The sequence below is a fragment of the Nicotiana tabacum genome, chromosome 16 (genome assembly GCF_000715075.1).
Source record: "Nicotiana tabacum cultivar K326 chromosome 16, ASM71507v2, whole genome shotgun sequence".
Classification (NCBI taxonomy): Eukaryota; Viridiplantae; Streptophyta; class Magnoliopsida; order Solanales; family Solanaceae; genus Nicotiana; species Nicotiana tabacum.
This window is the reverse complement of record NC_134095.1, coordinates 19,578,478-19,650,566: the sequence shown is the minus strand read 5'-3', so window position 1 is coordinate 19,650,566 and position 72,089 is coordinate 19,578,478. Positions and strand designations below refer to the sequence as shown.

General features: G+C 37.4%; 5 protein-coding genes across 5 annotated transcripts; 2 read left to right on the top strand and 3 right to left on the bottom strand.

Moving 5' to 3' along the window:
• The first annotated feature begins 21,966 nt into the window (after positions 1-21,966).
• On the top strand, positions 21,967-27,611 carry LOC142170169 (uncharacterized). Its single transcript, XM_075232001.1, has 12 exons — positions 21,967-22,416; positions 23,802-24,605; positions 24,871-25,161; positions 25,311-25,434; positions 25,519-25,804; positions 25,879-25,970; positions 26,152-26,238; positions 26,359-26,482; positions 26,574-26,694; positions 26,783-26,818; positions 26,890-27,302; positions 27,401-27,611. The coding sequence occupies exons 1-12, from the start codon at positions 21,967-21,969 to the stop codon at positions 27,609-27,611; spliced, it is 3,039 nt and encodes a 1,012-aa protein (XP_075088102.1).
• Positions 27,612-29,549: 1,938 nt separating this feature from the next.
• LOC142170168 (uncharacterized) lies at positions 29,550-31,311 on the bottom strand. The gene is made up of 2 exons (XM_075232000.1): positions 30,759-31,311; positions 29,550-30,058 (listed from the first exon to the last, which is right to left on the bottom strand). Exons 1-2 carry the CDS (start codon positions 31,309-31,311, stop codon positions 29,550-29,552), a joined length of 1,062 nt encoding a protein of 353 aa, XP_075088101.1.
• A 1,373-nt stretch (positions 31,312-32,684) lies between these two features.
• On the top strand, positions 32,685-35,983 carry LOC107796086 (uncharacterized). Its single transcript, XM_075231999.1, has 5 exons — positions 32,685-33,237; positions 33,938-34,548; positions 34,698-34,973; positions 35,522-35,586; positions 35,878-35,983. The coding sequence occupies exons 1-5, from the start codon at positions 32,685-32,687 to the stop codon at positions 35,981-35,983; spliced, it is 1,611 nt and encodes a 536-aa protein (XP_075088100.1).
• A 7,472-nt stretch (positions 35,984-43,455) lies between these two features.
• Positions 43,456-47,023, bottom strand: LOC107816490 (putative strigolactone esterase DAD2). The gene is made up of 2 exons (XM_016642211.2): positions 46,474-47,023; positions 43,456-45,449 (listed from the first exon to the last, which is right to left on the bottom strand). Exons 1-2 carry the CDS (start codon positions 46,842-46,844, stop codon positions 45,017-45,019), a joined length of 804 nt encoding a protein of 267 aa, XP_016497697.1. The 5' UTR covers positions 46,845-47,023; the 3' UTR covers positions 43,456-45,016.
• A 2,342-nt stretch (positions 47,024-49,365) lies between these two features.
• LOC142170167 (uncharacterized) lies at positions 49,366-49,695 on the bottom strand. Its single transcript, XM_075231998.1, has one exon. It carries the CDS (start codon positions 49,693-49,695, stop codon positions 49,366-49,368), a length of 330 nt encoding a protein of 109 aa, XP_075088099.1.
• Positions 49,696-72,089: the final 22,394 nt, after the last annotated feature.

The following is a 72,089-nucleotide window of genomic DNA, read 5'->3' as shown; positions in this document are numbered from 1 at the left end:
GTTTGCGAGGGCTTTCTCAACTCTCCTCCCTCATACACCAACTCGATCATATGCGTCTCGTGGTGTGCTGGCAGTGGGTTCTGATTGATGTTAGGAGCCTCTGGTGTCTGGACCTCAATTTTGTTAGTGTCAATGAGGTCTTGTATCGCCTGCTTCAGCCTCCAACATTTTTCAGTTTCATGTCCCAGCATCCCTGAGCAATATTCACAGCTTATCGTCCTGTTCACATTTTGAGGCGGGGGTTTTGCTCTCGGGGTTCGACAGGACTTACCAAACCCAACCGTCTCAATTTGTGGAATACTGCGGTATAGGACTCTCCCAGCTCAGTAAAGGCTCTATGTTTCTGTAGCCTATCATTTTTAGCTGCTTGACACCCTCGAAAACCTGTCCCTGGAGGGTTCCTGTATGCTCTGGGCGGAGGGTAGGTATTTTGTGGTGGTGGGTAGTTATTATGTGGAGCTGGGTATGTGTTGTGGGGAGCCGACACACGCCATTGTGGGCGAACCGGAGGTTGGGCGTATGTCTGGGCTTGATGGACGGTGAAATGCGGTTCTTGGGGTGGATAGTAGTGATGTGGTGGGTTGTATGGGTAATTTGTCCTGTGAGGTCTGGGTTGGTTGTAGTGTGGCCTGCCAGATCCGAACCAACTGCCTGCCTCGATCGAGGCAACTTCTTCTTTCTTTCTTCTCAGCGCACCTCCCGTGCCGTTCTGAATAGCCTGGGTCGTTGCCTTGAGTGCCGAGTAGTTCAGGATTTTGTCAGACCTCAGACCCTCTTCTATCATGACCCCTATCTTGACCACCTCGTTGAAGGATTTTCCAACCGTTGTCACCAAGTGACCAAAGTAGGTTGGATCCAATGTTTGTAAGAAATAGTCCACCATCTCTCCCTCTCTCATGGGAGGATCGACTCTGGCCTCTTGCTCTCTCCAGCGGAAACCGAACTCGCGAAAACTTTCCCCGGGTTTCTTCCCAGTCCTCAACAATGTGAGACGGTCAGGGACTATCTCGAGATTGTACTGGAAATGACCTACGAAAGCCTGCGCCAGATCATCCCAAGTGTACCACCTACTGGAATCCTGCTTGATATACCATTCCAGTGCAGATCCGCTCAGACTTTGACTGAAATAAGCTATCAGCAGCTCATCTTTGCCGCCTGCCCCTCTCATTTTGCTACAGAATCCCCGCAAGTGTGCCATGGGATCGCCGTGCCCTTCATATAAATCAAACTTAGGCATCTTGAACCCAGCCGGGAGCTGGACGTCCGGGAAAGGGCATAGATCTTTGTAAGCTACGCTGACTTGGTTGCCCAAACCGTGCAGGTTCCTGAAGGACTGCTCCAGGCTTTTGAACTTTCTCAATACCTCATCCTGTTCAGGGGCTTTAACCGGCTTTTCAATCTCTGTCGGTACCTCCAAGTGCGGATTGTAGGCCTGGGGCTCGGGGGCATGGAATGTAGGCTCAGGGGGGGTAGTACTGCGTATCGTGGGCCTAAAACAATGGCTCACTGGTCGTTCTTTGCAAGGTGGCTGATGGGGGTCCCACAAAAGTGGGAATATTCGGTGTTGGGAGAGGTTGATGGGGTGGTGGAGCTTGGGAATCATGAGGGCTTCTTTCTTGATGATAACGGGGATTCGGGAGGCTTGTGGAAGGGCCGGAATGAGGGTATTCCGGCATGCGCCCCAATGGCTCAGGACTCTTTTGTGCTTTGGCTAAAGCTAGCTGCATTGCATTCATCTCTAGTCTCATCCTTTCAATCTTTTCCATCACTTCTTTTAACAACTGGCTCATCGGCCTTTCTTCCTTGTTACTATTCTCTGAAGTAGTCATGCTTATTGCTACCGGTCCTTTGGATCTGGTTTGGTAAGGGTGTGTTGCCAGAATTCTTTAACAACTAACTGTCTTGATCAGACAACAACAAACTTCGTTAGCGTTAGAGTTTAACGGATTTAATCTCAACACATAGAGGATGCAATGCTCCTAGGCAGTTAACCGTTTCTACATGCTTTGCTTTAAACAACATGCGTCATCCCGGTTTGCTCATTTATCCCCTTTTCTTGTTTTTTTTTTATTATTTTATTTTTATATTTTCTTTTCTTTCTTTATTAAAAGCGGTCGAATCTTATGGGGATTGCCTACGTATCACGTCCCCGCGCGAATCAGACCAGGCGTAGTTCTGCCTTAAAGTAAAGAAACACAAAATTCTTGTGAAATCATTAAATTCATTCTCAAAATTTTGCTATTACAAATTACTTCAAGCAAGGAATAGCAATAGTACAGACTCCACAGTTCTTAACCCGTTTTGACTAAAAGAAAACAAAACAACATATGGAAAAGCAACAAAGCCAAATAAACAAGACTCCACCAAAGATTAATTTTCCAACTTAGGGGTCCGCGAGGCATCATTCGGCCTTTCCGCGGCCCTTGGTGTGAGGTCCCTCTGCAGGCTTTTCAACTCATTCATGATTCGGTGGACGCAACCCATGATGGAAACAAGGAGGGTCTTCCGAGGCGTTTGCTCGCATGCCAGGCATCTCATGTAGATGTAATGCCCAATCTCGTCGATCCTTCCTCGAATGTTGTCCCTTTCTGCGAACAACTGCCTTATCTGTCGGTTCTTCAATCCTAGTGTTTGCGCGTTGTTGGCGAGTTGATCCTGGAACATCTCCATTTGTCTTTCCATTCTGGTCATTGCATCGTAACATCGCCTTCTGTCGGCTTGGGCATCTCGTGTTTGCTTGAAGATCCTCTCTTGAAGAGTGGAATTCGTTTCCCTTAATGTCCCGATGCTCAGTTCATAATCCCTTATGACTTGTTGCAGGCGCTGCCTCCGGGCCATTGTACCCTTTGCCCATTTGGTCCGCAATCTAGCTGTGCTAGCCTTGGCTCTTTCCAAATCTTCATGGCATTCCGCAACCTGATCCTTTAACCCCGCTATCAATCTTTTATCCGCCCGGCTTCTCAGCTGGTTATCAGCCTCCTTTTTTATCCTCCGGATCTGAGCTTTGAGGATCTCGCCTTCTCTGATTAATCTGTTCTTTTCTCCCTTGTGGGCAGCAGACTGTAATTGGCATTCAAACCTCATATCCTGAACTTGTTGCTTCAGTTTGCCTGTTTCGGCAAGATATTCCCGCTCTTTGGCCAACCAGCCCCACTGCTCTTGTGAAGATTTGGCAAATTCTTGCAGGTGAGGTCTTTTGGTCGGCCTTCCAGATGATGTCTCCCCTTTGTACCAGGCCTGATACCCGGGCGAAACTTCCCCTTTTGCCCGATTCATTACACAAGTATTTGCTTCTAAGTATTGACATTGGCTCCAAATTTGGCGAACCCTTGCTTCAGGAAACTGGCCGTCGGGACTGATCTCAATCACCTGGGTGCTTAGATCCTCGTCTTTCGACACTATCTGACACCTCCCAAGTTGCCTTAAAACCCGATGCGGCGTGTATGGTTGAATGCTCTTAAGTCCCATTAAGAGAAAATGGGGCCTGGCTGCTGGCATGTATATGACTTCGTCGATCGGTAACCATCCTAGCGCCCACTGTATTTGACTGGCGTCGAGGGTACGGAAATATGAGGTCCATGCTGTGACTCCTTCCGGTAGGTAGGTCTCATTAACTCTGGTATAGAACTCCTCTATGCAGGTCTTTTCAGCGGATCCATGGCTCAGAAACTGGGCTCGGTGACATAGGTGTTCGGTCATCCACATTTGTAACAACAAATTGCAACCCTCGAAAAAGCTTCCTCCGGCTTTGCAAGACGTGAGAGCCCGGAACATATCAGATACTATCATGGGCGCCAACGTACTATCTCTCTGTGTGAGCAATGTACTGACGACCCCTGCTATCTTTATGTCAATATTCCCGTCTTTTCTTGGGAATACTAAGAGTCCTAAGAAAGTTATCATGAAAGCAATCCGTCTGTGTTCTTCCCACTTTTGACGATTACTTTTGCTGCACAACTGGTTTTCTGGCTTGTCGAATCCTCCTATGTGACCATATCTTTGATATATGAAACTCATGCTGCAAAAACCTTTTGCCAAGTCAGGGTTATGAATTGTTCTGACTATCTTTAAGGAGTCCAGAAACCGGTGTATTGCTACAGCTCTTGGAGCAATAAGATATTTGTTCCTCAAAGGAGTCTCAGCGCTGCCGATATACCCTGCTATTTCTTCTAAAGTTGGGGTAAGTTCAAAGTCCGAGAAATGGAAGACATTGTGCGCAGGATCCTAGTGGGGGACTAGTGCTCTTATGATATCTCCCCTTGGCCTGATATCCAACAAACTCGTGAGGCCTTTCAGATATTTCTTGATTTCGTCATGCCCTTCTTTGCCTAAATCATTCCACCAGAGCCGCAATTGGAGGGGGATTTTATTCATGATTGAAAAGGGTTCATTTGGAGTCGTGCTCATTCTGCACATTTATTAATAAAATTTTAACAAACGAAACTTATTCTGATAAAAACAAAAATATGTGATTTTTATCAAAAGGATTTCTGAACACGACCTCTCAGCACTTCATGAACGAAGATTTTTAAGGTTGTGTGAGAAAAAAACGAGGTGGCCGTCTGCACCAAGGCAGCCTTCCGGAGTTCCTTTCAGGAACATTTGGCTATTTTTGACATAAGCGGCATCACCCGGACTTGTTTATGACTCTTTTATCATTTTTTCAAAAAATAGAAAATTCAACATTGCAAACACGGCCTTTCAATGCCTCGGGACGAAGATTTTTAAGGCTATGTGGGTCGACTGAACCAAGTCTTAAAAATGACCCAAAGGTGGCTGTTTATGCAAAGTCAGCCTTCCGGCGTCCCTTTCGGGAACATTCGGCTATGTCTTGATAAAACAGCGGCACCCGACTTCTTTATGACAATTAAAATTTGACATATTTGTTTTTGCTATTTTTTTTGTAAAAGGGGGAAGTTACATCGCTAGACTTATTTACGACAAAATTAAAAATCTTTGACATGTTTTTTTTTTCTTTTTTTATATTTGTTTTTTGGCTTTTTAGCAAAAGGTGGGGTTGGACCCGATGAGGGTTGCCTACGTATCTCACACCCGGAGAGAATCAAACCCGCGTAGTTCGGGTAATCAAGAATAAGTAGATGAACTAACTTTTTTCTGAATTTGTGAAAGAACTACTTTAAAAGAAGAAAGGAAGTATATTTTTTTTGATTTTTGATTGATTTTCTTTTTAAAAGAAACACTTCTAAGATATATTTTTTGAATTTTCATTTGCATTATTTTTTATTCTAAAGAAAAGAAGAATATATTTTTTTGGGAATTTTCCCTTTAATAAAGAAATGCTTCTAAAATGTTTTTTTTTTTGAATTTTGCATTTTCTTTTCAATTTTGAAAGAAGAATCAAAATATTTTCGGATTTTTCTTCTTATTATACATTTTTTTTAAAAAAATAATAATTAAAAGACTTTCTAAAGAAGTTAATAATGGAAAATATTTTTGGATCTTTTTTTTTGTTTTTGAAAATTGGGAGTCTAAAAACTTTTCTAAACTTTTTTGGCAAGACAAATATTTTTGCAACAAATAAAGACATATATATATTTTTTGGAAAAAAAAATAAAAAAATTGGATATATATATATTTGTGACAAATAATGAAAGACTCTTTTTTATTATTATTATTATTTGAATTTTTCATAAAAAAAAACCATTTTAAAATAAGACTTTTTTTTTTAAATTTTATTTTTATAACAAGACAAACTATATATTTCTATATTTTTCTGAAAAACAAAACAGAACAACGATTTTTCTATTTTTCCTTTGCTTTTAATAAAACAAACTAATAAGACGTTTTTTTTTCATTTTCTCAAAATTTCGGCAGAGTTTTGACAGTATTTGGGTATTGGGTTTTTTTTCAAAAATAAACAATCAATTCCTTAACCGTTATTTCCCTTTTTTTCAATTTCACAAAATTCATAATATTCAAACACCGGTCAGCATGCGGGTACGAGACAAATAAATGCACGGAAAACAAATAGGATGCATCAGGATGGCCTTTTCATATCAGGTCGCTAGTCCTAGACGGACCCAACCCCTGTGTTGAGTCCCCTGAGTCAAATGCAACGTGATGCAAATAAGCGTTCCTACTAGGGATCCGGCATGAAGTCACGTTATTCTATGTTCAAAAACCTGGGTCGGTGTTCTAGACAGTGTACCCGAGCGGACAACTCGAGCTGAGGAAGGAGCTCCTTTCCGGGAACCAAAAGGCCAGCCGGCTTAGAAACTTTCCGAGCCTCTTTTATTCAGGGTATGACACTAACAGAATAGGGAGTCTCAACCAGTAAGCACATCCCCGGAGGTAAGAAGAGAAAGGTTTCGGCACAATTTATATATAGTTCACATAATATCAAAGCGGTAAAAGCAGCATTTAGCACATTAGGCTCAAACATGTAAAAATCAGATAATAAATAAAGCCAAATAATAACAATTATTCTAAGCTCGAATTCTTAACCCTGAACCAGTGGTTCTGGGCGATCATCCCCAGCAGAGTCGTCATTCCTGTCACACCTCCTTTTTCCGTACCCGCGAGGGGACAAGGGAGTTTTTTCCAATTAAAGGACAATCGAAAGGGGATTTATTTATTTATTTCAGAGTCGCCACTTGGGAGATTTAGGGTGTCCCAAGTCACCAATTTTAATCCCGAATCGAGGAAAAGAATGACTCCATATTACAGTATGCGTACCAGAAATCTAGATAAGGAATTCTGTTAACCCGGGAGAAGGTGTTAGGCATTCCCGAGTTCCGTGGTTCTAGCACGGTCGCTCAACTGTTATATTCGGCTTGATTATCTGATTTTATACAAATATGAACTTATGTGCCAATTTTATCTTTTAACCGCTTTTATCATTCATTGTTATTTTTATAGGACTTGCAACGTCGTGAAAACATATCTCGAACCACGTTACATCAATGCACCCGTGGTTATTGACATATCTCGACTCGGTTGAGATTTGGATTTGGGTCACATAAATGTGCACCCGAATTTAGGGAGATAACATTATTAAAGGCGCGCCTAAAGCAACTAGCGCATTATTATTTTTGGGGTAGGGCCGTGAAATTTGCTAAACGGCCTGTCCCAAATGCTAAGAATTTTAATAAGGTTCCTATTAGTCCTGACTTTGCTAACGTATTGTTATTGTTATTAAACCCAACTTCTATTACTAACAAATGAGAAATAAGGTTTAAACGCTAGTAGTCATGATTTTTCATTCAGACATTCACATACCTATTACAGCGAGAGTACATAATATATGCGAGCACATATGTTCGCAACAAATCACTGGATGTCAAATTGTTCCCTTAATAAACACAAATATATGCATAGAAGTAGACATTCTCGTAAAAAAAACTTAAGTTCACAATAAGTTCTCACATTTACTTTAAGCATATGCAGTAACTAATCATAAGATGAACATTTTTAACAAAAACGACAAAAAATGCATTGTTGACATTCATCTTAAACCATAATATGCGAATCGAACGAAATGAAACAAAGGACGAAGAACACTAACCTTCGAACCTCGACAAACCTAGAACGACAAATAGCGCCCCCGACGGAACTTCGAACCTGACCTCACTAAACGAGGAAACAATGACGAAACCTCGGACAAACACCTCGACGTACCGGACCTCGACGAACCAAAGATGACCTCGATGGAAAATGGAAAGCTCGGACCCAAAAACTGTCAACGACCAGAGATTGTTGGGTTGCTGTTGTATTTTCCGACGCGGCAACTGGTACGTGAAGCTGCAGCAGAAGGGGTCTTTTGGATGTGAGGAAAGGATCAGATATGGAAGGAGTTGGTGGCGCGATGCAGCAGCACAGTCACAGCTACTGCTCGATGGCGAAGCCGCTGGTTTTTCGGTGGTGTTCGCTGGTCGTTTAGTTGTCGATTGGAAAGTGACGACGAGGGGGGTGGAGCTGGTGGTTATGGCATTTTGGGACGATGAGGGAGTAGGGGGCAGTGGCGACGGGATAGTGACGACGATGAGGGAGCTGATGGTTTTGGGTTATGGTCGCTAGGGTTTTTCCTAGGTTTTCTTCAGGAAGAGGAGGAAGACGATGAGCAGCGGATGCCGGGTTTAATGGAGGATCGCCGGACTGGTTTGACGGAGGTCGAAGGAGGAGGAATGGTCGTGTTTTCCGGCGTTCATTTGGACAGTGGTCGACGGGCCTGTTTGGTTGTTGACGAAGGTGGTGAGACGGAGAGGGGTTAGCTGGACGGGACGTAAGGAATGGTTGCGACAGTAGGGGTGCTCGGGGTGGTGTTTGGGTGGTGGTGTCCGGGTGATGGTGTTTGGTGATGGTCGCTGGAGGCGTCAGGGTGGTGAGTTGAACGGTGGTGGTTTTTTCCTAGGTTTTCTGAGGATGAAGAAGAGTGCACAGTGCCTTTGCCAAAAAAATTTCCAAGTCCTTCACCTCTGACCCTCTTGGCTTGTTTATCCGTGTATTTTGTAAACTTTTGCCAAGAAAAATGAGCCCCACGCGTGGTGGGGTTCGAGACTTGTGTCCCCCACGCGTGGTGGGGTTCCCCGTGTATCGTGTTTCGTCCGTGTTCCCCACGCGTGTCCCCTCATGTGTGGTGGACTCGGATTATTATGGGCTAGGTCCGAAATTAGGCCTAAAACCGGGTAGTTTGAACCCGAATATTATTCTTTTGCCCGGACCCGAGAAATAGGAACACGACGTTGCTCAACTGATTATGTAAGCAAAAATAACTACAAAAATAAGACTGATAATTAACACAAAACTAGATCTTTTTTTAATATTTTTTTTCAAGATTAAAATAACTACAAAATACTAATAAAACTATTTTTTTGTAATTTTCGTTTTTAATATAAAGATAAAATATAAAGTAACATTTTTGTATTTTTCAAAATTAGAATGACTATAAAACATTAATAGAACTATATTTTTGGTAATTTTCGTTTTTAATATAAAGATAAAATATAAAGTAACATTTTTGTATTTTTCAAAATTAAAATGACTATAAAACATTAATAGAACTATATTTTTGGTAATTTTCGAAATTATATAAAGTACAAAAATAAAGTACAATTTTTGTATTTTTTCAAGTTTATGAGAAATACATAAACTAAAATTTATATATATATTTTTGTAATTTTCCTCTTTTGCGACGAAATAAAGCAAAAATAGTCAAAATAGCTATATTAGGCCTAAATTACATATTTATGCTAAAAAATGTGAAAATTCTCGGGGAGGATCAAAAATCAGGTATCTACAATGAGGTCGAATATAACTTAGTTATTTATGGCCGAGGGCCGCATAGGTATTAAGGCAACATTGCTTTGGCGAAAATATGGGCGAACTTCATGCATTTGTGTTTTGTTCATAAGATTGGAGAAATAAGCATATTTTCAGGGCTGGCATTCCAGTCCCAGTCTATTTAGTCCCTTCATTAGTTGACCTGAAAAAGTATTGAGAGGTTGGGAAATGAACTGACCGTCCTGTGACTTCTTCCGTTCGCACTTCAACTTGAAGTGTCCCCCTTGTTGCCTCATTAGAAACCTCCTTGAGAAAACCCAAATGGGACAAAACTCAAGTGGGGGGAAAGAGTACGACTTGGAGAATATTTTTTCTTAAAAGTTGAAGTACATGAGGTGGGTGATATTCCAGTTGTTTGGTAATAGTTTTTCTTCCAATATTTCTAGTTGGAACGACCCTTTGTTTGCTGTTGTCGTGATTTCGTATGGACCATCCCAATTTGTTCCCAGTTTGCCTCCCTGCGGGTCCTTACTTGCTTGTGTTTTAGCTTTGAGCACATAGTCCCCGATTTTAAGTGGTTTGATCTTTGCCTTTTTGTTATAATAGCGTTCTGCATGTTATTTTTGGGCGATCATCCTTATGTAGGCCATATCTCTCCGTTCTTCGTCGAGCTCTTACGTCTTGCTTTCATCGTTTCTCGGCCCTCTCTCATGAGAATATCTCAAACTGGGCTCTCCAACTTTGACTGGTATTACCGTATCAATCCCATGGACTAATGAGCAGGGCGTCTCTCATGTGCTCGTCGTTGGCGTTGTTCGGTAGTCCCAAATCACTTCAGGTAATAACTCTAGCTATAGTCTCTTGGCGTCCTAAAGCTTTTTCTTCATGATGTTCAGTATTGTTTTATTGGAGGATTCTGCTTGCCCGTTGCCCACGGGGTGATACAGTGTTGAGAGTATTCTTTTGATATGCCGCTTCTCAAAAAATTTGGAGACCTTTTTTTCTTATAAATTAGGGTTCGTTGTCGCAACTGATCTCTTTGGGAGGCCAAAGTGGCACACGATGTTTTTCTATATAAAGGCGATCACTTCATGTTCGTGTATCTGGGCGAATGCTCCTACTTCTACCCATTTAGAAAAATATTCACTTAAAACAAAAAGAAATCTTACGTTACCTCGCCCCGTAAGGAGGGAGCCAACGATATCCTTTCCCCACTTGATGAATGGCCAAAGCGAAGTGACTGAGTGGAGTTGCTCTCCTGCTTGGTGGATCATTGGGGAATATTTTTGGCATTGCTCGCATTTTTGTCACGAAGTCTACGGCCTCTTTTTTCATCGTGGGCCAGTAGCAACCTATCCGTATGAGACATCTGACTAGGGATCGATTGCTGGAATGAGCTTCGCAGTGGCCTTCATGGACTTCTTCAAGGACATATCGCGTCTGATTCGGGCCTAAGCATTTCTCTAGGGGGCCACTATACGTCCTCTTGTATAGGTCGTTATAAATGATGTTGTACCTGGCTGCTTGCATCCGAAGCTTCTTGGCTTCTTTTTTATCATCTGGGAGTACGCCATCCTGCAAGTATGTAACAACACGGTTGCTCCAGTCCCAAGTTAGTTGTATGGTATTTACCTCGATTTGATCTATCGATGAGTAGAGGAGGGTTATAGTGTCTTTTTCTCCGGTTATATGTTTGGTGGTTGCTGCTAATTTGGCGAGGCCATCTGCTTTGATGTTTTGTGCTTGAGAAATTTGGTTGAGCTGACGTTCATCGAACTCGGGCAGCAGTTTACAGATCTCGGCCTGGTATTTTTGTAACCTTTTCTCTTTGATCTGGAAAGTCCCCGTGACTTGGTTGACGACGAGTTGAGAATTGCAACATAGTTTGACCTGTCTCGCCCCATACTTGAGTGCTAGCTTTAACCCTACAATCACGACCTCATACTCGGCCTCGTTGTTAGTCATGTACGGGCACCTTATGGACTGGCAGATCACTTCGCATGTTGGGACTTCGAGTACGAGTCCCACTTCGGACTCTGACACGTTGGAAACGTTGTCGGTGTAAAAAAAATCCATAGATCTTGTGTTTGGGGAGAAGCCTGGACGGCTTATTTTTCGACATCGGGCATTATTTTTGCACTAAAGTCGTTGACGAAGTTGTCAAGGACTTGTGACTTTATCGCTGTTCGTGGATGATATGTGATATCATGCTCGCTTAATTCTATGGTCCACTTGTCTAACCTACCCTATAACTCACATTTATGCAAAATACTTCTCAAGGGAAAAGTTGTGACTACCAAGATGGGGTGGCATTGGAAGTAGGGTTTAAGTTTTCGTGAAGCTACGACCAAGGCCAGGGCCAATTTTTTGAGGTGGGGGTACCTCGTCTCAGCGTCAACTAATTTTTTGCTAATGTAGTAGATCAGAGATTGCATACCTTTATCTTCTCGGACAAGGACCGCACTCACCGCTACTTCGGACACAGTGAGGTAGACGAGGATCTGATCCCCAGGTTCCGATTTGGAAAGCAGCAACGATGATGACAAGTAAGCCTTTAGCTCCTTCAGGCTTGGGCACACTCGGAGGTGCACCGGAGGCCGTTATCCTTTTTGACTACGCCAAAAAACTTGTGGCATCTATCGGATGATCGCAAGATGAATCTTAACAGGGCGGCGATACGGTCAGTCAGCCCCTGAACCTATTTTTTGGTGGTTAAGTGCTCTAGTATTCCTTTTATGGTTTTTATTTGGTCGGGGTTGACCTCGATGCCTTGCTGTGACACTAGGAAACCCAAGATTTTTCCTAAGGTCACGCCGATTGCACACTTTTCGAGGTTTAGTTTCATTTTGTATCGCCTGAGTATGTCGAAGGCTTCTTTCAAGTGGTTGATATGGTCTTCTCTCCTTTTGGACTTGACCAGCATGTCGTCTATGTAGACTTCCATAGTCTTGCTGTGTTGATCCGAACATTTTGGTCACTAACCTTTGGTATGTCACTCCTGCATTTTTGAGTCCGAAAGGCATAACTCTCTAGCAGTACGTTCCTTGATGGATGGTGAAGGTGGTTGTCTCCTGATCCTCCTCTTCTATGAGGATTTGATTGTAGCTTGAGTAGGCGTCTAAAAAACTTAGTAGTTCATGCATGGTCGTTGCATCAATGAGCTAGTAGATATGAGGTAATGGGAGTGAATCTTTGGGGCATGCTTTATTTAAATCTGTGAAGTCTATGCACATTTGTCACTTCCCATTTTTCTTTTTCACCATGACCACATTGGAAACCCATTGGGGGTATTTTGACTCCCTGATGGAGACATTTTCTAGTAATTTTTCAACCTCCTCGCACACTGCATCGTTTATTGAGGTATGGAACTTCTGCCTAACCTGCCTCACTGGGGGTTGGAATGAGTCGACGTTCAACTTGTGTGTAGCGATCTCCTTCGATAATACCTAGCATATCTGCATGGAAAAAAAACAAGTTCGTGTTAGAAGTTAAGAATTGATGGAATTTACCTAGTTCTTGAAGCTTGCAGCCGATGTAAGCTTTCTTGTTATGGTCATTGTCATCAAGTTGAACAGGGTAGAGGTCTTCTATGGTTGATCCTGCGGCTTCTACTATTTTGAGATCTCTGATGACGTCTTGTCTTTCATCGCAGCTTGACCTCGACCTTGTTAATTGCTATGCCTTTTTTGCTTTGCCCTTCATTTGTTGGGTGGTCATACAATCTAAGGCAATGCAGTAACATTCTCGAGATGTGCGTTGTTCTCCTTGTATGCTGAATATTGGGTTGGAAATTTAGTTGGAGGGGATGACCCTCATGACATGTATCCAAGGTCGGCCTATTATGGCATTATACATCGTGTCCTGGTCCATGATGTGGAATGTGGTTTCCAGAGTGACGCTGCCATCCAGGACGGGGAGTGTGATTTCTCTAGATGTTCGTTCAACTGCATTGCTAAAACCTGTTAGCGTGATGCAATGCGACACTATCTTATCCTCGAGTTTCATTTGTACAAGTACTCGAGGGTGGATAATACACGCGTCGCTACCATCGTCCGCCATAATGCGTCTCACATCTATATCTAATATTCGTAAAGTGATAACAAGGGCATCATAATGAGGGAAAACCAATTCGTGGGTATCTGACTTATTGAAGATGATACTTTCTTTGAATTCGTCATACCATTCGTGAGTGATCAACTGTTTGAGCTTATGGGTCGTGGTGAACTTTACATTGTTGATAGAAGTGTCGTCGTTGCCCCCAATGATCATTTGAATGGTGAAAGTCGGCGAGGGTGGTTTCGGCAGTCCCTAATGTTTTTCACGTCCTCGGGCAAAGTTGGTCTTCCCCCGATCGCTCAACAATTCTTTGAGGTGTCACTGGCGAAGCGTATTTACGACCTCCAGCCTTAGGGCGATGCAGTCTTTAGTTTTGTGACCTGGCTCTTGGAAGAACTTGCAGAGGGCGTCTGACTTTCTAGTTCTTGGATCCGACCTCATCTTGTGTGGCCACTTTAATTTCGGTCCGATCTTCTCCAATGCGTAGACTATTTCTGAAGGTGACACACAAAAATTGTGAGTAGATAGCAAAGGGGGCATACCTCTCTCATTCCGATGAGTCCCTGTCTTTGATCTAGGTGGGCCCTCCTCGTGATGGGAGGGGGGCGCGATGGCGCTTCTGACATATGGCTGATGCAGTTCTCGGTTGAGTCGTAGAGCTACGAGGTCCCTCCTGATATCATTTCTTCGATCTTTCTTGGATTCGGCTTGCACCGAGGTCAATCGATGGGTTGGCCCATTCAGATCGTCCTCGTCTGCTCAGACCTCGGCACAATATGCATTATGTATTTCATCCCAAATAGTCAGAGGATATTTTGCCCTCGAACAGTTCCTGCTCAACCTATTCTGGAAAGCTGTTATGGCCATTCCTTCTAATACATTTAGTAAGGTCATCCTTACTCGGTTGAATCGAGCGAGGAAGTCTCTCAATCCCTCTCCGGGTGATTGTTTGATAGGGAATATACTGTTCACTATCACCTACGCCTTTTTGGCCCCAACATGGGACGTTACTAACTTGTCGGGCATCTCTTCGAATGTTTCGATGGAATGCGTGGGCAGCTGTGAATACCAAGTCAATGCTCCTCCGGTGAGGGTCTCGCCGAATTTTTTCAACAAGGTGGAGATACTTGTTCTTTGGCGAGGTCATTGCCTTTTACAGCGGTGACATAGTGAGTCACATGATCTTCGAGACCGGTCGTACCATCATATATTTTCATCTCTATTTGGCAAGAGTTTCGGGGCACCTGGTATTTTGACGACCCTTTTTTGGTGCTCTCTCATTTGGTACCGAAGCACTTTGTTCCCGTTTTTCATATTCTCCATTTTTTTCAAAATGGCTGTGAGGGTGTCATCACCTGCATTATTAACAGTGTGAGTAATACCTGTTATTAGAGGTAAAGGTCCATGTTGGTCGACTGTTGTTGGTGTAACGCAAGTCCTTGTGTTTTCTCTGACTTCCTCCTAGGCGGCTTGTTGAGGATGCTGGTTAGCGTGTTGGCTAGCCAAGCCACAAGGAGCTTTTTCACTGCAGTGGTGTCTCTTCCATCATGGACATGGAAGCTCCTTTACTGCAGGACGTTGCAATACTACCGTGAGGGAGGGCGACCCCGCCTCGCCTGAGAGAGGCATTAGGCATTATGTCCTCGCCTTCTGTCTTAGAAACCTCATTAATGGTATTCAAGAGGTTGGTGGTGAAGTCGGTCACTATTCCCATTCTTTCTTCTTCATTACCTACTATGTCAGATCTGTGTGTACAAGGAAAAAGGAATTTTGTTCTTTGTGTTTTTATTGTTAGCAACCCGGGCTAGTTATAGGTCTAGAAGAAACTAAGAAATTCCCACAGACGATGCCAAATTGTTTGACAAAAAAATAATATATACTTTCGGTTAAACTATTAACTCTTGTGTAACAAAGGGTTAAAACTAGTTAGTGATAATATCTCTAGATCTAGAACTAGCTAGCATAAATAACGTGAGATAATGTTGGCAGGGAGCTGAAAACAGTGTGCATTTAATATTCCAAAAGATTGGAGCAATAATAGAGTAACATCAAACAATAAATAACAATAAATGACATTTGTGTAAATAAGGAGAATGATTTACCCAATATTGAATGAGAGGGATGGTTCTTCTTTCTGACAGTGATGAATGACAGATAAATCCTAGAATATTGAAACTATTATCGGATCTGATAGAAAAGTATGAAAAATAGATGATGGAATCTTAGTAAGAAGGTAAAGTTTGTATCTTTGCTAGAAAGAGAGAGAGAGTCTTCTTCTCAAAAAGTGTTTATCTCTCTTTCTATTTATACAAGTCATATTCCTAACAACCCTAACAATACAAATCAAGGGAATATCCAAGGGAATATTCTCTTTAGTATCTTATTTCAACAATGACCGTTGCAACTGTTGACACAATAATCGACCTCGGCCGTTGTCAGCTCCTCGGTCACGAATCTTGGCGCTTCCTAATTTACCTCAGCCAATCCCTTCCTCGACGTCTCTTTATACCAATTTTCCACGGGGCAGATTTCGGTTGGATGATCACTTTTTGGGCCGGCTATAAGATTTTATCTACAAATTGTATTATATTAAATGGAAAAGGGTCAGTTTTGCCCCTAAACTATTAGATTTGGTCTAATATTTCCCTCATCCACCTATTGGGCTAAATATATCCTTCCCGTTAAGGTTTTGGCTCACACAAGCCCTTTAAGTTAACAGCCCATTTCAGATTAAAAATTAAAATTATTTTTAATGATGTGGCATTATCCTATCGGTTGATTTAAAACCCACCCCAAATATATCCAACCCACCCACCCGTTTGAGACCGACCCAACCCAACTCCTAGATTACCCACTAAACCCTCTAACCCATTGACCAAAATACATTGATACTCCCCCATACGACTGATACTCCTCTCCCAAATCTGAAGCAATTTGTTCTGTTTTATACCATCATTGGCTGCGCTTTAAGTTAATTTCAGGTTTACCTGAAGCAATTTCAAATTCATATATTAGTATCCCAATTTCACCTTTAAGACTTTAGCTCTATAAGAATCCTTGTTATAGCGCCTGGAAAACAGGAAACGAGAAAGGCTTAGTTAAGGCCTACTACATTGAATTGAGAAGGGATTTATTGTCGGAAAACCAAGTATCATAAAAACTCAAAAGACCAACAGAAATCTTAACAAACAAAATAGACCAACAGTCCTTACAAACTTAACAAACATCAATTTCTTCTCATCAACTTCTTTAGATTTTTTACATTTGACAATCAAAACAACAAATCTAAACAACTAAAACCTGCAAATTTCCTTCATTAACCAACCAAAACAACTAATATAAACAATTAAAATCTACATATTTCCTTCAATTAACAACCAAAACAACTAGTTTAAACAACTAATATCAGCAGGTTTTCATCATTAATACAACCAGACCATCATTGTGCCATCAATCGTATGGGGGAGTATCGGTCGTTTGGGAGAGGGAAAAAGAAGAATAAAAAGAACCCTAATTTTCAGGGGAGTATCAGTCGTATGGGGGAGTATCAGTGTATTTTGGCCGATGGGTTAGAGGGTTTAGTGGGTAATTTAGGAGTTGGGTCGGGTCGGTCTCAAACGGGTGGGTGAGTTGGATATATTTGGGGTGGGTTTTAAATCAACCAATAGGATAATGACACGTCATTAAAAATAATTTTAATTTTTAATCTGAAATAGGTTGTTAACTTAAAGGGCATGTGTGAGCCAAAACCTTAACGGGAAGGATATATTTAGCTCCCAATAGGTGGATGGGGGGCAATATTAGACCAAATCTAATAGTTCAGGGGCAAAGCTGACCCTCTTCGAGGGTAGTATGCATTGTGGTTAAGCCAAGTGGCAAGCTAAAATGAAGCCACTTGGCAATTTTTGGATAACATTAATAATTAAAAATTATAAATAGAAACATAATTAATGGAAGTAGTTTAATAAATTTTATACATAATTTAAATAGATATTAGACGAATCTAATCTATATATCTATATTTATATGTATATTTGTATCTATATCTATCTCTATATCTATATATTGATCCGCTCATAGATTTTCTTCTATATTAGCTAGAAATATGGATGTAAAAAGTTAATTAAAAAACTATAATAGAAAAAAACTAAAATAAAAATAGAAAGACGTAAATGTGATAACCTATTACTATTTATACTTTGGAGTAAGTTAAAATATAAAATAAAACTATAATTTACTTAAGATATTAAAAATTTATTGAGTTTAAAAATTAAATAAATTCAAGCAACAAAATAAGATCTTACATAAAGTATACAAATTATTTATAAGGTAAGAAAAAATTAAATATTCAGTACAAAATATTTTAATAACAAGAATAATAAAGTCATATTAATATTGATAAATCGGAAAAATAAATATTTTATACGTAAATATTACTAAACATTTATATATAATGTGTTCAAACAATTACGAAAATATTTTTCTATGATTAATATTTTAATAGAGAGCCGTTAGTTTAAGTTTGAAAGTATAAATTATTTTTTGAAAATGCGGTCCAATTTAGAAAATAGAATGATAAATATTATTTGAATTTGAGAAGAGAATTTTTGAAATTTTTTATCTATATTATATTAGAATTAGTGTGGTAAAAATATATATTAAATTAAAATAATATAATAATATTAGGTATTGAATAATATAATATCAAAAATAAAGAATGAATTGAGGAAAAATAAAAATTCAGATATTTTATCATGGAGAAAAAGGGTAAAACTTATTTAAATTTGAGATGAGAAAGTTTTTTATATTATGATTAGAAAAGTCATAATATGGATAAGTCCACGTAACTCAAGTCTAATAGATAAAATAAAAAATTAAATTTTTTTAATAATAAAATAAATTAGAGATAATGTGAGGATATTTATATATCATAAGGTTTAGAAAATAAAATAAATAAAATATACAATACTTAAAAATATTATTAAAATATAAATAATTTAAATTTACAATCAGTATTTTTAAAAAGAAATAAATATTTATTTTATGATTAAAAAATTTATATATTTATCTATATTATATTAAATAATAGTAGTTGATAATGATATTAAATAAAGTTACAAGTTAATGAAAATCCAAGACTCTATATTATATTAAAAAATAGCAAAATTATTCTAAATTATAAAAAATTTACTATTAGAAATGAAAGGGAAAGTGTATTTAAATTTGAGATTAGAAAGTTCTTAAAACTATGATGAGAATGCTGAGACTACGGATAATATCACGAAATTGAAGTATTATTTATGAAAAATTAAAAATACAAAGTAAATTTCTAATATAGGTAATTTTACTAATGAAAAAAATTAAATTTGTATCTTAAAGCTAAAAAAGAAAGGAAATTTATCTAAGGAAATAAAATGACGGTGAAATATTTCTACAATATTTAAATATAATGTGTTAAAACAATTAAGAAAATATTTTTCTATGATTAATATTTGAATTGAGTCCAGTTAGTTTAAGTTTAAAAGTATAGCATAATTGTTTTTAAAATATGGTCCAATATAGAAAATAGAATGATAAGAATTATTTGAATTTTAGATGAGATCTTTTTTATTTCATAATTTTTTTATTTTTGAAAATATTACGTAAAGAAATAAAAAGATAGTAAAAATATTACTACAATATTTAAATATAATATATTCAAACAATTAAGAAAATATTTTTCTATGATTAAAATAAAATTTTTAAAAATACATAATAAATTTCTAATATAGATAATTTACTAATGAAATTTAACAATTAAATTTATATCTTAAAGCAAAAAAAGAAAGAAAAGTTAATTGCATCTAATATAAGAGAACTCTGTATATTTGAAACATAATAATCAAATAACTTATGTATTAAAATTTTAGACCTATTTAAAGTTTAATTTAAAATAAAATATAATATTATTTTAATTATAGATAAAATATTAATATAAAAACTAATTAAAATTTTTAGTAGGGAAGAAAATGTATAAAAAATCGAGGTAGTGTGAGGATGCTTATATTTTAAATTAATTTAAAAATAAATAAATTAAATAATTGCATTTATTCACAAAATATTACTGATAAATTTAAATGATTAAAAAATTCCGAATAAGAGGATACAAGCATAAAAATATACCAAATTTCAAGAATAATATATTTATATTTTGTTAAAGACTCTTAAAAGGATAATAAGCAAGATATTAATTTAATTATTAAGCTAATAAAAAATTATATGATAGTATAATAATATTAAATAATAAATAATACAATAACTATAAGAACAAAAAGGAAAAAGATTTGCGTAAAAATGATGTGATGAATGAGACATAGTTGACTTTCAGATAAACATAAAGAGATGGTCAAAATTTTGTTAAAATAATATGATCTAATGTGCTCAAACAAGACAGATCACAACATGATATGCGTAGTATTCTTTAATATTGACAACGAACGAAATGCAAGTACTAAAATCAAGGGGTAAGGTGGTTGCATATATTAAAAAATAGATTATCCACTACGAGATTTCAACAATAATTCATATCCTGCTTCATAATTAATATCTAATATTATATAATTTTTATCTAAGAGATCTATACTTTAAGGTTATTTGCACATGATTCAAACAACCTACATCATAATTTGACATGATTTATATCCGCGCATTGCACGGATACTAATACTAGTTGAAATGTAATAAGAAAATAGTCACTTTTTAATGCGAAAATATTTTTTGGACAAAAATATCCTTACCTGCTTAAAACATGAAGAACCTCATGAACCGCTCATAGGGTTTGAACTTATATAGCCTCGAACTTCAAAAAACGTTCTTGCTGTTTGAAATTTTCAGTAAATTTTATATACTTAGGGTGTGTTTGGTATAACGGAAAATGTTTTTCGCGAAAAATATTTTTCAAGAAAATATTTTCTTGAAAAACAAGTAGTAATCTTATTCATTTTTCGGTGTTTGGTACGCAAATTACGGAAATTGACTTCTCAAGAGCATTCATAAATAATTTAGATATAATAAACATGAAGCCATAAACTTTCAAACCAACAACCTTCCGAACCCACAAGTTTCATAAACTTTCGAACCGCTAAACTTTCAAAACCGCAGAATTTCGAACCCGTAAACTTCCAAAAACATAAACCTCCGAACTCATAATTTTGGAACTTGTAAAATTTTGAACCTTTAAACCGATAAATAAAAAAATTAAAACTGAAAAATATATTTAAAAAATATTTTTTTTGGGGGGTTGGGAGGTATTAGGGGCAGAGGCCGGGGCAGTAAAAATAAAAAAATATAGAAATTGAAATTACGAAAAAAAAAAGTAAAAAGAATTTTTCTTTTTTGTGCGGGGTGGAGGGGGGTTGGGATGGGTGGTGGGTGGTGCAGAAAAATAAAAAAAAACAGAAATTTAAAATAGGGTTAAAAAATAAAAAAAAAATTGCGGTGGGGGTTTGGGTGGGGTGGGGTGGAGGGGTAATAGGGTGGGTGGTAACGGAAAAACTAAAATTTGAAGAAAAAAAAAGCTTTTTTTGGAGAAGGGGTGGGGTGGATTGGTGAGGGTGGGGAAGGTTGAGAAGGAGTTTTGGAAAATGTTTTCCCTTCTCTTGATAAGGAAAATATTTTTCTCCAATTGGAGGAAAATGAGTTCATAAGGAAAATGTTTTCCAAAGCATTTAAGCCAATCAAACATGAGAAAATTTGAAAACATTTTTCGAAAAATATTTTCCTTCGTACCAAACACACCCTTAGTTGTAAGTTTTTGAACCCCATGACTCATGAGTCGTTTATGAGGTTTAAACTTATGAAGTTTAGAACTCTAGCAATTATTTATTTTCACACTTAGTTGTGAAGCTTTTGAACCCCATGATTCGTTTATGGAATTCCAACAAATTTTATATATTCTTTGAATTCCAATAATTGTTCTTGGGATTTGAAACTCGAGCAAATTTTCATATTTGGTTTTTAAAATTGGAGTCCTAGTCTATGTAGAAGTTAGAAGTTGTATACTTATAGAGTTCTTTATTGAATTTTGTAGTCCATCATTCTATATATAAAAAGAGAGAAAAGTTGTTGGTATATCAAAGGTAAAGAGCAGAAGCAATAAAATAAATTTTATGTTAAAGATAAAATTTATTGCTTCTTATTTAGTCTCTTTGTTCTGAAAATCTCACTTTATACCTATTAAGCCCAAACTATTTACCTTTTAATATTCATGCTCAAACTATTTACCCCGTCTACCCAGTCGACCCAATTTATTTACCCGGCCCCCATATTTCACGCGGCCCAATCTACCCATCTCTCCTTATCTTCGATCCAGCCCACCTATTTCACCCGGCACAAGCTTCCCACGCTTTTCTTCGTTCTTTAACAGTTAACAAATAGACTAGAGTACAGTTTCCAAATCTCCATAGCCAACCGATGAGAACGCAAAATTCATCCACATTAGAGTTTTTAATTTTCTTTCCGATTTCGTTCTATCTCTTCGTCTAGTACCTATTTTTGGGTGACATTTTTGCTTTGGGTGAAATTTTTGCTTCTGAAAGTACATTTTAGTGAAAGTGGGTTTCAAAATCATAGGAGTTTTGTGTTTTCCTTTGTACTTTTGTGAATCAATGTCTATGGGTTGTTGTTTTCTCTATGGGTCGGAAGCATTGTGCGCGTAGATGGTGGTGCCGTGGACAATATCATTCTTCAACACAAGTAGCTGCTGAATCCGTTGCCTCAGCCATGTCTGTTCCTAGTTTTTCCTTATTTTCTGATTCTCAGTCTCTATTTAGTCGTAACCCTAGCAGTAGTCATGTTGAAAACACAACTGAAAATGTAGAATTAGAGGGTGGAAAAGGCAACAATATTAATGTTTCGTCAGTCGATGAAACTCCCTACCTGTCATTACCCGACACAAATTCCGAACCAGTCATAGGAGGTGTTCCTGTGACTGATAAGGTAAAAGGTAAAGTTGTTGAGGATTCTGAGTTAGGGGGAAGCCGACGTGAATCTGTGCCTAAAACAGAGACTCAACCAATAGATGTTGATTGTAGCGATGATTCTCAGTTAAAGAAGAAAAAAATTGGTATCGCACCCAAGAAGGTAATTTTCTTACAATTATGATCTTTGAGATTTTTAATGTATAGTACATTGTTATTTTTTGATTTCCTGTTATGCTTTTGTATTATATTATAGTTATAGTCAGTTGTGTTAATTTTAAGTGAATTCTATTTCTTCAAGTTCATTCTGTACATTTAAGAGAACTGTTGTAAATTTATTACGATTTCCATTTATCTGTTTATTCCAGCTATCCGTTTCATCAATGTTCAGCTATCCGTTTCATCAATGTTCAGTTAGTTAATCAATGTTCATCAATGTTAAGAGAACTGTTGTAAATTTAATAGTGTTTATAGTTGTCAAAATCCATCACTAGATGATTAACTAAGAAAAAATCAAGTACCAGCGAATTTTGAGTTTTTGGGTGAAGTTCATTTGAGCTGTTCTATGTGTATGTTTCTGTGATATTAGATAAATTTAGGCCTATCATTCTGCTTAGAAGAAGTAAAAGATATCATTTTGTATACATTGTGTTTGAGCGTGAAGGAATTGAGTGATCTTTTCTAGTATATTGTACAGACCAGTTAATTTGCAATAATGAGCTTGTTAATTTGGATGGCATATTTGTCTTTGCTATTAGTTTCTCAATGTTCTTGAATCAATATAGACAGATTAAACTAATGTTCTGCTTGAGGTTTAAAAAGGGTCACTGATTCAGTAGCTGTTGTAGTCAACCATATTTATTGAAGCCAGAGTTGCTCTGTGTGATTTTTGATTTTCAACTTTGTATTAGATGGTTTTGTACATGATTTAGTATTTACCTTGTTGACAGTGGTGGAGAGAAGCATGGAAGGAATGAGACCGTGTAAGTTAGGAGTGCAGAATGAGCTTTCTTTATAGGTGGCATTGTGTGGATGGGGTCAATGGGCGAGAAGCGTTGGTACTGTAGCATAAGTTCCTTGTCGAATATTAGCTATCTTGTAGTGCAATTTGATGTGAGTTTATGCTATTCTTTTACTTCCTTAGTAATCTCAAGAATATGCAAGATGAAAAGTATTTTGCTACTATCCTCTAAAATATGTATATGATAGAATAGTTTCCGGATACTGTAGATTTAATAACTAAGTTTCTTTTGGCTTTCCCTCCCTAGTAATATTGAATATGCATCTTCAAATGAAACAACTTAAGGTAAGTTTATGTATTGATGGTCACTTAGTATTGCTGCAAATTGTTCCCACACTATTTTCCTTTTGTTTCCTTATAAGTAAAATTTGTAGTTGCCGGAAATTAGTCAGTATAATTGTATACCCTGCTGGTATAGTTATATGTCGTGTTGGTATCGTATGGTAGTTGTAATATTTTTAGTTGGTTTAGTTGCATTTTAAGTGAATTCAATTTCTGAAATTATTTTATATGAACATGTTTTTCAGTGTTGGGATTTCCTTGTACCTATGGACTTAGATTATAAACCAAAGGTTGATTGGGATACCAATTGTCATGTTATTCATCAATTGAAAGCGAATTTATCAAAGAGGCAACTTCGACTATTTAAGAAAACATGTTTTGGCTATTTTTTGGATCCGCCACCAGTTATTGTGCAAATTCGGGTTATGCACCATTTGCTTATTAGAGAAGTACATCATGAGGTGAAAAATGAGATGCGGTTTGTAGTGAATGATTCTAGGTTGCGCTTTGGCTTGGGTGAATTTGCACTTGTTACTGGGTTGAAATGTAAGGGTGATACAAGTATACAGAGCATAGCAGAGAATAGATTGATTTCAAAATATTTTGGGACTGCATCCGTGACATTTGCCCAACTAGCAGACTGTTTTAAGAAGAAGAAATGGGAAACAGATGATGATGCGTTGAAGATAGCAGTTCTTTATTTTTTGAACAGCTTCTTACTTTCTCAACTAAAAACAAAGGTTATTTCACGGTCTTACATTGACTTGGTTGAGTGCGGTGATTTTAATAATTATCCCGGGGGTATAGATGTTTATAAAGCTACAATTGACTCGTGTTCCAACAAGTTTCAAGATAAGCCTTTTTTTTATAGACTCGGTGGCTTCTCGTTGGCTTTACAGACTTGGTTGTATGAATGCTGCCCAAGTTTGGATGGTCACTTTGCTGATCATCTTGGAAACAAACTTCCACGAATTTTGAATTGGGTAGTCATGGGTCAAATACCGAATGAGCGAGTTGCTTTGCAAATGTGTAGCTTGCAACGCGAGCAGGTAATTTTCTCATAGTTTTATTGCCTCTCTTAATGTTTTGGTACAGTGGTTTAGTCACAGTTGTAGCAATATCCCAGTTCAGTGATATACTTTGTTGGTATACATGTATACTATATTGGTATCATGTATACTATATCCCAGTTCAGTGATATACTCTGTTGGTATATATGTATACTATATTGGTATCATATGGTAATAGGGATCTTTTATCTTTCCATACTTTATTATCATTTCTATTTCTAACTAGTGTGCTTAATAATTGCAGCTAAAGAACATCACCCCAACTGATGATGAGAAGCAACTATTTGATGTGCGTGGTCTAAACTTTGAAATTGAACTTGGGTGCACTGACAGTCAGCCCGATAGCTTTCAGGTTTTTGGCACTCAATTACCAAAGACACAAAGTATGCATGAAAGTACTGGAGGTGATTCCCAACCTATCAATGCCGAGGTAATGAAGGAGTTACAAGCTTTGAAGCTTTTTGTAGAGACCAAGTTTGAGGAGGTGCTTGCAGCTATTGGTAGGAAGCCAATGAAACCAGAGGGAAATTCAGCGGTATTGATCTTTTATATAATATAATGCTATAGTATATTGTTCAAAGATGCAATATATTCTTATAGGATACTATTCCATTCTTTACTTTTAGTGCACATAGTATTCTTGTAATATACATAATACTAAAATTGTTAGTTTCTCATTTTCAGCATAAGCAACAGGATAATGATCCTGACTTTCGTGAGATGCATAATGATTATGACCAGTTTGAAAGTGGCCACGTTGGGAATGATCCTGTAGTTCTTGGAGATAGCACGCCCAAAGCGCCTTCTAGTGTGTAAATCACATATTTGATTGATTTTTTTTTGCTGTTGTTTTTTGAAAATAGTACTCTTGCTTATACTTTTATATGTTTAGTATCTGGTTTTGGTGGGTTTGGTCAAGACGGAGGTGCCACTGGTGTTAATGTGAAGAGCGTCACAGCAAGTGATGGTGTAGTTAATGATGATTTTGGCTTAGATTCTAACTTTAAACTGTCTGCATCTACAATTGATCAAATCACCACCATTACACAACAAGCAACATATAAGCAGTCATCTCATGATGTTAAAAAGTCGGGTCCTGCTCCGCTGCCATCAGGAATCCCTGTACAGACACAAGCAGATGTTGTTATTGAGTCTAATACTGCTCCACAGGGTACGATGTTGATGTTACTAATTCTGTAGTCAGTATGTAAATGATAGGTTCTTGATAGTTTTTTAATTTTTATTTAAGTAGTGATGCTGATAATGTTTTTATGTGTTCAACATGTCGGGTTGATGGTGTTGGTCAAGTGGATGTTGGTGGCAGTAATGTGAATTTGCCTTCTGGTAATGTCTTCTATATATAATTTTTCATTCTTTTTTTCTAAATTTCTTAACTTTGTATATTTATTTATTCACTAGCATTTTCTAATTTAAGCTTCATGTCGACACGGGGGTGATCTTCACTTGGATTCTGATTTTGAATATACTGATTCTCAACTTGATCTAATTGCTGCCATTACATAAGGAGGGAGACGTAATGTAAATCAATCTGGAAATGAACTGACAACTCGTGCTGTAAATAAGTCTAAACCTGATCAGTCGGTATCAAGAAGTATTGTCCAGATACAAACAGACGTTGAAACTACTACTGCAGTTTTCGCACGGAGAAGGCGCCCCGCAGCTGTAAAATAGTCGTTGTATCGGAATGACTGGCAATCTGGTGTTAGTGCAGTTGGGGGATCCTCGAAGGTTATCAAAGGAAGATTTCCATTTGTAAATGACATTTCAGAGACTGTTGATTTTAAGCTTACGACTGCATTCTCAAACTTTGTTGAAGCAAACATGCAATTGGGAGAGTGCGTATTCGTTTCCATGTACCTTTGTTTTCATTTTTTCTTAATGTTTGTTGTTATATTTCTTATCCATATCTTCTTTTATACGAAATAGGGAAGTGTATTTACCTGGTGATCAAAAGCTAGAGCCTTGTTTTGACTTTGAAGTTGAACAGATTGATGATAAGACGTTTTTCCATACCTTAAACTATTCTGGCAGGCCTCTCTCTAGTTCGGTATGTGTACTGCTTTTTATTTTTGTTGTTGTAGTAGTTCATTCATATTGTTAGTGGTAGTCATGTTTTCTTCCTCTCTTTTTTGCAGCACTTGATTATTATATTCTACTATCTTAGAAAGAAGGTAAAATATGGAATTAATATGCCAATCAAAGTCACAACTACAGATACTCTTTTTAATAATATCATTCAAAGGTTTTCACAGAATTTGTAAAAGGTGGGAAACATGATCATTTGATTGATAGATCAGACAATATCATGGAGTACATGAAAAGATTTAGGATGCATTGCAACACTCCATGGCACCAGGTTGATCGTGTCATTTTTCCAATTAATTTGGCAGAAATTTGGCATTGGATATTGGGGTGTGTGTCATTCCACAAGAGATATTTTTACGTATATGACTCGCTACGTAGTCGAAATCACAAAAAAGCTATTCAAAAAGTGGCAGAGGCTTATGCTGTGTTGATCCCCCTATTTCTAGTTAGTATTGAATTTTATAACCAAAGAAGTGACATTGTAGTAGAAAATGGTCTGCACATGGGAAAGAAGTTGACTGATCCTTATGAGATTGAACTGATTACAGATCTGCCAACACAGCAAAATTCGTAAGAATAGTTACTTTTTTTTACTTTGTTTTCCTCATTCATATTAACATTTTCACTTCTAATTGATTTTTATAGTCTATTCATTTGTTTTATTTCAGAGATTGTAGAGTATATGTTGCTTGCTTTGCTGAGTATATTATTGAAGATCTTCCAATCCATGTTGCCAATTTTGATGTGGATGGTCTTCGAGCTAGGTTTGGTATACTGTTGTGGCACTATGGGAGGAACAAGCAGTTGCATGGCGAATCAAGTGAATCTGAGGCTCCAGTAGCACCTAAAAAGACTCGTGGAAAGAAACGCAAGAAGTAGTATAGGTCTCTTTTTGGTTTTAGTTAATCGTATCATGAAAACTTTGCAGGATTTTAATAGTTTTTGGTGAAGTATGGTATTATTAGTAGTAAATGACCTTCTGCTGATTCAAGACTGTAGGAAACTTGTGCCTTTATAAAATATTTCCAGCTGCTAATGTTTCTTTTGTCATATTTAATTATTCTGGTTTAGAATATGTGGTATAGATTTCTTCAAGTACATGGGGGTTATCAGTTTAGTTATGTCTCTTGATGCTGAAAATTTGCTGATTTTGTTTCTGATTTCAACTTGTTTTATTAGGCTTTTCTTAGGCTTCTTCCATAAAGTTGTTGGTTTATTAGGATGTCGAGGTCCATTCCTTTGCCAGAGGGTAAGGTTTAATGGATTCTGCAAGTGAAAATTAGGGGCAGATGAAGCGAACACTTCCAACAACATACAAAGTAGTTGTGACAGAAGTTAAATAATCTGCTTTCGAATGTGATGATGGTCTAAGTTTTAATGTTCATCTGTAGTTTTAGCATAGATGGTGTATTAGTGTAGTAGAACTATATACCAATCAGGTATACTGATATACCATTTGGGTATCACGTTGTATTTGACTCACCTTTCTTCCTTCAGCAACTAGATGTAAGTACTGACATGAGTTCCAAAGCGTGCGCATTTTGGGTATCACGTTGTATCTGGTGCACCATTTGTATTTCTACGCATATTTTGTTTTAGCCATATTAGTGCAATACCACTATATACCAGCGAGGTATACAAATATAACATTTGGGTATCACCTTGTATTAATGTACCTGATGATGTACAATAACTGCATGTAAATGGCTTCCAATTTGTTATACTTCAATACAGACATGAGCTGCAAAGCGTGCCCATTTTGTTAACAAAGTATGTACAAATGTTGCATTTGCAGCACCACTTCTATTTCTGCACATATTTTGATACTAATAAGATATACAGATATACCAATAAGGTATACAGATATACCACTTGGGTATCGCATATATATTTTAGCATCTTTTTTCCTACAGCAACTAGATGTAAATGCATCCCACTTTTATATACTAAAATACAAAATAAATAGATTCTTATTGAAAATACAAGTAGCCATATAAATTTGTTGCCAAAAAGTAATTTCTCAAAGAATCATCATGCCAAATATATGTCTAGTGCAAGAAATGCATTTTATTTTTTTGCAATTCAAATGCTATGATTCTACGATATATGAGTTCTATAAAAATATTGAAGCATTATATCAATCTCTCTTTGGAATATTTCGGCATGTTCTCCGGTTGTGTCTTTTTCTCCCGCATAGTGCACATGTAACTGTATTTCCTTCCCATCCTCCTATGCCTCTCTTCTTTTTAGGTCTTCCTAGTTTGATTTTTCCTTTTGGTGGTAGTACCACCTGCGAAGAGACATCTTCTGGAATTTGCCACGTTGTTTCATTAGGCAATAGATTTACTGGTATCTCATATGTTTTCAGCAAATAGTCTATGATGTAGTAATCCGAGCAATACTTGTATGAATCCATATGGAATTTTTGTATAACTGCCATTGCATGTGGACATGGAATATCGTCTAGCTGAAACCTCCCACAAGTGCGGTTTCTTTCATGTAGACGCACCACATTTCTTGTTTGGCCATCAATTACTAAATGTAAGAATTCAGTTGATGGCAACACCTAGTATAATTTTAATTAAGAAAAGTCATTAGCTATATGAAGTAATAGTATTTCTTCAATAACAATATTCAGTTGTTTAGTGAAATCACTAAGGTAAAAAAGTAAAAATACAGTACATGCAGTGTTTTTATGATTTTGAAAATGCATACCGTCATCGTCTATGATATGATAGTATTATCTGCCAATATATTTTCATACTTTGCATCAATCTTCATAAATGATTCCACTACATCCTTCCGATTGGAGTAATTCTATTTTTGAATCAATGTTGTCATAAAATCAAGCAAATTCACAACTGGGAGGTCTCTTGCGTGCTTGTTTGCTGCATTTATTGATTCCGCAATATTCGATGTCATGGTCATGGTTCTATTTGCCTTGGAATGCGCCCGGGACCATTTATCATATCCAATATCCATCATGTATGTTTTCACTCTACTATCAATAGCTTCTAACTCTGCCATATGCCGGTTGAATTCTTCAACAGTGTATGCTCTTGCTAACGCAAAATATACTTCTTTGATTTGTTTTTGGCTCTTCCTGAAGTTTGTCTTTATGTTGTTCCACAGATGGAACATACATGCACAATGAGGGACTTCTGGATAGACAATTGAAGTTGCTTTCCATATAGCAGCATGTCTGTCTGATACAATGCACATTCCCTCTCTTTGTCCATAGGTTTCTCTGAACTGCACGAAGAACCATTCCCATGATGCATTATTTTCCGAATCAACAATTACATATGCAAGGGGTAGAATTTGTCCTGTAAACCCAAAGAACAAAATATCAATTACAACACACTATATTAATTTAGCATTTCATAAAGTAGTATAGTCATAGGTAGGTGCAGGTGTGTAGCAAAACAACTATATACTCTGATGGTATACTTGTATACCATACTGGTATCATATAATATTTGCAAATATTTTTTTTCTTTAACTGAATGTAATTGGATTGTACACAAAATATTAATTTAGTATTTCATATAGTAGTATAATCATAGGTACGTACAGGTGTAGCAAAACAACTATATACTCTGTTGGTATACTTATATACCATACTGGTATCATATAATATTTGAAAATATTTTTTGTTTCTTTAACCGAATGTAATTGGATTGTACACAAAATATTAATTTAACATTTAATATAGTAGTATAGTCATAGGTAGGTACGCGCAGATGTGTAGCAAAACAACTATATACTCTGTTGGTATACTTGTATACCATACTGGTATCATATAATATTTGAAAATGTTTTTTGTTTCTTTAACTGAATGTAATTGGATTGTACACAAAATATTAATTTAGCATTTCATATAGTAGTATAGTTATAGGTACGCGCAGGTGTGTAGCAAAACAACTATATACTCTGTTGGTATACTTGTATACCATACTGGTATCATATAATATTTGAAAATATTTTTTGTTTCTTTAACTGGATGTAATTGGATTGTATTCTTACCCTCTGTGTCTTGCGTGGAAGTCGTGAGTATGGTCCCTCTATATGTTGACTTTAAAAAACTTCCATCAACTACAACTGTTGGCCTACAATAGACCCATCCTCTAATCGATGCATATATAGCTATGAATGCATACAAGAAGCTCCCATCTCCTTCAGTGTGTAGTCGTGTCACTGATCCTGGGTTAGCGTACTCTAACATATAAAGATATGTTGGCATTTTCTTGTATGATTCACTTGGTGATCGTCTCAATAATTGCATTGCTTTTTCTTTTGATCTCCATGCTTGCATGTAGCTTAAGTCCATACCATATGCTTTTTGGATGTCTCTCTGGATATCTGTTGGTGTATATATGGTTTTCGGGTCAACAAGTTTATCTTGTACCACAGCTGCAACAAAAGCTGAGACAGCTTGCTTTTGTGAACAAAATCTCTTATCAGTTAAACAACTGTGGACAGAATTGAAATCCGTCACTTTGAAAAGATTTGATGCTCGCAGGCTTGATGCTTTAAGCCTCCAAATGCATCTTTCATCCACGCATTCAAGGATATACATGTTTATAATACAAATACAGTTATGTATAATGTTTTATTGATAAAAAACACACACAAAAATTCGTACAATTATATACTCACATGGTATACTCTGTTAGTATACTTATATACTATATCAGTATCATATTTTGCTGATAAAAAATATAGACAAAGCATCACAATTCTATACTCACATAGTATACTGATTTAGCATACATATATACTATATTGGTATTATGTTTTACTGATAATAACAAAGACAAACCAATACAGTTATATACTCACATAGTATACTGATATAGCATACTTATATACTATACCAGTATCACTGATAAAAAACACAGACAAACCAATACAATTCCATACTCGCATAGTATACTGATTTAGCGTACTTATATACTATATATGTATCACATAGTTTTTTACTTGAAAACATGCAGACGGACCTTCTTGGGCATAATTTATGAACCCGATATTGACATTTTTCTCTAACGGCATACTGTTTCATAACGAGAGCCAGCAGGTTCTTGTCTTTATAAATTTGTCCTTTTTCAACAATTTGATGAAATTGATCAGTTATGTGTTTGCATCATCAAGTTATAAAATGGCGTCATCTCTTTCTTGCACATCAAACGTAGTAATCATATCAGTGCTTTCAAATTGTGCAATTTCAAATTGTGCAATTTCATAACTGAAATTGATCAGTTATGTGTTTGCATCATCAAATTCTCCCAAGCAATTCTCAGAAATTGCACAATTTGAAAGCACTGATATGATTACTACGTTTGATGTGCAAGAAAGAGATGACGCCATTTTAGAACTTGATGATGCAAACACATAACTGATCAATTTCATCAAATTGTTGAAAAAGGACAAATTTATGAAGACAAGAACCTGCTGGCTCTCGTTATGAAACAGTATGCCGTTAGAGAAAAATGTCAATATCGGGTTCATAAATCATGCCCAAGAAGGTCCATCTGCATGTTTTCAAGTAAAAAACTATGTGATACATATATAGTATATAAGTACGCTAAATCAGTATACTATGCGAGTATGGAATTGTATTGGTTTGTCTGTGTTTTTTATAAGTGATACTGGTATAGTATATAAGTATGCTATATCAGTATACTATGCGAGTATATAACTGTATTGGTTTGTCTTTGTTATTATCAGTAAAACATAATACCAATATAGTATATATGTATGCTAAATCAGTATACTATGTGAGTATAGAATTGTGCTGCTTTGTCTATATTTTTTATCAGCAAAATATGATACTGATACAGTATATAAGTATACCAACAGAGTATACCATGTGAGTATATAATTGTACGGATTTTTGTGTGTGTTTTTTATCAATAAAACATTATACATAACTGTATTTGTATTATAAACATGTATATGCTTGAATGCGTGGATGAAAGATGCATTTGGAGGCTTAAAGCATCAAGCCTGCGAGCATCAAATCTTTTCAAAGTGACGGATTTCAATTCTGTCCACAGTTGTTTAACTGATAAGAGATTTTGTTCACAAAAGCAAGCTATCTCAGCTTTTGTTGCAGCTGTGGTACAAGATAAACTTGTTGACCCGAAAATCATATATACACCAACAGATATCCAGAGAGACATCCAAAAAGTATATGGTATGGACTTAAGCTACATGCAAGCATGGAGATCAAAAGAAAAAGCAATGCAATTATTGAGACGATCACCAAGTGAATCATACAAGAAAATGCCAACATATCTTTATATGTTAGAGTACGCTAACCCAGGATCAGTGACACGACTACACACTGAAGGAGATGGGAGCTTCTTGTATGCATTCATAGCTATATATGCATCGATTAGAGGATGGGTCTATTGTAGGCCAACATTTGTAGTTGATGGAAGTTTTTTAAAGTCAACATATAGAGGGACCAAACTTACGGCTTCCACGCAAGACACAGAGGGTAAGAATACAATCCAATTACATTCAGTTAAAGAAACAAAAAATATTTTCAAATATTATATGATACCAGTATGGTATACAAGTATACCAACAGAGTATATAGTTGTTTTGCTACACACCTGCGCGTACCTATAACTATACTACTATATGAAATGCTAAATTAATATTTTGTGTACAATCCAATTACATTCAATTAAAGAAACAAAAAATATTTTCAATATTATATGATACCAATATGGTATACAAGTATACCAACAGAGTATATAGTTGTTTTGCTACACACCTACGCGTACCTACCTATGACTATACTACTATATTAAATGTTAAATTAATATTTTTTGTACAATCCAATTACATTTAGTTAAAGAAACAAAAAATATTTTCAAATATTATATGATACCAGTATGGTATACAAGTATACCAACAGAGTATATAGTTGTTTTGCTACACACTGCACGTACCTATGATTATACTACTATATGAAATACTAAATTAATATTTTGTGTACAATCCAATTACATTCAGTTAAAGAAAAAAAATATTTGCAAATATTATATGATACCAGTATGGTATATAAGTATACCAACAGAGTATATAGTTGTTTTGCTACACACCTGCACCTACCTATGACTATACTACTATATGAAATGCTAAATTAATATAGTGTGTTGTAATTGATATTTTGTTCTTTGGGTTTACAGGACAAATTCTACCCCTTGCATATGCAATTGTTGATTCGGAAAATGATGCATCGTGGGAATGGTTCTTCGTGCAGTTCAGAGAAACCTATGGACAAAGAGAGGGAATGTGCATTGTATCAGACAGGCATGATGCTATATGGAAAGCAACTTCAATTGTCTATCCAGAAGTCCCTCATTGTGCATGTATGTTCCATCTATGGAACAACATAAAGACAAACTTCAGGAAGATCCAAAAACAAATCAAAGAAGTATATTTTGCATTAGCAAGAGCATACACTGTTGAAGAATTCAACAGGCATATGGCAGAGTTAGAAGCTATTGATAGTAGAGTGAAAACATACCTGATAGATATTGGATATGATAAATGGTCCCGGGCGCATTCCAAGGCAAATAGAACCATGACCATGACATCGAATATTGCGGAATCAGTAAATGCAGCAAACAAGCACGCAAGAGACCTCCCAGTTGTGAATTTGCTTGACTTTATTACAACATTGATTCAAAAATGGAATTACACCAATCGGAAGGATGCAGTGGAATCATTTATGAAGATTGGTGCAAAGTATGAAAAAATATTGGCAGATAATACTATCTTATCACAGACGATGACGGTATCCATTTTAAAAATCATAAAAACACTGCATGTATTGTATTTTTACTTTTTTACCTTAATGATTTCACTAAACAACTGAATATTGTTATTTAAGAAATACTATTACTTCATATAGCTAATGACTTTTCTTAATTAAAATTATACTAGGTGTTGCCATCAACTGAATTCTTACATTTAGTAATTGATGGCCAAACAAGAAATGTGGTGCGCCTACATGAAAGAAACTACACTTGTGGGAGATTTCAGCTAGACGATATTCCATGTCCACATGCAATGGCAGTTATACAAAAATTCCATATGGATTCATACAAGTATTGCTCGGATTACTACTACATAGACTACTTGCTGAAAACATATGAGATACCAGTAAATCCATTGCCTAATGAAACAACGTGGCAAATTCCAGAAGATGTCTCTTCGCAGGTGGTACTGCCACCAAAAGGAAAAATCAAACCAGGAAGACCTAAAAAGAAGAGAGGCATAGGAGGCTGGGAAGGAAATACAGTTACATGTGCACTATGCGGGAGAAAAGGACACAACCAGAGAACATGCCGAAATATTCCAAAGAGAGATTGATATAATGCTTCAATGTTTTTATAGAACTCATATATCGTAGAATCATAGCATTTGAATTGCAAAAAAATAAAATGCATTTCTTGCACTAGACATATATTTGGTATGATGATTCTTTGAGAAATTACTTTTTGGCAACAAATTTATATGGCTACTTGTATTTTCAATAAGAATCTATTTATTTTCTATTTTAGTATATAAAAGTGGGATGCATTTACATCTAGTTGCTGCAGGAAAAAGATGCTAAAATATATATGTGATACCCAAGTGGTATATCTGTATACCTTATTGGTATATCTGTATATCTTATTAGTATCAAAATATGTGCAGAAATAGAAGTGGTGCTGCAAATGCAACATTTGTACATACTTTGTTAACAAAATGGGCACGCTTTGCAGCTCATGTCTGTATTGAAGTATAACAAATTGGAAGCCATTTACATGCAGTTATTGTACATCATTAGGTACATTAATACAAGGTGATACCCGAATGTTATATTTATATACCTCGCTAGTATATAGTGGTATTGCACTAATATGGCTAAAACAAAATATGCGCAGAAATACAAATGGTGCACCAAATACAACGTGATACCCAAAATGCGCACGCTTTGGAACTCATGTCAGTACTTACATCTAGTTGCTAAAGGAAGAAAGGTGAGTCAAATACAACGTGATACCCAAATGGTATATCAGTATACCTGATTGGTATATAGTTCTACAACACTAATACACCATCTATGCTAAAACTACAGATGGACATTAAAGCTTAGACCATCATCACATTCGAAAGCAGATCATTTAACTTCTGTCACAACTACTTTGTATGTTGTTGGAAGTGTTCGCTTCATCTGCCCCTAATTTTCACTTGCAAAATCCATTAAACCTTACCCTCTGGCAAAGGAATGGACCTCGGCATCCTAATAAACCAACAACTTTATGGAAGAAGCCTAAGAAAAGCCTAATAAAACAAGCTGAAATCAGAAACAAAATCAGCAAATTTTCAGCATCAAGAGACATAACTAAACTGATAACCCCCATGTACTTGAAGAAATCTATACCACATATTCTGAACCAGAATAATTAAATATGACAAAAGAAACATTAGCAGCGGGAAATATTTTATAAAGGCACAAGTTTCCTACAGTCTTGAATCAGCAGAAGGTCATTTACTACTAATAATACCATTCTTCACCAAAAACTATTAAAATCCTGCAAAGTTTTCATGATACGATTAACTAAAACCAAAAAGAGACCTATACTACTTCTTGCGTTTCTTTCCACGAGTCTTTTTAGGTGCTACTGGAGCCTCAGATTCACTTGATTCGCCATGCAACTGCTTGTTCCTCCCATAGTGCCACAACAGTATACCAAACCTAGCTCGAAGACCATCCACATCAAAATTGGCAACAGGGATTGGAAGATCTTCAATAATATACTCAGCAAAGCAAGCAACATATACTCCACAATCTCTGAAATAAAACAAATGAATAGACTATACAAATCAATTAGAAGTGAAAATGTTAATATGAATGAGGAAAACAAAGTAAAAAAAAAGTAATTATTCTTACGAATTTTGCTGTGTTGGCAGATTTGTAATCAGTTCAATCTCAAAAGGATCAGTCAACTTCTTTCCCATGTGCAGACCATTTTCTACTACAATGTCACTTCTTTGGTTATAAAATTCAATACTAACTAGAAATAGGGGGATCAACACAAGCCTCTGCCACTTTTTGAATAGCTTTTTTGTGCTTTCGACTATGTAGCGAGTCATATACGTAAAAACATTTCTTGTGGAATGACACACACCCCAATATCCAATGCCAGATTTCTGCCAAATTAATTGGAAAATTGACATGATCAACCTGGTGACATGATCAACCTGGTGCCATGGGATCAACACAGCATAAGCCTCTGAAATGTCATTTACAAATGGAAATCTTCCTTTGATAACCTTCGAGGATCCCCCAACAGCACTAACACCAGATTGCCAGTCATTCCTATACGGCGACTATTTTACAGTTGCGGGGCGCCTTCTCCGTGCTAAAACTGCAGGAGTAGTTTCAACGTCTGTTTGTATCTGGACAATACTTCTTGATACCGACTGATCAGGTTTAGACTTATTTACAACATGAGTTGTCAGTTCATTTCCAGATTGATTTACATTACGTCTCCCTCCTTGTGTAATGGCAGCAATTAGATCAAGTTGAGAATCAGTATATTCAAAATCAGAATCCAAGTGAAGATCACCCCCGTGTCGACATGGAGCTTAAATTAAAAAATGCCAGTGAATAAATAAATATACAAAGTTAAAAAATTTAGAAAAAAAGAATGAAAAGTTATATATTGAAGACATTACCAGAAGGCAAATTCACATTACTACCACCAACATCCACTTGACCAACACCATCAACCCGACATGCTGAACACATAAAAGCATTATCAGCATCACTACTTAAATAAAAATTAAAAAACTATCAAGAACCTATCATTTACATACTAACTACAGAATTAGTAACATCGACATCGTACCCTGTGGAGCAGTATTAGACTCAATAACAATATCTGCTCGTGTCTGTACAGGGATTCCTGATGGCAGCGGAGCAGGACCCGACTTTTTAACATCATGAGATGACTGCTTATATGTTGCTTGTTGTGTAATGGCGGTGATTTGATCAATTGCAGATGCAGACAAATTAAAGTTAGAATCTAAGCCAAAATCATCATTAACTACATCATCACTTGTTGTGACGCTCTTCACATTGACACCAGTGGCACCTCCATTTTGACCAACCCCACCAAAACCAGATACTAAACATATAAAAGTATAAGCAAGAGTACTATTTTCAAAAAACAACAACAAAAAAAAATCAATCAAATCTGTGATTTACATACTAGAAGGCGCTTTGGGCGTGCTATCTCCAAGAACTACAGGATCATTCCCAACGTGGCCACTTTCAAACTGGTCATAATCATTATGCATCTCACGAAAGTCAGGATCATTATCCTGTTGCTTATGCTGAAAATGAGAAACTAACAATTTTAGTATTATGTATATTACAAGAATACTATGTGCACTAAAAGTAAAGAATGGAATAGTATCCTATAAGCATATATATTGCATCTTTGAACAATATACTATAGCGTTATATTATATAAAAGATCAATACCGCTGAATTTCCCTCTGGTTTCATTGACTGCCTACCAATAGCTGCAAGCACCTCCTCAAACTTGGTCTCTACAAAAAGCTTCAAAGCTTGTAACTCCTTCATTACCTCAGCATTGGTAGGTTGGGAATCACCTCCAGTACTTTCATGCATACTTTGTGTCTTTGGTAATTGAGTGCCAAAAACCTGAAAGCTATCGGGCTGACTGTCAGTGCACTCAACCGCATCTCATTTTTCACCTCATGATGTACTTCTCTAATAAGCAAATGATGCATAACCCGAATCTGCACAATAACTGGTGGCAGATCCAAAAAATAGCCAAAGCATGTTTTCTTAAACAGTCGAAGTTGCCTCTTTGATAAATTCGCTTTCAATTGATGAATAACATGGCAGTTGGTATCCCAATCAACCTTTGGTTTATAATCTAATTCCATAGGCACAAGGAAATCCCAACACTGCAAAACATGTTCATATAAAATAATTTCAGAAATAGAATTCACTTAAAATATAACTAAACCAACTAAAAATATTACAACTGCCATACGATACCAACACGACATATAACTATACCAGCAGGGTATACAATTCTACTGACTAATTTCCGGCAACTACAAATTTTACTTATAAGGAAACAAAAGGAAAATAGTGTGGGAACAATTTGCAGCAATACTAAGTGACCATCAATGCATAAACTTACTTTAAGTTGTTTCATTTGAAGATGCATATTCAATATTACTAGGGAGGGAAAGCCAAAAGAAACTTAACTATTAAATCTACAGTATCCGGAAACTATTCTATCAAATACATATTTTAGAGGATAGTAGTAAAATACTTTTCATCTTGCATATTCTTGAGATTACTAAGGAAGTAAAAGAATAGCATAAACTCACATCAAATTGCACTACAAGATAGCTAATATTCGACAAGGAACTTATGCTACAGTACCAGCGCTTCTCGCCCATTGACCCCATCCACACAATGCCACCTATAAAGAAAAGCTCATTCTGCACTCCTAACTTACACGGTCCCATTCCTTCCATGCTTCTCTCCACCACTGTCAACTGGCTAAATACTAAATCATGTACAAAACCATCTAATGCAAAGCTGAAAATCAGAAATCACACAGAGCAGCTCTGGCTTCAATAAATATGGTTGACTACAACAGCTACTGAATCAGTGACCCTTTTTAAACCTCAAGCAGAACATTAATTTAATTTGTCTATATTGATTCAAAAACATTGAGAAACTAATAGCAAAGACAAATATGCCATCCAAAATTAACAAGCTCATTATTGCAAATTAACTGGTATGTACAATATACTAGAAAAGATCACTCAATTCCTTCATGCTCAAACACAATATATACAAAATGATATCTTTTACTTCTTCTAAGCAGAATGATAGGCCTAAATTTTGCTAATATCACAGAAACATACACATAGAACAGCTCAAATTAACTTCACCCAAAAACTCAAAATTCGCTGGTACTTGATTTTCTCTTAGTTAATCATCTAGTGATGGATTTTGACAGCTATAAACACTATTACATCGCACTGAACATTGATAAAACGGATAGCTGGAATAAACAGATAAATGGAAATCGTAATAAATTTACAACAATTCTCTTAAATGTACAGAATGAATTTGAAGAAATAGAATTCACTTAAAATTAACACAACTGATTATAACTATAATATAATACAAAAGCATAACAGGAAATCAAAAAATAACAATGTACTATACATTAAAAATCTCAAAGATCATAATTGTAAGAAAATTACCTTCTGGGGTGCGATACCAATTTTTTTCTTCTTTAACTGAGAATCATTGCTACAATCAACATCTACTGGTTGAGTCTCTGTTTTAGGCACGGATTCACGTCGGCTTCCCCCTAACTCAGAATCCTCAACAACTTTACCTTTTCCCTTATCAGTCACAGGAATACCTCCTATGACTGGTTCGGAATTTGTGTCGGGTAATGACAGGTAGGGAGTTTCATCAACTGACGAAGCATTAATATTGTTGCCTTTTCCACCCTCTAATTCTACATTTTCAGTTGTGTTTTCAACATGACTACTGCTAGGGTTACGACTAAATAGAGACTGAGAATCAGAAAATAAGGAAAAACTAGGAACAGACATGGCTGAGGCAACGGATTCAGCAGCTACTTGTGTTGAAGAATGATATTGTCCACGGCGCCACCATCTACGCGCACAATGCTTCCGACCCATAGAAAAAACAACAACCCATAGACATTGATTCACAAAAGTACAAAGGAAAACACAAAAATTCTATGATTTTGAAACCCGCTTTCACTAAAATGTACTTTTAGAAGCAAAAATTTCACCCAAAGGTAAAATGTCACCCAAAAATAGGTACTAGATGAAGAGATAGAACGGAATCGAAAATAAAAAATTAAAAACTCGAATGTGGGTGAATTTTGCGTTCTCATCGGTTGGCTATGGAGATTTGGAAACTGTACTCTAGTCTACTTGTTAACTGTTAAAGAACGAAGAAAAGCGTGGGAAGCTTGTGCCGGATGAAATAGGTGGGCTGGATCGAAGATAAGGAGAGATGGGTAGATTGGGCCGCGTGAAATATGGGGGCCGGGTAAATAAATTGGGCCGACTAGGTAGGCAGGGTAAATAGTTTGGGCATGGGTATTAAAAGGTAAATAGTTTGGGCTTAATAGGTATAAAGTGAGATTTTCACTTTTTGTTAGTGTAACTTCTTTCTGCCCAGTGGAACTTTTGAACCCACAAATCGTTCATGGACTTTTAACTTATAAAACTTCAACTTCTAGCAAATTTTCATGTAAAAATAGTACGGGCTAGCCAGTTTTCAGACTGGTCATTTAAAAATAGCCAGCATTTGCAAAGTCATTGAAAAATAACCACTATTTTGCTGCAACACGAAAAGTTCCAACATAATATACTGGAGATCGGTGCACCTATGTATGAACTTCCAGCATATTATGCTGGAACTCCAACACGCGAAAAGTTCCAGTATATTATGTTGGACCGGTATATTATACTAGAGTATTTTTTCGAATTTTGAACAATGTTTTCGTTCAAATTTATCTTTACATAAAAAGTGGCTAAATTTCGATTACTTTTGAAACTATGACTATTTTTAAATGACCACTTATAAATCTAGCTATTTTTAAATTTCTCCCGATTTTCATGCATAATTGCGAAATTTTTTAACCCCGAGAACCACTTATGGGGCTCTCTGTCCCATTTTTTCGTCTAATTTTTGGTCAATTAGAGCGGAGAGGGAGAGGCAGACAACAAAGTGAGGTAGATACGGAGTAACAGGGAGAGAATAAATGGAAAAATAAATCTTTTTGGGATTTGAATCATTTGAGTATACAATATCAATTTTTTTGGGACTGTCCTTACCCACAATCTAAGCCTAAGAATTTGTCAATTCCTATTATGTCTTATCACTCAGTGGGCATTTGTATATATACCCGCTTTTTATGTTATGTTTTAATTTGTGTTTGCTTTGCAAAAAAAATTACAAACGTATTCGCTTTTTCGCATAACTTCAGCATACGGGGCTGAAGTAGCAAAGACAATCACGCAAAACTTCAGCATTCTAGTAGCCGGGCCTGAAGTTCAGCTCTAGAGCTGAAGTTTTTGTTTTGTAACTGGCGAACTTTAGCTCTAGAGCTGAAGTTTTTATTTTGTAACAGGCGAACTTTAGCTCTAGAGCTGAAGTTTTCTATTTTTTGGGGAGGGAGATTGACCTTTCAAATTCCATATTGTAAGTATGGAGATGGCTTCATTGATTTATTCTGGATCAGCAGTGTTTAATTTTCTTAAACGCTCAAAGTTAGCCGCCAACCTCAGTTGGAAAGACCTTAATTCCACTCTTGGTTTATACAATTTCTGATCTGGAATAAAGCTATTCTTACTCAATGTAATACAGGGTCAAGGTTTGTTCTTTTCTCTATTCAATTTACTTTCAACATTGTTGCTTAATTATTTAAAATCTTGCCATTACGTTTGAGCTCATATCATTAAGTAGAAGCGTATTATCTTCTGTATCCAACTGTTGACAGATGAGGGTTTTCACTGCTTTTATATCGTTGTGGGATGGTAAATATAATGTTTAATTTTCTTCATATGTTGATAGTTCAGTAAATATTAGTACAATAACGCTACTAGTATGTATAGTAAGATGGCTTCTGAGGAATTGAGTGAAGCCACAGAAGGAGAGATATTGTTACATCAATGTTATGTTCCGAAGAGATATGTAGATCACTGGGAGAAGGAGGAGGAAAACGGACTGAAATTGTTTAAAAAGTGGGTACAAGTTAAAACCTTTTAAAAAATGGGTATAAGTTAAATGGGGGCGCCCCGTGCAATTTTTACGTCAATTTCCCTTACTTTTGAGCCTCCTTCGCTTTATTCGCCAACTCATAAAATGCAATAAATGGGCTGAATCATTAGCCCGATATGCAAAGAGAATTGAGGCCCATAGATTTTAAGCTAGATTTCTTTCCTATTTGCTAGATTTGTTGAGAAAAATAGTTAAAACATATCATAAGATGGTGAGTTAGGGCGAGGCACAAAGTAGATGCCAACTTCCAGAAATTAGTGTTTTTTAAGTGCTTCTTATTCAATTTCTAATCTCCAAATCCAATTGGCTTAATAACACGCTTGCTAACAACTTTTGTAAAAAACACCACTAATCACAAAACAAAACCAAATGAAACAGAAGAATATAAGAAGAATGGTTCTTAATATTTTCAAAAAACCGTTATGTTTTATTTTTGAGCATCAATTCTCTTCTGGAAAAAAGACTCTGTACTACAATATTATATGTAGATTATTAATTTGAAGAATCAATAGTTGCAACTTGCAAAAGGCTACGAGGTGAAAAAAGAAAAATAAATAGGAAAGCCATTTTGGGGTCACAATATCCAGTAGAAAGACTCTTCAAAATGATTGAATTGGATTAACAAACTTTTGGATACATTGCGAACGACAAAACGAGTAGTGGGTACTGCTCAGATTCCCTCAAAACCAATCTTGTATATACACTTCACACACCTATGTTTCTTGAGTTACAAAAAAAGTACTACCACTACGTAACTTGCTTTATTCCTAAAAAAAGAAAAAAAGAAAAAATCAGATATTACAATTCACACGAAATTGATTTGGCAAACAATGACAATGGTGTACAATTTTATCCGTTCAAATCTTGATCAGCCAGGTCCTTTATAATAGAACAATATACTACCGTACTCTAAGAGCCATAATTTTGGCCTATCTCAAAATTCTAAAAGGGACAGATACTTCTGCCTTGGACCACATGACTTTTGAAAGAAAAACAAAAGTGGGGTTGAAAAACCAACCCCAAATGCCAAAATATATAAAGATGAAAGAGGAAATGGTCTAGTGGGAAGGGACTCTCATCACGTGAAATTCATGTGCAGATTCTTATCCCCCCCTTTTTGGGTAATCATATCTCATAATAATAATGGATCCTTGCCTACCATTTCGCCTAGTGTCACCATTTCCTTCACCTTATTTCTCACACTAATAGCCTGTTTGGCCAAGCTGGAGAAATCAACTTATTTTGAGAAGTGTTTTTTTTAAAAGTGTTTTTGAAAAAAGTACTTTTGGAGAGAAGCAGTTTGTGTTTCGCTAATCAGTCTGAAAAGCACTTTTGAGAAATAATTTGTGTTTGGCCAAGCTTTTTAAAAAGTGCTTTTAAGTGTCAAATTACGAATAAGGACATAAATAGATTTACTTAATAATTAATATTATAAGTAAATAAATAATATCAAAATTTTGTTATTACATGCAATAATTTAAAAAAATTCATTTTATTTAAGTAAAATATGAAAATAAAATTTAAAAATACTTAATTCTTTTAATATAAGTTAAATATATTAAAATTCCTTCAACAAATATAAAAGCATTCATCTCTAAAGTCACTATATATTAGAAAGTTTTTCTAAAAATAAGAAGAAATATTTATAAATTAATATCCTAAGTATTAGGTTTAAGGGTTATTTTGGTATATACTATATTTTGTTAAGGGTATTTTAGGTAAGAAGAAAAGCCAAAACTGCTTCTGCTTTTGGAAAGAAGCTACTTTTTTCTGCTTCTCTGAAACTGCTTCTGCTTCTTCCCAAAAGCACTTTTTTTTCCAAATAAGCTTGGTCAAACACCTCAAATTAGGAAAAAAAGTGCTTTTGGGAAAAAAAATGTTTTTTCCCCTTGAAAAGCTTGGCCAAACAGGCTATAAATTGGAACAAGAAAAGCAAAACCTCTTCTTTTTTGGGGCAAATTGAAATAAAAGTAAAAAAATAAAGTCTTGGCAACAAAAATCATTAAGCACATTTTAAGTAACTCCCCATGCACAAAAAGAAAACACACAAAACTTGTGCATAGTTTGTGTGTTTCACATTTTTGTAAGGACTATTATTCTTGAATGCTCTCAACATCCTATTTGGTAAAAATCCAAAATTTTCCTCAAATCCACAGAGTATGAAGATTCAAAAACTAAACAAACCATGGTTCTTTTTTTCTTTTGGTTTGGTTGTATGTGGGGGTTGGGGTGAGCTGGAGGTGGAGAAGGATTTATATTGCTCGAATTTTTCAAAAATACTATCGGGTGCATGTCAAATTCTTCAAAATAGTATATTTTTGAAGGATTTAATACGAGAACAATACCATTTCTAAAAAGTCCGAACAACGTAGAAATGGATTCATCTATGCGAAAGAGCTCTTCTAAGCTCTTGAGCCAATAAAGTAGGGGCACTAAGGTGGGGCAAATGACCTTCAATATTCAACCAATGCACTGTATTCCGACCACCTAGGTGGTTCTTTAGGTACGTAGCTACTGATGCAGGTACAGAGTGGTCCCTTGCTGTCTGAAATATATGGCATGGAACTTTTACAAGGCCTAAAACTCCCCTCATGTCACTATTAAACACTGTCCTTGACACAAACAATGTTATGTCTGGTCTCATATTAAACAATGTCCTGCTGAATTCTCGTACCGCCGCCGGAACATCTGCTCCGACAGCTAACGGAGCAAAACCATTAACCCATGCCTCATAATTTGCCTCCATTGCTGAAAATACTTTCTCTATTTCTCCTTGTTCAAATCCACCGTGGTAGTCTTCATCATTCAAGAACCTAATAAGAGTAATATTTTATTAAACATTTGGTGGAGATAAAAAGAAAAAGAGATCTCTTTTGTAGTTCAGATAAGGATTCTTTAACATGAAAAGTCAATTGAGTGATCAAAACATTCCAAAGCAAAATCCATGAATTTTGTCAAACAACCTTAGGTTAGGAGGATAAGATAAGTTAGTTTGACAAAAGTGCTCCTAACTTTATTGGGAACTGAGAAAAAAGTAAAAGAAAACAATAAACTAAAAGACTACGTTAAATATTCCATTTCTGAGTGGCCAAACTCGCATAACTTAGCTCCTATTTCTACTAATATATATAAGCCCATCTAACTCAGTGCTTCAAAAATGACTTGCCGTTAATGAGATGCATTACACATACAACGATAACAAACCATGAATATGTATGTCTTATATTTTGACTTGCCCCGGAATATGTGTTTGGTAGTGTATGTCTTATATTTAAGAAAAAACCGACAAATAAACCAAAAAACCGATATAAATCGAATCGAGAAAACAGACTTAATTGGTTTGGTTTGGTTCTAATATTTGAAAAACCGACTTACTTGATTTGGTTTCTTTTTAGAGAAAACCCGATCCAAACCAAACCATGAACACCCCTACGTAAAAGTTATACTCCCTCTGTTTTAATTGATGTGAACTCATTTGATTGGGCATAAAGTATAAGGAATTTTTTTTTGAATTTGTGGTGTAAATTAAGTTATATATATATTTTGTATAGTTGTAAATAATTCATAAAGGTAAATTATTTCCAAATATGAAAAGAATTAATTTTTATGGGCACAAACTAAAAAGGAAATAAGTTTACATAAATTAAACTGAAACAGTCGTACAAAAGAGTTATTTTAAATGCCATGAGGACCAAATTTTAATTTCACCCATATTGCCCATTTCTATCCATAACTTTCTTCTTCCCCCTTATTTCTACAAATTATACAAATTTACTTTGTAACTATTCCAAGTTGAAAGCTAAAGTAGTAAATTGGTAAAAAGTTAATGAAGTTTACCTGGGAGAAGCACCGATGAGGATGAGTTTGGAGAAGAGTTCAGGGCGGCGAATGGAGGCGAGAATTCCGATCATAGCGGAGACAGAGTGGCCAACATAAGCACAACGATCAATACCAAGAGTATCAAGAATATGAAGGAGGTCATCGACATAAGGGTCAAGTGTAGTATAACGTCGGAAATCGAAGAAATCAGGATTCACACTGCCGGCACAGACAAGGTCGTAAAGGACAACACGGTAATCTCGGAGAAAAAAAGGAAGAATTCGATTCCAAGCTGATTGGTCTGTTCCAAAGCCATGAGCTAACACCAAAAATCTCTCACCTGAACCTACGACTCGTACGTTCAGAGCATCCAAAAGTGTCTGACCCATTTTGAGTTTGCCTTCTTTTTTATTGGAGGAAAATATGAAGAATATGTTTTGGGTTTTTGTAAGGGCTTGGAAAATCCAAAGACTGTACCCTTGGGTTGAACTTTTGTACTCCTTTTTTTTTCCTTTTTTCTCGTTTGTTTAATGGTTGGCCAATTTTTGTTGGGTAGAAGTTGTGTGATGGAAAAGTCTTGTGGAGGGGTGTGGTATTTATAACGGTACGAAGAGACAGCTACTTTGGATGTATTTTTATGGATAAAGGAATTTGACAAAAAATAGCACAATATTTGGATAGCAAATTAGTCCTATAAATATATACATTTAAGCAGTTTAAGATCTTATATATGTCAAAATTAAATACATTTGGTCTCCATTATATTTAAAAATTAAAACACAAGGTTATAGCTATAGTTAACGAAATCAGCTTGTAAGAAACATGTAAAGTTGTTTAAATTAAAAAGATCATTAAGACAGACTTTTTCCAATTAGTTCCTCTAATTCGTATCTTGAGAAAAACAAGATCAGCACCAGAAGCAAACAACAAAAGTAAGATAATGAGGAAAAATAACAACAACAAACAACAACAAATCCAGTGTAGTCCCATAAATAAGGTCTTGGGAGGGTAGAATGCATGCAGAATTTAACCCTACCTTTAAAAACACAGAGAAGCTATTTCCAGTAGACCCTCGACTCAGGAAGGGAAAGGGAAGGGGCAATAACAAGTAATCAATCAATAACCGAAGTAAAATTACAAAACTAAGACTAAATAATGCAATCAGAAAACTGAAATAAGGCATCAAAAAGTAATAACAACAATCTAGGGATAAAACATGAAGGACACTAAGTGATGTATCAAAGCTATTGTGACAAACATGGACAACACTCGGCTACCTAACCCTCTATATTTATTCTCAACCTCCACACCTTCTTATACATGGTCAGGTACGCAGTCAGCTCGAGCAACACCATATCTCACCTAATCAGCTCTCTCTCTAATACTTCTTCGGTCGGCCTCTACCTCTTTGTTGGTCCCTCCAACGCTAGCCTCTCACACCTCCTCTCTGGGGCATCAGTGTATATCCTCTTAACATGCCCGAACCATCTAAGTCTCGCCTCCCGCATCTTATCCTCCAAAGGGGACACACCCACCTTGTCCCTTGTAACTTCATTTCTAATTCTATCTAACCTAGTATGCACGCACATCCATCTCAATATCCTTATTTCACTCACTTTTATCTTATGTACATGGGAGTTCTTGACTGGCCAATAACCCCTCCCCCCATACATCATAGTCGGTCTGATCACCGCTCTATTAAACTTTCCTTTAAATTTTGGTGGCACATTCTTGTCACAAAGAACACCGGAAGCAAGCTTCTATTTTATCCATCCCGCCCTAATACGGTATATGACAACCTCGTCTATCTCCTCATTCCTTTATATAATAGACCCAAGATACTTGAAACTTTCTCTCCTAGGAATGATTTATGAATCAAGCCGCACATCTTCGTCTACTTCATAAGTCGCGCTACTGAACTTGCACTCCAAGTATTCTGTTTTGATCATGCTCTACTTGAAACGTTTAGACTCCGGGACCTGCCTCCAAACCTCTAACCTCTCGTTAACACCACATCGCGTCTCGTCAATCAGTACAATTTCATCTACAAATGATATGCACCATGGTATCTCCCCCTGAATGTGTCGTGTCAATGCGTCGATTGCTAGGGCAAACAAAAATGGGCTAAGGGCTGACCCATGATGCAACCCTATCACAACCGGGAAGTGTTCCGAGTCCCCTACCTCTATCCTCACCCGAGTCTTATCCCTCGTACGAGTCTTGAATAACCCTAATGTATGCAACATGAACGCCTCTCATCTCCAAACATCTCCATAACACCTCCCTAGGCACTTTATCGTAAGCCTTCTCTAAGTCGATGAACATCATATGTATATCCCGCCTCCTTTCCCTATACTGCTCTATCAAGCTCCTAACAAAATGAATAACTTCTTTAGTAGAATGCCCCAACATAAATCCGAATTGGTTCTCTGAATAGGCATAATCATCCTCACACTCCGCTCCACTACCCTCTCTCATACTTTCATAGTATGGCTCAGTAACTTGATACCCCGATAGTTATTGTAATTTTGAATATCACCCTTATTCTTATACAATGGGATCATCGTACTCCATATTCATTCCCCGGGCATCTTTTTCATCCTAAAAATGACATTGAATAGCCTAGTTAGCCATTCCAAGCCCCCCCTACGCTCTTCCAAAATTCCACCGAAATTTTGTCTGGCCCGATCACTCTTCCCCTACTCATCTTATGCATAGCCCCCTCTACCTCCTCAACTTTTCTATGCCTACAATACCCAAAGATCCGGCGACTCTCAGATTGTTCTAAGTCACCCAACACAATGTTCATATCCCCCTCTTCATTCAAGAGTTTATGGAAGTAAGTTTATCATCTCCGACGAATAAGTACCTCATACAACAACACTCTACCGACCTCACCCTTGATACGCTTCACAGGTCCAGATCATGAGCCTTCATCTCACGCACCTTGGCTAGCCCGTGCAGCTTCTTATCCCAGCCCTTACCTCCAAGTTCTTCATACATACATTCAAATGCGGTTGTCTTAACCGCAGTTACTGCTAACTTCTCTTCCTTCTTAGCCACCTTATGCCATTCCTTGTTCATCCTCTTCTCCTCCTTGCCCCTGCTCTCCAAAAACTTTAAATACGCCGCTTTCTTGGCTTTCACTTTACCTTGGACCACAGTGCTCCACCACCGATCCCTTTTACGGCCACCAGAGATGCCCTTCGAGACCTCCAATACCTCCCTAGCATCCTTCATAATGCAATTTGCAACCACGATCCCAATACCACTCGTGTCTCCACAGCTCTTCCATGTCCCCTAACTCCAGGGTTTTGTGTTTTGTCAAAGCTCCCTGGTTGATCTTAGGTAGACCATGCGCAACCCTCTTTCTTCGCTTCCTCAAAATCTCCAAATTGATTACCAGAAGCTTATGTTGGATCGTGTGGTTCTCACTCGGGATGACTTTACAGTCCGCATACAGACCTTTATCAGATATTTTGAAGAGTAGATAGTCAATATGGGTCTTAGCTGTCGAACTCTGAAAAGTAACCAAACGCTCCTCCTTCTTCGGAAAACTTGAATTAGCTATCACTAAATCAAAAGCCTTATCGAAATCCAATAGCGAAGTCCCTTCTCCATTCCTAACTCTAAAACCAAGCCTCGATGCACCTCATCCTAACCCCCAAATGTTGCCCCAATATGGCCATTGAAATACCCTCCCATGAAAATCTTCTCAGTATGTGATATGCCACCTATAACCTCATACAAGTCCTCCCAGAAGAGTCTTTTAACCTCCTCATCCAAGCCCACTTGGGGTGCGTACGCACTTATCACATTTAAAGTAAAAAATCTAACGACTAGATTAATGCTTATCATCCTGTCACTCACCCTCCTAACCTCCACCAGTAGGTCCTGAAGGTCCCTATCAACTAATAGCCCGTTTGGCCAAGATGCAAAAATCAGCTTATTTTGAGAAGTGCTTTTCTCAAAAGTACTTTTGGTGAGAAGCAGTTTATATTTGGCTAATTAGTTTGAAAAACACTTCTGAGCAGCAATTAGTGTTTGGCCAAGCTTTTAAAAACTGCTTCTAAGTGTATTTTTCTCAAAAATGCTTCTCAAAAAAGTGCTTTTGAAGAGAAGCTACTTTTTTTTGCTTCTCCAAAACTGCTTCTGCTTCTCCTCAAAAACACTTTTTTTCCTTCCAAAAGCTTAGTCAAACACCTTAATTTATGGCCAAAAGTGTTTTTAGCCAAAAAAGCACTTTTGGCAAAAAAGAAGCTTGGCCAAACAGGCTATAAAATTCATGCTTCGTTCTTGCCCACCACGCGTTCAGAGTTGTCACAACTCCTTTTTTGCCCGTGCCGCATCAAGGGGGCGCGGAAGGGAGTTTTTTCCAATTAAAGGACAATCGAAACGGGATTTATTTATTTCAGAGTCGCCACTTGGGAGATTTATGGTGTCCTAAGTCACCGGTTTTAATCCCGAATCGAGGAAAATATGACTCTGTTTAACAGTCCGCGAACCAGAAATCCGAGTAAGGAATTTTGTTAATCCGGGAGAAGGTGTTAGGCACTCCTGAATTTCGTGGTTCTAGCACGGTCGCTTAACAATTTATACTTGGCCTAATTATCTGACTTGTTACACATTTTAAAATTATTGCGTATTTTTAACTTTTATTACCGTTTTAGCTTGATTATTTGTAATTATAGAATTGTCTTGAAACGAATCATGCGTACGTATATTAGTTTTATTTTTTTTTTGTATGTAAGGAATCATGTCACGCGTACGTGTACATAATTAAATTAATAACATTTTTTATTATAAAAAAAACAAATTGGGCCGAAGTTGCACGTGCTTAAAACAAACTACGAACATTTGTCATTTTTTGTATGATTAAATGGTAAGTGACGCGCCTCAGACTATATGAGATAATTTAATTTAATAACCTCCGAAAACCCATTTTTTTATTGAGAAGATTTGTTCGAAGTTGCGCGAACGCATACTCTGAATTGTCTTTAGAATTGTAATAATGTCACGTGAACGTGTCCATAACCACTACAGTATATTAAATGTGCCTAAAGCAACTAACGCGTTATTAACTTTGCGAGGGCCCTGAAAATTAGCTAAGTGGCACGCCTTAAATTTTAAGTTTTTTGAAAGAAATAATTATATGAGGGCCATGCATTTATCATTTTTATTTGGCACGGCGCATCCCAATTATAAAAGAGTTATTATTAATTATTTGAGGGCCATAGATTATTTAACAAAATGGCAAATCTCAATTTCTAAAGAGTTAAAACTAATTAAATGAGGGCCATGGGTTTTGGGATTTTATTCAACATGGCACACCTCAAGTTGTTTTACTCAGCCAAAACGAACTAAGGATGTTCATAAGTGATTATTTTGCTAAATGGGAAAAATTTGCTAGCTTTATGACTTAATTGTTTTACCAATGCCTATGCGAAATGGCTCGAACCAATAGATCATATTTGTTTTAATCCCAATCCAATTTTGTATCTTCCTAAGATTAACAAACGACCTAACCAAAGTAAATGCTAACCAAGCAGCCTATCAATTAGTGAGGCAATGGGAATTCAATTTAACGAAATTCATATTTTTTTCAAACAGCTTATTTTTCCAACTAAAGATAGGAGCTACATGATATTGTAGAAAAATTATGAATACTAGCAAATGATTAAATAAATACAGAGTAGGCAAATTATATTTATTCAATTCTTACGTACCAAGAGAACAATACAAATCCGCCGATTATTGTTGGCTTAAAATGATTACTAGTTTATATCTAAAGCCCTTAAAAGAGAATAGCAATCGAAATAACTTAAACAAACATATTTCGAAATTACGACAAATCCATTGCAGCAGAAATGGAGGATCGTAATTCAACATACTTCAGATTACCATTCAAACTTAAAAGCCAAACGAATCAAACCTAATAATGGTTTGATTATGAAAGCAGGATTACACACAATTTTCAATGATTAACAAAAGGGAATGGAATTTAGCCATTTTAATTTCACAACAACGCAACTAATCACGTTGCTCCTGCGCAGAAGCTACCATATATAGTGATATTTGATCATTCAATATCTAATTAAGCAAATGACTACTCAAAATTATATGCAGAACTCCATTACTGAACTAACTAAGCAAACATGTTGTCCTAACTTTTTAAACAGGTTTAAACATCATGACCAGGTCCATTTACACAATACTGGTTTTAGATTACAGAATATTCGACCAAAATCGAATCCCATATCTATTTTAAACCAAACTCAACCTCTAGAAGCATTATCACTGACCAGCATTCAAACGCAAACATGTTCAAACTAAAACTTGAAATAAAGACAGAATTAAACTCTTCTAATGAGGTTAAATGGCCAACATGCTTCAGATTTCCATTTCACAGAAGGGTTTACAGCGGGTAGAATAAAAATGTACCTGGAAATAAAAGAAGGAAGCAGAAAAATGAGGTATCAGCAGTAACCAACAACATCAGTAGCATTCAGAAGTTGCAATAGCAGTGCAGCAACAAATAACCAGCAGTTTTATACTTCCCCAAGTATATAACAGAAGTAAAAGGGAAAAAGTTCTAGCTATTTCAGATCCTAAACCAGGCAATGAAAAAGACAGTAACTATTTTTAAATTTTCCCAGCTCTTCCAATTCCCCCTCTCAGAATGTTCCCTACCTTTACAGACCTCATCCTCTCCTCTTATACAAGTCTTCCTTCCTTCCCAACCTACTGCCCGACCCCCTTTTCCCCACTAAATCTGAAATTTTCCACTTAAAATCCACTAAGGAAAACTTTTCCTTATTTTCAGCCCCCCCATTTCCTTTTGTTCCCCATTAATACTTATCAATTCATTAGTTTAATGGTATTTTAATACTTAGTGGACAGAACACTCAAACCACCCATCTTCCCTGTTTTCAATTCCCAAATTACCCTCCTAAAATTCCTGAAATTGCAGCTATAGCCAATGCTCCTAAGTTCTGAATGCAGCCTTATGACTCACTACTATCTAGTTGACATTATCACCAATACTGAATTCAAATCAGTTGTCAGATTCATTTCAGACCCTAGACAGTAGGATTCGATTCATCAATTGCTTAAACTTGAATCAAACAGCAACAAAATAAAGGCTAAGGCTATCGATTGACAGGGCATGACACAACAGGTTTAGGTGACAACCAAAATAGCAGCTGTGATGAAGCAGTTTGATTGACCAAGCAATTCAGAACATTTCAAATGATCAAGCAAAAACAATGTAACTTACTGAATATACCCACAGGCTCGTTTCAACAGAACATTTAGGACAGAAACAAAGTAGGAAGGGAAACAGACTTGCATGAACCATGAAATCAAAACCAACATTACACTACTATCATGTTAAATTAATATTCAGGCCTACCGAACTAATCGACGTCACTTATTCAATCGATTACACAAATTATAACACATAACAATTACAGCAAACAGAAGCAATGATAGAATTGGACCAAAATAAAGGTCTACTGAAGAAGAATAGAATTAATTAAAAGAAAAGTAGAAAAATCACACAAACTACTAAAACATGCAAAGAGATACAAATAGAACACATGAACAGAAGGAAGGAAAGGAAAAATACCTCTGAATCTTAAGAACAAAAATGACCCAGTCTCGAACCGGACTCGACCTCTTTGAGGTCGAACGAACTTTAATCGAAGTGTTTTCAACCGAGAACACCTTGATTAAGGTCTATTAGACCCCAACCCTTCGTTTAATTGAACAGACCCCAAGGTTCTGGATTTCTAGGGTTCATAGAGTCGATTTGGGGCTTGAAGGTTTCTGGTTAGATTCGAACCAAACCAAGCTTGGTTTGGTTATGAGTGAGGTCAGGGGAGTAACTAGTATGAATTTGGGGTGGTTTGGCATAGATGGGGTTTTGGCCCAAATCTTCAAATGAAGATTCGAGAAGATGGGGATTGATTCGAGCCAAGGGAGTAGTGGATTCGTAACCAGGGTGTTAAGGTGGATCTATGGTGTTAAGGAGGTAGCCGGCGGCATAGTTGCCGCCGGGTTTCAGGCGAAGGGGAGCTATGGCGGCTAGGGTTTGACCTAGGTTCTGTCTCTGAAACGATAGAGACGAAGTGAGGTTAGGGGGGCGTTTGGCTATGGGGGCGTGAGGTGAGAGATGGGGTCTTATATGCGAAGGGGAGGGATGGATCCTGGCCGTTGGATCAGGTGAGATTGATGGCCAGGATCTCTTCACTTAAGGGAATGGTGCCATTTTGATTGAGTGAGGATTGAGTCGGTCTCAGACGAGAGTGGGTCGGGTCATGAGGGAAAACCTGGGAGCCGTTAGATCAAAAGCAATGAACGGTCCCGATCAAATACAACCATACGGCGTCGTTTGGTTTAATGAAAGAACTGAACTGGACCGTTAGATCTGTTTGATCAATGGTCCAGATGGAATGTGCCAATACGGCGTCGTTTCCTTCGTCTGAGAGACCAGCTAACCGGACTGGGTCAAATGAGTTGATTTGGGCCTGGTTTTTGGTCTCAATTTTAAGCCCACATCTGAATTCCTTCATTTTTTGAACTCTTTTTTTTCCTTCTTTAATTTCTAATTTAAACACAATTCCTAATTAAATTGTAAAATCAAAAATAAAACTACACAAATATTAATTAACACTTACAACAATTAACATACAAATTAAAACCTTAAAATAAAATCACACAATGACAACAAATAGAATAAAATACATATTTTTGTGATTTTTCTTTTAGAGCCAAATGATGGTTTAATTAATTCCTAAATGCATAATTAAATCCTAAATATGCACGCAACATGTATTTTTGTATTTTTCAATTAACTACAACAAGGTAAACATTTACGGACAAAATAATTACCAAAAATGTCACGCAAATTCTCAAAATTGTACCCGAAGGCAACTTGCTTTATTTCTCGATTTCTTTTGGAGTAATTTCCGTGAAGCAAAAATCATGTGCTCACAGCTGCCCCTCTTTGTCCGAAAACACAAAGTGTTTTTGTGCAAAGATAAAGTGAGCGGATATGAGCGATTTTTTCCCGTTGGAGTACTCCGTGTGAAGCATTTTTTGAAAAAGATTTAACCGAACCTTTGCTTCAAAGATTTTCTACATATCCCTGGCTAGAAGGGAATCAGGATAATGTAGTTCAGGAAATTTTTGTAGCTGGGACTACCATGGGACTGCTTTTTGCTGTTACCGCGGCTGCATGCTGTTGCTACTGCTTTTCGACATCCTTATTACACCATTGCTTAAAGATAAAGAAGTTATACTAAGCTATGAGCTATGCATTACAAAATTTTATTCTCAAACTTGGTCATGTGACTGGTGTTGCCTTGTTGCCTTGTGTTTCCTCTAATGTTGCCTTTACTTTTGAATTGACTTGTATTCTCCCTTAATCGCCGATCTCGAACTGTTTATTTCCTTTTTGTGAGCTTCGCGTTATTTTCCTTCAAATCTTGAACTGCCTTCCCCTGCTGGGGATTTTGTTGTCTCCCGCTGCTTTACTGACTTCAACAACAATTACTTCTTAAAATATAACACCTCCATATTCCAGGCGGGCTCCTGACTTCAATATAACTTCTTAAAGATAACACCATTCCGTTCTTCAGGCGGGCTCCTGACTGCTGACCCTTTAAATGTCTTCCTTTGACTATTGTTTCCTTTCATGTTGCTTTTACTTCTGACTTGACTTGTGGTCTTCCTTCTGATTTCTGCTGGGGGTTTTTGTTGTAACACTCCGCTTTACTGACTTCAAACTTCAATGTATTCCTCTGTTATATGGGCGGGCTCCCAACTTTAAAACTTGAAAATAAATTGCCATTCCGTTCTTCAGGTGGGGCTCCTAACCTCAACAACATCTTCGAAAATAAAGCACCATGCCTTTCTTCAGGCGGGCGAGACTTCAACAACAACTTCGAAAAATAAATCATCATTCCGTTCTTCAGGCGGGGCTTCTGACCTCAATAACAACTTCGAAATATAAATCTCCATGCCTTTCTTCAGGCGGACGAGACTTCAACAACAACTTCGAAAAATAAATTGTCATTACGTTCTTCAGGCGGGGCTCCTGACCTCAATAAGAACTTCGAAAAATAAATCGCCATGCCTTTCTTCAGGCGGGCGAGATTTTAATAACAACTTCGAAAAATACATTGTCATTCCGTTATTCAGGCGGGGCTCCTGACCTCAACAACAACTTCGAAAAATAAATCGTCATTCCGTTCTTCAGGCAGGGCTCATGTCCTCAACAACAACTTCGAAAAATAAATCACCATTCCGTTCTTCAGGCGGGGCTCCTGACCTCAACAACAACTTCGAAAAATAAATCGCCATTCCTTTCTTCAGGCGGGCGAGACTTCAACAACAACTTCAAAAAATAAAACGACATTCCGTTCTTCAGGCGGGGCTCCTGACCTCAACAACAACTTCGAAAATAAAGCACCATGCCTTTCTTTAGGCGGGCGAGACTTCAACAACTTCGAAAAATAAATCGCCATTCCGTTCTTCAGGTGGGACTCCTGACCTCAATAACAACTTCGAAAAATAAATCGCCATGCCTTTCTTCAGGCGGGCGAGAATTCAACAACAACTTCGAAAAATAAATCGCCATTCCGTTCTTCAGGCGGGGCTCCTGACCTCTGAAACTTGAATTGTATTCCCTTGTTCTCCAGGTGGGCTCTTGATTGCTGATACTCGAAATGTATTCCCTTGTTCTCCAGGTGGGCTCCTGATTGCTGAAACTTGAATTGTATTCCCTTGTTCTCCAGGTGGGCTCCTGATTTCAACAAAATAGACAAAAGCAAAGAAAATTTCTGCCCCAGTTTGGTAGCTGGGTATATATATGAGTGTAAACTAAATCATGTTACCAAACATCAGTAAGATCTTGAAAGCGGAAACTTGAACTGTGCTCCCTTATTCTCCAGGTGGGCGCCTGATTGCTGAAACTTGAATTGTTGTTCCTTGTTCTTCAGGTGGACGCCTGATTACTGAATCTTTAACGGTTGTTCCTTGTTCTCCAGGTGGATGCCTGATTGCTGATACTTCGGCTATTCTTCCTTGTTCTCCAGGTGGACGCCTGATTGCTGATACTTCAATTGTTGTTCCTTGTTCTCTAGGTGGACGCCTGATTTCAACAAAATAGACAAAAGCAAAGAAAAATTTCTGCCCCAGTTTGGTAGTTGGGGACAGATGTGATTGTAAAACTAAATCATATTACCAAGTATTATTAAGAATTTGAAAGTTATGTCCCATTATCCAGGGGGGTCCTGACAACTCTTAACTAAATGACAATTTTAAATCTAAGCTATATCTTTTAAAGTCATGACTTCTGCTAAATCTTGTTATCTAAACCAGTTTTAAACTATGTCTCATTATCCAGGAGGGTCCTGATAACTCTTACGCGAACTTTGAAGTTAACTTATATTCCCTTTGGTGCGCATTTGTCCAACATTTACTACTTATGATTGTTTTAGGGTTTAATATAGGTCCCATTTTCCAGGAGGGTCCTGAAGTTTCTAATTGATTCTTGTCTTTAAAAAAAATTCAAACCAACTTATATTTTCACGAAGTAGAGCTTATGCCAGATCTTGTATTCATGAATGTTTTGAATTAAAGCTAAGTCCCATTTTCCAGGAGGGTCCTGAGAATTTATACGATCAAACCTGCATGGTACTTGCTTTCCTCATAGGGTGCTTCCTGAAACAAATGTCGTCTTTGCCCCTGTTTTCAAATCAAAGAAAATCTTGTCAGTTTAAAACGTGGTAGTTAGTTGTGGCATTTTTGCTGGGGAGGGTTTTCTCTTTGCCCTGCTTTGCTTCATCAGACTGCCTTGAATCGGTCGAAAGGATTGTTTTGACCTCATGATTGATCCTTAACTGCAGGATCCCCAACTGTTGTTTTCACTTCTGACCCTTCTATTTGTAACCATACATCTCTCATGATATTACTGAACCATTTCACCGATTTAACTTTTGCTTACACCCTATGTCTCATTTTTCATCATATTGCTTCCAGCATATCCTAGCCGTATTTTGCCTTGTGCAATTTTGAATCTTGGTAGTATACCTCGACATTCCTTCTTATTTGTTGGAACAAGGCTAACCTCATAAGAGCTTTAGAGGAGTAAATATTAGCAGCAATGAAATGCGACGATTTTGAAAATTAAGAATAAAGAAGAAAATCCAGATTTGGATGACTGTTGGAGATAGGAAAAAAGGAACTTATCTGAGCGGAGTCACTGACACCAATGATCATGGTATGCATTTTGGATTAATCAGCCCAGTCTATTTAACCAATCTCCTTTCCAATTGTTTTACTTTGTTCTCCAAGATTTCCACAATCCAATTTTACTTTCCGCCAAATTACGGACTTTGTTCGATTTGCAGTGCCCTTACGGGTTTTCATTGACAAACCTCTCTCATTTGTTTTTTCAGCTTTCGTCGTCTCATGGTGCCCATGAGGGTTTTCACCAATAAGACTCTCTAATTTTTTGATTTTTCTTGCTTAAACCGGAGTTTTGCCCCTGATATGAATTCTCTTTACATTGCTTGATTTGGCATCTCTCGAAGACTGATCGGAAGGTCTTTCTTTGGACCGTAATGTGGGATTTTGAATGGGTTAGAAATAAAGGGTATCACAGGCTCGAAACAATTTGACATGAGTTTAAAATTACAACTCTTGGAATTACATTTCTTATTACAAGTACAACTTCTGCCCCAGTTTCTTGCTTGGGGATCTTTTGAAATTTTATTTTACTATGTTCGAGCCGTGAGGCTGCCTACGTATCCTTAATAGGAATCAGGTCAAACGTAGTTCACACCTGAATTTCCTTGTTGTTATACTTTCTCTGTTCTCTTTTTCTTCCTTTTCCTTTTCTTTTTGTTATTGATTCCAAAATAGGGGTATGAAAGAAACAAATGCGGCTCAAAAGGGGGAACAAAGGGTAAAGTGTTTAGATAGCAGAACAAATTGCCTTCGTCATTCCAATCTTTGAAACAATGCCAAGTACAAACAATCAACAATTATAACAAAGAAATCATACATAATATCTCTTGACCGCGTCGGAATTGATGGCCATGTCTATGAATTTTCCTTCGATATCTGTTAGGCATAGAGCGCCATTGGATAATACTCTGGTCACAATAAATGGCCCTTGCCAATTCGGGGCGAACTTGCCTTTTGCTTCAACCTGATGTGGAAGAATACGTTTCAGTGCTTGCTGACTCACTTCAAACTTTCGAGGACGCACCCTTTTGTTGTATGCTCTTGCTATTCTTCTTTGATATAACTGGCCATGACATACTGCTGCCAATCTTTTTTCATCAATCAAATTCAACTGCTCCAAACGGGTTTTGACCCACTCATCATCATCAATCTTAGCCTCAACGACAATCCGAAGGGAAGGGATTTCAACTTCTGCAGGTATTACTGCTTCAGTGCCATATACCAACAAATAAGGAGTTGCACCTACCGAAGTACGAACAGTAGTGCGATATCACAACAACGCAAATGGTAATTTTTCGTGCCATTGCCTTGAACCTTCTACCATTTTCCGAAGTATCTTCTTTATGTTTTTGTTGGCTGCCTCGACTGCTCCATTCGCCTTGGGCCGATATGGGGTAGAATTGCGATGTGTAATCTTAAACTGTTGACATACCTCTTCCATTAAGTTACTGTTAAGATTAGCACCATTATCTGTGATGATCACCTTTGGGATTCCGAATCGCAGATGATATTTGAGTGAATAAAATCGACCACTGCTTTCTTGGTCACCGATTTGAAAGTTTTGGCCTCCACCCACTTGGTGAAATAATCAATGGCTACCAGAATGAACCTGTGCCCGTTGGATGTTGCTGGCTCAATTGGTCCAATGACATCCATGCCCCAAGCAACAAAGGGCCATGGTGCTGACATTGTGTGCAATTCCGATGGTGGAGAATGAATCAAATCTCCGTGTATCTGGCACTGATGACATTTGCGCACGAAATTGATACAGTCTCGCTCCATGGTAAGCCAATAATAGCCTGCTCGGAGAATTTTCTTTGCCAACACATATCCGCTCATATGTGGTCCGTAGACTCCTGAATGTACTTCGAACATGACAATCGTAGTTTGTCTAGCATCTATGCATCTTAATAATCCAAGGTCTGGTGTTCTCTTATACAAAACTCCTCCACTTAAGAAGAATCCATTTGCCAACCGTCTAATTGTTCTCTTTTGATCCCCTGTGGCTTGCACTGGATATATCCCCATTCTGATGTATTCCTTGATATCGTGGAACCATGGTTCACCATCAATTTCTTCTTCAATCATGTTGCAGTAAGCGTGCTGATCTCGGACTTGAATATGCCGTGGATCCACATAAGCTTTGTCTTGATGGTGCAAGATTGATTCCAGGGTAGCCAATGCATCGACGACCTCATTATGGACCCTTGGAATATGCCTGAACTGTACTGATCGAAACCGCTGACGTAGATCATGTAAACTTTGTCGGTACGGTATGAGCTTCAAATCTCGCGTTTCCCATTCTCCTTGAATTTCATGTACCAGAGAATCCGAGTCTCCCAAGACCAAGATTTCCTGGATATCCATGTCTGCAGCTAGCCTTAAACCCAAAATGCATGCTTCGTACTCAGACATATTGTTGGTACAATAGAAACGAAGTTGAGCTGTAACAGGATAGTGATGCCCTGTTTTAGAAATAAGTACGGCTCCTATCCCCACTCCTTTCATGTTAGCAGCCCCATAAAAGAAGAGTTTCCAGCCTGGTTTTTCAATTTGCTCCAGTTCATCGATATGCATAACTTCTTCATCGGGAAAATAAGTTCTTAATGGCTCGTAATCTTCGTCGACCGGGTTTTCGGCTAAATGATCGGCCAATGCTTGGGCTTTCATCGCAATTCGAGTCACATAGATGATGTCAAACTCTGTGAGCAATATCTGCCACTTTGCAAGTCTCCTGTCGGCATAGGCTTTTGAAAGATATACTTCAACGGATCCAAACGCGAAATGAGGTAAGTAGTGTAGGATGACAAATAATGTTTCAATTTCTGAGCTACCCAAGTTAGGGCGCAACATGTCCTTTCCAGATGAGTGTACTTAACCTCATAAGCCGTGAACTTCATGCTAAGATAGTAGATGGAATGTTCCTTTCTGTCAGTGATGTCATGCTGCCCTAATACACAACCAAATGAATTTTCCAAGACTATCAAGTAAAGAATCAAAGGTCTTCCTGGTTCTGGCGGAACCAACATGGGTGGGTTTGACAAGTATCCTTTTATCTTATCAAATGCTTCTTGACATTCATCAGTCCACTTGACTGCAACATTCTTCTTTAACAATTTGAAAATAGGCTCACAAGTTGTCGTGAGCTGAACAATAAACCTACTGATGTAGTTCAACCTCCCTAACAGACTCATTACTTCAGTCTTGTTTCTCGGAGGTGGCAATTCTTGGATGGCTTTGATCTTGATGGGTCCAACTCGATGCCTCGCCGGCTGACTATAAATCCCAACAGCTTTCCAGATGGAATACCAAATGCGCACTTGGCAGGGTTAAGCTTGAGGTTGTATCTGCGAAGTCTCAGGAAGAATTTCCTCAAATCCCCAACGTGGTCGGCTTGATGTTTTGATTTTATGATCACATCATCCACGTATACCTCAATCTCCTTATGTATCATATCATGAAAAATCGTAGTCATTGCTCTCATGTAAGTTGCCCCGGCGTTCTTCAAACCAAATGGCATTACCCTGTAGCAATAAGTTCCCCATGGTGTGATGAATGCCGTCTTTTCTGCATCTTCTTCATCCATTAGAATCTGATGATACCCGGCATAACAATCTACAAAAGATCATATCTCATGCTTGGCACAATTATCGATCAAAATATGGATATTGGGTAATGGGAAGTTATCCTTCGGACTTGCTTTGTTGAGATTGCGGTAATCGACGCATACTCTGATCTTGCTGTCTTTCTTTGGCACAAGAACGACATTAGCCAACCAAACAGGATATCGAGTAACCCGAATGACCTTTGCATCCAACTATTTGGTGATTTCTTCTTTAATTTTCACACTCATATCAGTTTTGAATTTCCTCAACTTTTTTTTGATGGGAGGAACCATTGGATCAGTGGGCAATTTGTGGACCACTAAATCAGTGCTCAAACCCTGCTTATCGTCATATGACCATGCAAAAACATCTTTGAATTCAATGATTGCTTTAATTAACTCTTCCCGGATCTTTGGCTCGAGGTGGACACTTATTTTAGTCTCTTGGATATTATCTGTGTCTCCTAAATTGACGGCTTCTGTATCATTCAGGTTGGGTTTGGGTTTTTCTTCAAAGTGAATTAACTCCTTACTAATCTCTTCGAAGGCCTCGTCCTCATCGTATTCTGATTCGTAATCACAATCTACTTCTTGAACTATTATTTCGGAATTAGATTGATTTTTAAGACTGGGCTGAGGGTTCCTTATGCATGCCATATCACTAGAGCCAGCGTAAAAAGAACTGTACAGAAAAGAAAAGAAAAACAAAAGAAAAACTATCAGGAATGATAAAGAAAGGGAAACTGCATTTCATTGAATGATGAAAGATAAAAAGGTTTGTACACTTCAAACAGACTGCAAGATAAAAATCTGGATTACAACCCTGGAATAACCCAAACAAACTGAAGGAAAATCAAAATAAACTACCAAGACTCTCTTCGAATGGGGAGAGGAGTGGCTTTCCAATTATTAAGCTTTGTTTCTGGCCTAACGAAATGAATTTTTGCGTTGCTAGGACCTTCACCGTTTTCCACCATGTTCACACCGTCAAACAACATTTCAAATCTTTCAATTAACTCCTCGTCAAGATTAATCATAGAACTGGAATTGTTGTTACCGGGCGACTTCTGGTACCGGACTTGACAAATGATTTGGAAAGACGTGGAACTGGCTTTGGAAGGGCCCAGGCCTTCTGTTTTAGCTTTCTGGCCTTTCTTATGTCTGCGGCAGTGGGCTTGAATCCCAAACCAAATGTTCCCAAATTTTCGGGAAGAGACACCGGCTGTATGATGCCTTGCAAAGACGAGCCCAAACCTTTACCGAGTATAAAACCATTCTTCAACATCTCATAGGCTACCATGACTGATGCGGCGGTTATCTTTGGATTTGGAATGTATTTCCCCTCCGGAACTTTCTTTACCAACATCGTGTCAGAAACCTGGTAAACCCATGGTCCCTGGTCATCTTCCACCTCAATGACTGGTACGATGGCATTGCTGCGAGCACATAAACTGTCTTCCCCATTGTGAGCACGTGATTTTTGTTTACACGACAATTACTCCAAAAGAAATCGAAAAAAATAATAAATTGTATTTGTGTATGATTTTGTGAATTTGCGTGGAATTTTGATAGTTATTTGTAGTTTTTATCTGTGATTGTTTAGATTTATCAATTAAAAAATACAAAATATATGTCGCGTGTTAAAATTAGGATTTTATTCTACTATTAGGAATTAATTAAATCGTATTTGTTTTTTTTAAAATGAATGAAAATCACAAAAATATTATTTTTGGTAATTTTGTCATTTTATTGTTTAATGATGTGATTTTATTTTAATTAAATATTTAATGTGAGTAATAATTGTTGTTTAAGTATTAATTAATATTTGTATGGTTTTATTTTTGATTTTACAATTTAGATAGGAATTTTATTTAAATTAAAAATTAAAAGAAGGAAAAGAAATGAGTTAAATTAGATGAAATCGGAATTGGGCCATTTAAATTGGACCCAAAATCAGGCCCAAAAGCACTGCTTTGCCTGGTCCAGATCAGTTGGCCTAAGGGACGTCCAAACGACGTCGTCTTGATCATGCTTGATATGGGCCGTTGATCTCAGAATGATCAACGGCCAAGATCACATCTCCATACCCACGTTTAAACCCGACCCGTCTCACCCAGAGACCCACCGGTCTCACCTAAACCCATACGACGTCGTTTCCATTTAAGCTGGTTAATCTAGGCCATCGATTGTTGATGATCTAACGGCCTAGATTAATTTTCCCCCTAACTATATAAGCCCAAACCCTTACCCCACGCCCTCATCCGAACACCCCCCTTTCATTGTCCCAAACCCAAACCCAGACCTCCCAAACCCTAGACGCCCCTGTGCACTCTCACCGTGAACCCGGCGGCAACGACACCGGTGACCACCAAAGTAACACCCCTGATTCACCTCACCACCCTGAACACGGATCTGTTACCCCCTTTCCTCGAATTATTCCTCATCGCCTCGAATCTTCGTTTGAAGGTTCGAGCAAAACCCCGATCTACACCAACCCACTTCAGATTCACACCAGCCATTACCCTAGCCTCACTCGTGACCAAACCAAGCTTGGTTTGGTCCAAATCTACCCACAAATCACAAAACCCCAAATCTGACTGTTCGAACCCTAGAACACAAGAATTTTTGGAATCCGGTTAGATTAAACGGAAGGTTGGGGTCTAATAGACCTTAATCGAAGTGTTCTCGGTCGAGAACACCCCAATTAAGATCTGTTCGACCTCAAATGAGCAAATCCAGCTCGGACCTGGGTCGTCTGTGTTTAAGCTTTTCAGAGTAAGTTCACTTTTCCTTTTTTATTGTTTGTTTTAGTTTAGTTTAGTTTATCGGCATGGTTAATTAGTTTGTTTGCTTATTTCTGGGATTTTGCTGTCAGTTGTTCTCCATCTCCATAAGACCTTTTATTCAGTCGATTGTTATTCTGTTTATGGTTGAATACGTATAGTGATATACATATTTCAATTTGATTAATATTGTCGAATCGATAATGCCTGTGGTTTCCCTGTGTATTGCAAAATTGTCAAAGACAGTTGATGCCCTATTTTGTGTTGTTTATTTGATCGACTGTTTGTTCTATGTTATAATTAGTATAGCCGATTCGATACATGTCGTCAATTAGTCTCAGCTTGGGATGATAGTAATCTGACTCATGCTATTTAATTTGATTTACTGAGGCATTGTTGGAATCAGCTGAGAATTGATTTGTTAGTTGAATCAAAATCATCTAAGGATCGGTTATAGCTGCAGTTTTAATATAGATTCCAGAGTTTAATTTGAATTGATTGCTAGCATGTTTACTCATTTTTGATTTTGGACAGCATGTGCATTGTAGTTCTTTAATGAATTAAAGTAGAATGGACAACATGTGCTGTCAGGACATACTCATGCTGCCCATACTTGCTTAAATTAATAAAAGATTAAACCTTTATAATAAGGAAAAGAGGGATGTCAGGGGGAATCTCATGGGAATACTTTGCTTTTGAATTTTTGAGTGGAAAAACAGAAGATTCACATGGGAGGGGATCAGTATTTTATTGGACTAGTTGCTCTAACAGTTGGGGGGGAGGTCTGTGTGTAGATATAAAAGGGAGAGGATTAGGAAAGAAGAAGGGGGACTTTTTCGAAAAACTCAAGAGCTTTCAGCCATCAAAAACCTCCCTAAAAATCTATCATTTTTTTAGTTTTCAGCAACATAAAAGAATCAGAAAAGGAGATAGAATAGGGACATCATTTGAGACTTAAAAGAGTTGTTTTTTTTTTAAAAAAAAAAAGAGTTGACATCCAAAACAACAGAGAGACTCTTCCATTGAATTTTTCTATTCAGTTCCGAGTTTAGTAGTTGAAGTTGACATCCCAATTTGATTTCAATTTGCTGGAACTTCTTCCGAGATCTATTGGTCCAGGTTTGGCATAATTCAAAGTTTGGTTGAGTCTTTTGGGTGCTGATTTTTGCTTTTGGGTTTACAAATCATTTCGGGTCTTGTGGGGGTGTTGTTTCTGTTTTGGAATTGGTATTGCTGTTGGTTTGAACTTGCTGCTGTTGCTGCTGCCATTCTTTTGCTGCTGCTGATTTTTCTACTTTCCTCTTCTTGCTGTGTTTCAATATCCAGGTACACACTCGAGTTGCACCCTGATGTAGCAGTAACGATGAACATGAAATGAAAGAAGCAAAGAATTTTAATCATTTGGTTCTGTAACTATAAGTCTTGCAAAGTGTTGGTAGATTATACGATTCTTTAAAGTTATAAGTCAACGGAAAATGCACTAGTTAGTTTGTACTTAATTGAAACTTAGTTCGTTTAACACTGTGATATATAGTTTGTTTAGTAATATACATGATATAGCTATGTAATTCGTGGAATGCACAAGTAGTCAGTATATTAATAATTAGACTTCATCTCCCGTTGTGTTTTGTACATATAGGGCAGGGGCTTTTAACTTTGCCAAATGCAACGTAGTTTTAATCTTTTGAGTGTTAACCTTATCAGACCCCGTTAGGCAGTTTATAGGACAAGGTTCGAATCCCATTAGTAGCATCTTCTAGTAATTAATTCCATTGATCTCGCTTAAATGAGTTAGTTTAAATCCAACTTGAAGAATGTTTAGCGTGAATTTAGCGTTTTATTAATCTTGTATGCAATTTTCTTTAGCAAATTAAAGGCATGTTCGCCCATGGAATAAGGCACAAAACAATTCCCGCCTCGTAAATAATTAATCTGATAATTAACAAGAATCCGGAGTTGGCCAAACATGTAATTTAATTAGCATGTATTTTCTTTCTTCCATTTTTAGAGACAAAGATAATAGAAAAATGTAGTCGTTGTAGGTTTATCCTTTTAAAAAATAATGAGACGAGCCTCGCCAAATAAAAAATGCAAATTGCGGGGCCCTCAATAATTGGTCATAATAAATACTTAGAATTTGGGATGGACTGTTTAGTGAATTTCACTGCCTTCCTCAAAGATAATAACGCGTTAAACTCTTTAGGCGCGACTTAACTAAATTACGTTCTTAAATTCGGGTGCGCACTTATGTGACCCAAATCCAAATCTCAACGAAGTCGGGATGTATTAACAACCACGGGTGCATTAATTGTGACGTGGTTCGAGACGCATTTTCACGACGTTGCAATTCTATAAAAATAAATGATAATAATAAAAGCGGTTTAAACTTAATAAAATCATATAAGTCATAACATGTATTTAAATCAGATATTTAACCATTATAACAATTTTAGCGACCGTGCTAGAACCACGGGATTCGAGGATGTCTAACACATTCCCTCGGGTCAACAAAATTCCTTACTTAGAATTTTTGGTTCGCAGACTTCATTTGGAAAGTCGAATATTTTCCTCGATTTGAGATTCAAGATAAACTGGTGACTTGGGACACCAAAAGCCAAACCTTTCCCAAGTGGCGACTCTGAATTAAATAAATAATCTCATTTCAAATATTTTCACTTAAATTGGAAAAACTCCCTCGCGCATTTTACCCTTCGGGGCGGGCGCGCAAAAAGGAGGTGTGACAGCTCTGGTGACTCCGCTGGGGAATCGCCCAGAACCTCTGGTTTAGGGTTCAAGAATTCGAGCTTAGAATAATTATTATATTTGGCTTTATTATCTGATCTTTATTACATGTTTTGCCATAACGTGCTAAATGTTGTCTTTTACCGCTTTGATATTATCTGAACTGTATATAAACTGTGCCGAAACCCTTCTCTTCTTACCTCCGGGGAGAAGCTCGCTGGTCGAGACTCCCTATTCTGTTAGTGTCAATACTTGAAATAAGAAAGAGGCCGGACAAGTTACAAAGCCGGACGATCTCGCGGGTCCCCGGTACGTAGCCCCCTCCTCGACTCGAGTTGTCCGCTCGGGTACACAGTCTAGAACATATACCCAGGTTATAAACCTAGTATAACAAAACCTCATGCCGGATCCCTAGTAGGAACGCTTATTTGCATCATGTTGCATTTGACATAGGGGACTCAACACAGGGGTTGGGTCCGTCTAGGACAGGTAACCTGAAATGAAAAGACCATCCTGCTGCATCCCGTTTGTTTTGCGCATTTATTTGCTTCAGATCTGCATGCTAACCGGTTTCTAAAAAAAGGGGAAAATAGTAGCGTAGGCGAGATAATTACTTATTTTTGGAAAATAAAACCAATGTCCAAGTAGTGTCAAAACCTCGTCGGAATTTTTTTTTTTTAAAAAAAAGAATAAAACCAAAAGTTGTCTTTTAGTTTGATTTATTTAAAAAAAAACATATAAAAATTGTTTTTTTTAATCATTTTCAAAATCCAAAAAAGGGGTATTTGTTTTTTAAAAAAAGGGGAAAATTCAAAAAAAAAATATTGTTTCATTCGTAGTATCTCTTTAAAAGATTTTCGAAATTTCAAAAAAAAGTGAAAAAAAGAGTTTAAAGTTCAAAGAAAATATTTCCTTAGTCCTCGTCTCTTTTCAAAAAAATAAAAATCCAGAAAATATTTTTCTCCTTTTCTTTAAAAGATGTTATTCGAAAAAAAAGGGATTTAGTTTGTTTCCCTCTATTCACGATCGCCCGAACTACACCGGTTTGATTCTCACAGGGTGCGAGATACGTAGGCAACCCTCATCGGGTCCAACCTCCCCTTTTCAAAAATAGCCAAAATGTTAGAATTTTAATTTCGTCATGAATGAGTCGGGTAATGCCGTTTTGTCAAGGATAGCCGAATGTTCCCGAAAGGGACGCCGGAAAGCTGACTTTGCACAAACGGCCATTATTGGTCATTTTTATTTTTCTGACCAAATTGCCCAACGGCCTTAGGATCCGCGTCCCCGAGGCTCTGTAAGGCCGTGTTCCCCATGTTGGGTTCATTACTAAAAAAAAGAGTCGTAAATAAATTAAGTGTTTGTTTTTGTCAAATAGCCAAATGTTCCCGAAAGGGACGGCGGAAGGCTGATTTTGCATAAACGGCCACTTTCGGTCATCTGTTAGAGTTTTTTGATCAGTTGACCCTCACAGCCTTAAAATCTTCATCCCCGAAGTGCTGAAAGGTCGTGTTCGAAAATCGGATCTTTTTTTTTTAAAAAAAAAAATGTCGTCAATTTTTTTTTTTGAGTCAAATCATTTTTGCTTAAAGTCACCTTAATAAGTGTGCAGGATGAGCACAATGCGAAATGAACACTTTTCAATAATGACTAAAATCCCTGTCAAGTTACGGCTATGGTGGAATGATCTAGGTATTGAAGGGAAAGATGAGGTCAAGAAATATCTGAAAGGTCTCACGGGTTTATTGAAAATCCAGCCTCGGGGAGATATCATAAGAGCTTTGGTCACCTACTGGGACCCAGCGCACAATGTTTTCCACTTCTCCGATTTTGAACTCACCCCGACTCTGGAGCAAATGGCTGGGTACATCGGAAATGCTGAACTTCCATTAAGGCAAAAATACCTGGTTGCCCCAAGAGCTGTCACGGTGCATCGATTTCTAGACTCGTTAAAAATACCCAGAACGGTCCATAACCCAGATTTGGTCGCAGGTTTTTGTAATCCATGCTTCATATATGACAGGTATGGTCATGTGGGTGGATTCAATAATCCGATTAACAAGCTATGCAGCAAAGGTAGTCGTCAGAAGTGGGATGAGCACAGACGGGTGGCTTTCATGATAACATTTTTGGGCCTTCTGGTATTTCCAAGGAAAGACAGAAATATTGATCTGAAAATATCCGGGGTCGTCAGTACTTTGCTCACACAGAATGACAGTACTCTCGCGCCTATGGTGGTATCTGATATCTTTTGAGCTCTCACAACCTGCAAAGCCGGGGTGAATTTCTTCGAAGGGTGTAACTTGCTGCTACAAATATGGATGACTGAACATCTCTGCCATCGTTCCGAGCTTTTGAGCCATGGTTCCTCGAAGAAAACTTGCATAGAAGAGTTTTACACAAGAACCAAAAAGATCAGTCTGCCCAAAGGAGTTATGGCATGGACTTCATTATTTCAGACTCTCACTGCCAGCCAAATACAATGGACACTGGGATGGTTGCCTGTTGATAAGGTCATGTATATGCCAGCAGCTAGAACTCACTTTCTACTGATGGGACTTAAAAGCATTTAACCTTACGCGCCCTGCCGAGTCTTGAGACAACTCGGGAGATGCCAAATAGTGCCACACGAGGAAGATCTTAGTGCTCAAACAATTGAGATTAGCCCTGACAGACAATTTCCTGAAGCAAAAATCCGCCAAATTTGGAATGAATGTCAACATTTGAAGGCGGATACTTGTGTGCAGGATCAGGCCAAAAGTGAAATGGTGCCAGGTTACCTTGCATGGTACAGAAGAGAACTTGAACACGAAAGGCCGGCTAAAAGACCCCACATCCTGAATTTCGCCGAGTCGTCGCAAAAGCAGTGGGATTGGTTGGCAAAAGAAAGAGGCTATCGTGCCGAAATCGGCAAACTGAAGCAACAAGTTGAAGGTCTGAAATATGAGCACGACGTGCAAGTTGCTACCGATCTGGGAGAAAAGAACAGGTTGACCCAGGAAAACGAGATGCTCAGGGCCCAGATCAAACAAATAAGGATAGATGCTGATAACCGGCAAAGGAGCCGGTCGGATGAACGATTGATAAAAGCTTTAAGGATGGAAATTGGGGAGTGCCGGAGTGAGTTAGAAAATACCATAGCAGGGCTTGAAGCACACTGGGTAAGAAGGACAGAAAAGCATAACCGGCACCTGCGGCAGTTGGAAAGGGATCACAAGCGAACCATTGCCAATCTGAAGAAAAAGATGGACAGAGCGTCTGAGCAAACCCGAACCCTTGGAGCTGAAAATAGACATTGCCACAAGCTCTTAGCCTAGATGGAAGTAGAAATTCAGCAGTGGCAAAATCAATGCCTCCAGGATTCTCGGGTTATGACAACTCGTAATATTCAAATAGAGCACCTGCTCAAAGAAAAGAGGCAAACCAAGGATAAGATTAGGACCATTGCCCATGCCATCATTAGAAGGTGTCTACGGTGTGAAAACATGACCAACATTATCGTTCTCTCCGCAGTGATGATTTATGTCAAGCAGACCATGCATGAGCTGGAACAACTTGAAAGTGACCTCACATCTAAGACCGCGGCGAGACCGAACGATGCCCCGCAGGCACCAATTCTCGAAACCTTAATGTATTCATAGGTCGAGTCTGTATCCTAGCATCTTCTATCCGTCTTTTTGCATCAGGGTGTATTAGTCCGTTTGAGTCTGTACTTATTTCAAGGCTTGTTATTCTCCCTTTTTAAAAAAATATTAGTTGTAATAGATTGTTTCAGTAATAAAATGTGTGCTTCTTTTACACTCATCTGTTTTGAACTACGTAATGATCTGATTCACGCGGCATCGTGATACGTAGGCAATCCTCATCGGATCCGGTCACATTTTTTAACTGCAAATAATGAAAATAATAATAATAGGAAATAATAAAATACAAAAACAAAAATGATGATAAACAAAAGGAAAGCCTAAAGAGAAGCCGGAATGACGCATGTCTTCGTTACAAACATGTAGAAATTCACTTAACTGTATAGGTGCATCACGCCCCAACGTGCGATTACCTATCTGTTATTTGTTTCACACTAACCGGTTGCTTGCTGCTGAGTCCTCCAGGTTTTTAGAAAAGGTGGTTTGGTTCGGTGGAGGTCTGGCCTCACATTCATACTTCACGAGGTCGAAAGGAAGTGTTCAGTTACCCCTTGTTAAGTCGAGAGGGAGTATTCACACTTACTTCACAAGATCAAAGGGAAGCAT

Coding starts and splice junctions, on each gene's coding strand:
- LOC142170167 (XM_075231998.1), bottom strand. CDS start 49,695: ATGAAGGATGCTAGGGAGGTATTGGAGGTCTCGAAGGGCATCTCTGGT.
- LOC142170169 (XM_075232001.1), top strand. CDS start 21,967: ATGGGTCGGAAGCATTGTGCGCGTAGATGGTGGTGCCGTGGACAATAT. Junction 25,162..25,310: donor AACCAGAGGGAAATTCAGCG/GTATTGATCTTT, acceptor TCTCATTTTCAG/CATAAGCAACAGGATAATGA. Junction 26,819..26,889: donor TCTACTATCTTAGAAAGAAG/GTAAAATATGGA, acceptor TATCATTCAAAG/GTTTTCACAGAATTTGTAAA.
- LOC107796086 (XM_075231999.1), top strand. CDS start 32,685: ATGTATATGCTTGAATGCGTGGATGAAAGATGCATTTGGAGGCTTAAA. Junction 34,974..35,521: donor CAGAAGATGTCTCTTCGCAG/GTGGTACTGCCA, acceptor CACGCTTTGCAG/CTCATGTCTGTATTGAAGTA. Junction 35,587..35,877: donor CAGTTATTGTACATCATTAG/GTACATTAATAC, acceptor CTAAAACTACAG/ATGGACATTAAAGCTTAGAC.
- LOC107816490 (XM_016642211.2), bottom strand. CDS start 46,844: ATGGGTCAGACACTTTTGGATGCTCTGAACGTACGAGTCGTAGGTTCA. Junction 45,450..46,473: donor CTCATCGGTGCTTCTCCCAG/GTAAACTTCATT, acceptor TACTCTTATTAG/GTTCTTGAATGATGAAGACT.
- LOC142170168 (XM_075232000.1), bottom strand. CDS start 31,311: ATGTATATCCTTGAATGCGTGGATGAAAGATGCATTTGGAGGCTTAAA. Junction 30,059..30,758: donor TTCCACGCAAGACACAGAGG/GTAAGAATACAA, acceptor TTGGGTTTACAG/GACAAATTCTACCCCTTGCA.